The sequence below is a fragment of the Aulostomus chinensis genome, chromosome 22 (assembly GCF_037954235.1).
Source record: "Aulostomus chinensis isolate RoL2024-O1b breed Wild chromosome 22, RoL_Achi_v1.0, whole genome shotgun sequence".
NCBI classification, from domain to species: Eukaryota; Metazoa; Chordata; class Actinopteri; order Syngnathiformes; family Aulostomidae; genus Aulostomus; species Aulostomus chinensis.
The window spans coordinates 11,028,102-11,096,732 of NC_141341.1; the positions used below are offsets into that span (position 1 = coordinate 11,028,102).

General features: G+C 42.3%; 8 protein-coding genes across 12 annotated transcripts in view; 4 read left to right on the plus strand and 4 right to left on the minus strand.

The window, feature by feature from the left end:
• The window catches only part of LOC147240756 (uncharacterized), a 6,435-nt gene extending 5,934 nt beyond the window's left edge, over window positions 1-501 (minus strand). Inside the window, exon 1 of the mRNA XM_086192701.1 lies at window positions 164-501. The gene's annotated coding sequence lies outside the window, so the exon portion shown is untranslated. The remainder of the gene's footprint in view (window positions 1-163) is intronic.
• Window positions 500-12,702, plus strand: ehmt2 (euchromatic histone-lysine N-methyltransferase 2). 2 transcript variants are annotated; one of them, XM_086192699.1, is made up of 28 exons: window positions 500-586; window positions 1,646-1,715; window positions 1,802-1,966; window positions 2,120-2,415; window positions 2,600-2,678; window positions 3,106-3,191; window positions 3,323-3,445; window positions 3,557-3,628; window positions 3,929-4,049; window positions 4,908-4,994; window positions 5,760-5,896; window positions 6,259-6,402; window positions 6,483-6,802; window positions 6,889-7,119; window positions 7,333-7,415; window positions 7,927-8,033; window positions 8,145-8,267; window positions 8,353-8,454; window positions 9,120-9,224; window positions 9,463-9,617; window positions 9,737-9,904; window positions 9,976-10,120; window positions 10,221-10,298; window positions 10,697-10,812; window positions 10,893-10,979; window positions 11,069-11,147; window positions 11,746-11,921; window positions 12,062-12,702. In XM_086192699.1, the coding sequence occupies exons 1-28, from the start codon at window positions 518-520 to the stop codon at window positions 12,240-12,242; spliced, it is 3,705 nt and encodes a 1,234-aa protein (XP_086048825.1). In that variant the 5' UTR covers window positions 500-517; the 3' UTR covers window positions 12,243-12,702. The 2 variants fall into 2 exon arrangements, with proteins under 2 accessions (XP_086048825.1, XP_086048826.1); XM_086192700.1 differs by having other exon boundaries at window positions 4,911-4,994.
• Window positions 12,703-14,657: 1,955 nt separating this feature from the next.
• On the plus strand, window positions 14,658-28,334 carry slc44a4 (solute carrier family 44 member 4). Of its 2 annotated transcripts, XM_086192565.1 has the most exons (22): window positions 14,658-14,952; window positions 19,978-20,026; window positions 20,128-20,201; window positions 21,760-21,838; window positions 21,934-22,033; window positions 22,117-22,242; window positions 22,387-22,447; window positions 22,616-22,736; window positions 23,330-23,413; window positions 23,746-23,858; window positions 24,062-24,184; window positions 24,757-24,856; window positions 25,021-25,113; window positions 25,219-25,324; window positions 25,468-25,727; window positions 26,160-26,254; window positions 26,516-26,619; window positions 26,928-27,001; window positions 27,099-27,169; window positions 27,313-27,407; window positions 27,499-27,583; window positions 27,738-28,334. In XM_086192565.1, exons 1-22 carry the CDS (start codon window positions 14,913-14,915, stop codon window positions 27,854-27,856), a joined length of 2,172 nt encoding a protein of 723 aa, XP_086048691.1. In that variant the 5' UTR covers window positions 14,658-14,912; the 3' UTR covers window positions 27,857-28,334. The 2 variants fall into 2 exon arrangements, with proteins under 2 accessions (XP_086048691.1, XP_086048692.1); XM_086192566.1 differs by lacking the exons at window positions 14,658-14,952; window positions 21,760-21,838 and having other exon boundaries at window positions 19,985-20,026.
• A 1,149-nt stretch (window positions 28,335-29,483) lies between these two features.
• rnf5 (ring finger protein 5) lies at window positions 29,484-37,858 on the minus strand. Its single transcript, XM_086192567.1, has 6 exons — window positions 37,482-37,858; window positions 33,056-33,074; window positions 31,882-31,994; window positions 31,662-31,719; window positions 31,449-31,560; window positions 29,484-31,269 (listed from the first exon to the last, which is right to left on the minus strand). Exons 1-6 carry the CDS (start codon window positions 37,700-37,702, stop codon window positions 31,151-31,153), a joined length of 642 nt encoding a protein of 213 aa, XP_086048693.1. The 5' UTR covers window positions 37,703-37,858; the 3' UTR covers window positions 29,484-31,150.
• Window positions 37,859-39,403: 1,545 nt separating this feature from the next.
• Window positions 39,404-53,346, plus strand: utp23 (UTP23 small subunit processome component). The gene is made up of 6 exons (XM_086194328.1): window positions 39,404-39,844; window positions 39,922-40,096; window positions 40,883-41,273; window positions 47,590-47,702; window positions 51,986-52,127; window positions 52,709-53,346. Exons 1-6 carry the CDS (start codon window positions 39,657-39,659, stop codon window positions 52,873-52,875), a joined length of 1,176 nt encoding a protein of 391 aa, XP_086050454.1. The 5' UTR covers window positions 39,404-39,656; the 3' UTR covers window positions 52,876-53,346.
• On the minus strand, window positions 41,392-48,739 carry LOC147240761 (double-strand-break repair protein rad21 homolog A-like). Its single transcript, XM_086192738.1, has 14 exons — window positions 48,646-48,739; window positions 47,511-47,707; window positions 46,996-47,125; window positions 46,562-46,661; window positions 46,234-46,340; window positions 45,913-46,122; window positions 45,675-45,797; window positions 45,454-45,582; window positions 45,161-45,384; window positions 44,903-45,059; window positions 44,567-44,712; window positions 44,300-44,488; window positions 43,352-43,435; window positions 41,392-42,889 (listed from the first exon to the last, which is right to left on the minus strand). Exons 2-14 carry the CDS (start codon window positions 47,652-47,654, stop codon window positions 42,698-42,700), a joined length of 1,935 nt encoding a protein of 644 aa, XP_086048864.1. The 5' UTR covers window positions 47,655-47,707; window positions 48,646-48,739; the 3' UTR covers window positions 41,392-42,697.
• Window positions 53,347-53,432: 86 nt separating the features above from the next.
• Window positions 53,433-56,888, minus strand: LOC147240762 (uncharacterized). The gene is made up of 2 exons (XM_086193694.1): window positions 56,548-56,888; window positions 53,433-54,636 (listed from the first exon to the last, which is right to left on the minus strand). The coding sequence occupies exons 1-2, from the start codon at window positions 56,743-56,745 to the stop codon at window positions 54,352-54,354; spliced, it is 483 nt and encodes a 160-aa protein (XP_086049820.1). The 5' UTR covers window positions 56,746-56,888; the 3' UTR covers window positions 53,433-54,351.
• A 1,662-nt stretch (window positions 56,889-58,550) lies between these two features.
• Window positions 58,551-66,486, plus strand: slc30a8 (solute carrier family 30 member 8). Of its 3 annotated transcripts, none has more exons than XM_086192741.1 (10): window positions 58,551-58,569; window positions 59,054-59,150; window positions 61,148-61,314; window positions 61,764-61,910; window positions 63,365-63,518; window positions 63,665-63,825; window positions 64,054-64,166; window positions 65,201-65,306; window positions 65,398-65,532; window positions 65,784-66,486. In XM_086192741.1, the coding sequence occupies exons 2-10, from the start codon at window positions 59,077-59,079 to the stop codon at window positions 65,927-65,929; spliced, it is 1,203 nt and encodes a 400-aa protein (XP_086048867.1). In that variant the 5' UTR covers window positions 58,551-58,569; window positions 59,054-59,076; the 3' UTR covers window positions 65,930-66,486. The 3 variants fall into 3 exon arrangements, with proteins under 3 accessions (XP_086048867.1, XP_086048866.1, XP_086048865.1); XM_086192740.1 differs by lacking the exon at window positions 58,551-58,569 and adding an exon at window positions 58,584-58,602; XM_086192739.1 differs by lacking the exon at window positions 58,551-58,569 and adding an exon at window positions 58,659-58,691.
• Window positions 66,487-68,631: the final 2,145 nt, after the last annotated feature.

The following is a 68,631-nucleotide window of genomic DNA, read 5'->3' on the forward strand; positions in this document are numbered from 1 at the left end:
ATCCCAATACTAGTCACTCCTCTCTCCATTGTTAAGTTATCCAACTAACATTGCTAACATCAGTTAGCTAACGTTAGCTACAAGTTAGCCTCCTGGTCTCTGCTGGACACCAGAAAGATAAAGCTCTTAATTCATGGCCGAACTTAACTTTAGCGTCACTTACCTTGTCCTTCCCTTTAGATGAATGCCGTCGAAGCTTTCCGAATATGTAAGATCTGGTTTTCCTTAGCAACAATTGGACAAACGCTAACTCTGTTTAGATGTTGCGCTACGTTAGCTCATTCCCGCTACCACTGGCTAACCTACTGACTCGATGTCTGTTTACTTTGTGGCCTCTCTTCACATGAAGAGCGTCTTGTGACGGTAAATCTATACAACAAGTCGTGTCCTGAACTGACTGTGAGTCGGTTGTCTGTGGTTGCCTCTCCCTGAGGTTTCTCATGAAATAAACGTTGACGGGCTGACTTCTGATCAGTGTGGTTAAAACTCAAGAAGCATCGGGGGCGTGGCCCATGTGATGACGCAGGACGTTCACATACGTCGACGCTCACTGGGAAACATGTCGGCATCTGAAACGGCGACAAAGGTAGAAAAACCCTCTTCATCACTCACAGGCGTGCGAACGAATTTTATGCTCTTTATATACATCGACCTGCAGGCCATAAACATTCCTCCATCTGTGCTCAGGTCGTAAATAAACCTCTTTTGTCGATAACAGGGGCTGTGTGTTTGCAAACTGTGCTACACTGTTAGCAACTGTTAGCTTTTAACATTGTGTGAACAGAAATGAGCCAATATTGTTCAACTGATTTTTCTCTCGTTCCCCTTAAAGTTTAAGTCTCTCTATTCAGCCGTCATCTCTCTTTGTATGATCTCATTAATTTGTTGGGTTTGTTTTTTATTTGCTTGTTCAGCCTTGTAATGATATATTTTTTAGGCAAATACTGTCAAACCCTAGCATTGAGTTACTCAATGAAAACTTAGACATGGATAGAAAGTAGTCACTGTATGACATCTAGTCTTATAATTTGTCATTTTTCATACTATTGTGGGAAGAATTTTCCTTTTGACGTGTTTAAAAACATGAATGGATTGATTGACTGATGGCGGCACTTGACGTAGGCACGAAGACGCGCAGCCATTGGTTGAAAGGTTTATTTTGGAAAGGAAACACCGGAAAGATACATTGATCACGAATTTTAGCAGTTAGGAACTTTGATAATACTCATACAAAAACCTGAAGCCACTTAATAGACATTATCTTCCTACTAAATTTTTTTTGTGAGTTTTCTACATTAAATAATATATTTATGAGATTAATAAATGCTAAACAAGAGTTGCATATCTTCACAAATAGTAATCTATTCTACTCTACATGGTGCATTACACAAAACATTTGCTAAGGAATCTGTTTATTTTCAAATTATGGTGTATTTGCTGCTTTCTTTAGAAGCATAAGTCAAGAAAATGATCACCTAAATGTGTGTGTGTGTGTGTGTGTGTGTGTGTGTGTGTGTGTGTGTGTGTGTGATTGGTCATATCCTTTGAGCTGTCAGTTCAGTTCAGATTTGTAACAATAGTGTGAAATATGCTGATGAAATTATATTTTCAGACACATTATTTCCCTAATTTGTTCACCTCTCAGGAGCATCCTGAACAAAATGACCCCGAAGCAGCATCAGAGTCGTTAGCTGGTCCGAGTCAAGTCGATGAGGGTACGTCTGCAGCCTATTCGTGCAGTGGCGTATGAGGGTGCCATATATAAATAGATGGAACTCACAAAGGACTTGTTTGTGCCTAGATAATGCAGCCATCACCACAGCTGCTGTTGCCAAGAAGACAGAGCCCATGGGTGGTATTCCAACAATGTTCACATCTCAGCAGCCTGGGAAGGATGGCGCCAGAGCTGGAGAGGAAGGGGAGAAGTGGTCGCCTTCCTCCTCCCCGCAAAATAAACCTGCTTCAGGTGAGATGCTATTCGTGTGTACTCCCTTGAAGGTGAACCAGCTGGTATTTTTCAGGAGGTCTGTAATTTACTCAGCCATTCTGACCCTCTACATACACGTTTCTAATGAAATGACACCTTTCATGCCATCCTGATTTCTACTTCCTCCTGCAGGACACGCAGCAAAATCCCTTCCGTCAATATCCTCCTCCTCGATGTCTCCCTCTCCTTCCACGTCTTCAACTATGTCCCCTGGCCGAGCAAAGATGAGTGTTTCTGGGCCTGGCAGTAGCAAACCTGTCTTGCCAGCTGCTCCCCCTTCCTCCTCCTCCTCCTCCTCATCCTCCTCCTCTTCTTCTTCTTCCTCCTCTTCCTCCTCCGCCACGGCTTCATCCTCCCCCTCTGTCTCCCCTGGTCCACCCAAGATCCACCGGGCCCGCAAGACCATGAACAGGCCTCCACCTGTGCAGGTGAGCCGTTGTTAAAATAAAACATCAACCTCTTTGTGGATTTTATATCTTCAGTGCATGTCTTCATACTGTAAAATTAAGAATAAATCTTCTGTTAACTGATAAAACTCAGTGGAGCACTGGTCCTGCTCTTTGTTCTCACATTTTCATGGTTATTTCAGCCTCTGACAATTTTGTGACACAGGTGAGCCACATTGGAACTCCGGTTGCACCTATGATTCCCTCTGGGTCCTCAGCCTCCCTTTTCTCTGATGTTGAAACTGGTTAGTGGTTGTCTCGTACTCACTAATGTTGCCGTGTCCTGAGTCAAAGTTACATAGAAATCCCTTTAGTATGGGGAGTTTGTTATGCTCCTGTCGAAGGAGTTATTTATGTTATTTAAATATAGAAGAAAAAAACAATTGCTAAACCCACTTTCACTAGATGATTTATAATAATTACATCAGCAAACTGACCAGAGGTGCTGCTATTGGGGCTGTTTTCTATTTTATATATCATTTAAAGACATGATGTTCATTTTACATGTGGCCAAACAACAGAGCAATGCAAAGTTACTTCAGTGGAGATGCGGTGTATGAATATAGAGCTGCAAATGAGCATTGCCTTTAAAGTTAAACTCAACTCTGTCATCGATTTCGTTTTTTTTTTGTTTTGCTTTATCGTTGTGAAAGTGTGTCATTTTCTTGACAGCTGCAAAAAAGAGAAAACTGGACCATTTATCCGACAGCACACCTTCTGAAAAGTCTGAGAACATTCCCGAGAAGGCTCAAATCGTGGTAAGACGCAACATGATGTGTTCCACTTTGAGGATGCTGCGGTTCTCGCAAGCAAATATTCTTAGTGTTTAAGTTGGTTCTCTTGTCATTAACAATGTCATCTCCCATATCTGATTCATCTTAAAACTCAGGGGGAAACGATATTCCATAAAAAGACTGTTTCTACCACTCAAGCAGCGAAGAGCAACAGCTCAGAGGTGGAAGCAGCTGAGATCCTAGACACTTCTGGTCCGTCCACACGAGGTTCAGACAAGGTGGGATCACTTAACTGCCAACAAATTGTTGAAGGCCTTGTCATTTACCTGCTTTAGTATGTTTTTTTATATGAAATTAGATGATAATAATACATCTGTGTTTTGTTTTAGTGTGAAGATGGTGGTGGAGAGGGAAGGGAGCGTGCTAAAGACTTGGAGGGGTCAGTCAACGTGTCAGATCATGTGAGTGATTCTCTTTTTCTCGTTTTTTCTTTTTCTTTTTATCCAAGCTTGATATACTGATTTAATTACAACCCTCTATGTTCCTTTATTCTAAACTCTTCACTCACTCACAACACCCCCAGATCTACTAATGCACTAATGTGCTATTACAGTTTATTTGCCTGTAAAACTAGGAGAGTGAGAGATTTTACTTATTTACCCTTCTACTTAGTTACTTTCCTACTTAATTACCTTACCTACTTGTAAACTTAACTTACATTCATGAATAATTTTCTATGGTCAAACAATTCTTTCTCGCAGAGTTCCGAATCTGAAACCCAGAGAGCTGCTGTGAGCAGGAAGAAGTCCAAGGAGTGCCCGTGGGTACCGTCAGACCAACACAAAGAGAGAAACGCTGCTGATGTGGTGGAGACGCTGGAAGGTCTTATCAGCCAAACACTTCTTCATCTTTGTTTATCGTTTCATTCCCTCGGTTGGATCACGTGAACACAAAGTTCATCTCAGTGACCATAAATCACTACAGATTAAGTTCTGGCTGAGTCGGCGGCGTGTAATGTAAGGAGGAGGAAACATCAGTAACAAATCTGCAACGAGATCCATCGAGACAAGAGAATGATGCAGTATCTCTCATGTAGCATTTAGCACATGCGTAATTGTATCCAAGGCGGTGTCCTGAAAAACTGGGCGACATCACTACGACTCCTTAGTGAGCGCTTGAAGAACGCCAGGGCTGGTGATAAAGTGCAGATGATGAGATAATGTGCAGATGGTCTTCACTGTAATTACTCCCAAATGAACTGACTAATCTGAGGCTATAAATTCAAGCTTTCAGTTACATGAAGTGTGTTTGTGTGCGTGCGTGCGTGCGTGCGTGTTTGTTTGCGTGCGCGCGTGTGTGTACATTTAATTTTGACGTGATGATCAACGTCAAAATTGTTTTTTAACTCTGATTCAGTGTTAAATACATGATGCTGTATTCAGATGTAATCAGACAGACGGGAAATTGTACCATTTTACTTGATAAGGCCGCCAAAAGCTACAGCAACAGCAGCTGTAGGCGACGCAGCCATCCAAAGTTATAACATTTCGACTGTTTGCTTTCTTCATCGACGGAGTTTTAAACTTTCCTGCGCTACTTGTTTTGTCGTTTTCATAAATTAGCGAGATGAACATAACTTTTACCATCAGTGTCAGAAATAAATGAATTGGTAGCATTACGTTTCAGAGGGAATTCCCTGGACTGTGGTCTTTATTGTGGTTTTCTTTTTACTGCCCTCAGCAGGAGGACCCAGCGAGTACACTGAGGTTCCATTGGGTGCACTTGACATCGCTGCTGCCGACAGTCTGACGCTGTCGCCTCATCACGGTCGGTTTACGACAGGGACAGTGAATCCTGCTTGTTTTCCACCGTTTGTCATGGCGCTATGAGAAATTTTCATGAATTTTTTTTCAGACAAGAAAGCATGGCTTTGTATTCAAACTGCTGCCAGAGCTGAAAATATTTGATAAACCCAAAAGTTATTCTGAACTAAAATGATTGCTTAAGTCATTTATTTGACAACCTGAAATCTGACTATTCAAGTACTTTCTGATTTCAGGTCTACAAACGTTTATGACGTTTCTTTTTCATCTGTGATACATTGGTGATTTTTAGTGTCTTATGATAGGTATGATGTTTCCATTTTATAGCCAAAACAATATAATAATAAATCAGAAAATTATGAAATATTAAGTTGTAAAAAAAAAGCAATAATTGTTCGTTACAGGTGTGCAATCTTTAAAATCCTTCTTTAAAGGATAAATAGTTGCTCATAAGTTGCATATTTAATTTTTCCAGAAGCAATTTTTTTCTGTCGTCTTGATAGAAACAAGGACTACGAAACGCAACAGATGATTATATAAAATTTATTGGTGAAAATAAAGAAACTAGAATTACAAATGCTGGCCAGTAGGTGACAGCAGAGATCTCCAATCACTATTATATGAAGAAAAAAAAGAAAATTACCATGACTCAGAACACGATTTTTAAATGTATTAAACATGGAAGTTGCACTAGAATTATATAAAGAGAATATGACATATATAGATGCTGAGCGTGCGCCCTCATTGTTTAAATCTTGGTCTTGTGCAGAAGGAAGCGATGGAGGTGACACGGAGCGTCTGGAGGAACTTCCTCTGTGCAGCTGCAGGATGGAGGCTCCTCGCGTCGACACCACCAGCCACCATGTCAGCAGGCAGTGTATGGCCACCGAGAGCTTCAACGGAGAGGTTTGTGTCCTTGTGCGTCTGTTGACACTCCCATCAGGTCCACACAGGCAAAATATTTTCAGCTTTCAACGGTATTCGAAGTGCTCCGGTGTTTCTTCATACTGCTGAATGGTGAAATTAATTCTCTGTGTTGTGTTAATGGAATTACTGATCAAAGGCGTGATTCAAGATCAAGGATTACTTTGATGTTCTTTTGAAAACACACACACACACACACACGTGCATTGTTCTCAACCCAGAAACTTCTTGGGCACTGGCAGATGTCATCATGTATATGTTGCTGTTATTGATTTTAGATGAATACATCACGAGCCTACACTGTCCCGGGAGACATATTTATATTTTTAATTTTCATCTGTCAGCTGAGGGCTTGTACCAACGTGACCACCAAAGGAGAAACCATGCGGCCGTCTAGCCGGGTGCCCCTCATGGTGCTTTGTGACGTCCATCGTTCACACATGGTTAAACACCACTGCTGCCCTGGTTGTGGATACTTCTGTATAGGGGTAAGAGTTTAGACTGTCACCGTTCAATATGTTTATTAAAACATACTGGCACGTTTCCTCACCTTGTTTTCTTCTTTTAGGGCACATTTCTTGAGTGCTGCCCAGACCAGCGCATCGCTCACCGTTTCCACCGGGGTTGTGTGACTGTGCTGGGGGGTGGGCGGAGCAGAGCAAACGGTGGTATGCTTTTCTGTCCCCACTGTGGTGAAGATGCTTCTGAGGCTCAGGAGGTCACCATGCCCTCCTTCAGCTCTGCAACAGCCTCTGCAACCACCGTCGTCACCATGTCTGCCTCCTCCACCACAACCCCGTCCCTGCCACCGTCTGCCCCCACGGCCCCATCCCTCACAGCTTCTACGGGAGGGATGAAGGATGGGAAGATGCCCGAGAGACCTGTCAGGTAAGACTGAGCGATATTCTTTGGCTGGTTTGACTGTAAAATTATTTTTGTCTCTCACCTGAGCCCTTCTTCACTTCCTCCTCTAGCGCACGCATGCGCAGCCATGGTATGGTGTCACTGACAGTGGAGCAGCAGCCTCCACAAACTGTAGCCTCAGCTACAACCGCCACCACTGTTCTCCCACCGGAGGAGGGCGTGGACAGCGTGGGACCCTCCCTGTGTATGCCAAATGGGAAACCCATCAGTCCAAGCGCCCTCCCACCAGGGCCGAGCAGGGCGGCACTCCAGAAGGCCATTCTCACACAGGACACTGAGAGGTTTGACATCAAGATTTGACTTAACTTAGATGAAGATTGACACAAGGAGAGACGTCAGGGTGTATTTGATTTAGAAAATGATGTTGGTGCAGCTCAGAAACACTACAAATGAGAACCTTTCACACGTTACTTGTTATCCTCTTGGGGAAATAAAGAAACTTCCAGTGTTGAAGCATCTCGCATTGTTGCCAAACCTGTTATTTGTTTTTCCAGGAGGAAGAAACTGAGGTTCCACCCTCGTCAGCTCTACCCTGCAGCTAAGCAAGGCGAGGTGCAGAGGGTCCTGCTCATGCTGAGTGAGTCGGGGGGGGGGGGGTCTATATATAATACAACAGATTTGAGAATGAAGCTAATTCTGGAGTTGCTGTCATTAAATAGTAAACTTTATTTATATACTACCTTTCATTCATAAAAGTGCAGTTACAAGTGCTTGATATTTAAAGTGTTGGAAACAGGAATCAGCAAATGCATGAGACAGCATAGATAGAATTATAATATATTGTAGTTTGATATAAATAAGACATAATACATGAATTCTATTTTTGGGAGTAAATATTACGTTTCAATAAGGAATTTTCCTTCATTTGTCTGTGTGTCTGTCTGTCACATAATGCTTGAATGCAATTTCACCACTTTGCCTGTTGAGTACTCAGAGTAGAGGTTGAAATGACCGATGATTTCTGAACTCAAGATTCATGATACATTTTTAAAGATTTATACCTCAATGCACGTGTGTGTGTGTGTGTGTGTGTGTGTGTGTGTGTGTGTGTGTGTGTGTGTGTGTGTGTGTGCGCGTACGTGTGTCAGTGGAGGGCATCGATCCCACATACCAGCCCGACTCTCAGAACAGGCGTTCTGCCCTTCACGCGGCAGCTCAGAGGGGTCTGCTGGAGGTCTGCTACATGCTGGTGCAGGTGAGGAGGCTTGAGTAGCTCCTTTTTTGTCATTCTGGCAAAATTGTTGTTCCAGGTATTTTCTTTAGATGTTTAAAATCTTTAAGGATCACCTTTGACTGTGATTGACAGGCTGGCGCTCAGGTGGATGCTCAGGACAAAGATCTGAGGACCCCTCTGCTGGAAGCAATCATCAACAACCACATTGAAGTGGCCCGCTACCTGATCCAGAATGGCGCCTGCGTCTACCACATCGTGAGTGTGTGTTAAATAACATGAAATGTCTACTTTTAGAGGTGTGTTTCAGGTGGATTTCAGTCTTTGCTCATGTGCTCTTCAGGAGGAGGATGGATATACTGGTCTCCACCACGCAGCCAAACTGGGCAACCTGGAAGTCGTCACTATGCTGCTGGAGACGGGGCAGGTGGACGTAAACGCACAGGTACAGGAGTCGCATGTTTTTGAAGTGATGTTCTTCTCTGCAGGAGTTGTCTGATCTGTATTTTGTTCTTGAGACTCGGTAGTTGGTTCTTTATCAGAGGGATGTTTAGTTCCTTAGATAAGAGTTTACAGGTGATACTTTTTTTTTTTTTTAAAGGATTTACAAATACTTTTTGAGGGAATATTTAGATGTATTTTTCATCACCATCATTGACCTTAGAGCTGCAACTACGCTGGACAAAGTGCATTGAGAGAAAAGTAATCAAAAACCTTTTTGACAGTTGTGTCTGTTTTCAAGCAAATACCCAGACTTCAGAATCTGGATTTTCTGGGGTTCTTTTGACATATGTGACCAAAACTGAAGACTCCTTTAGTTTTGGACTGTTGAAAGAATAAAAGACCCAGTTAGAACACGTCACTTTGGTCTCGGAGGAAATTGAGATAATCATGTTTCAAATTTTCTTGCATTACATAGACTAAAGGAGTGAAATTAATCCACAGATAAATCGACGATGAAACCAATCATTAATCGCAGCCTTCACGAACCCTTTGTAAAACCACGGGAATGTGTTAGTTCAAGTGCACCACTAGAGACAGAGAGAAAATGTCTCACTAGAGAAGGATCACTTCGACTTTACTCTGATTCCTCCTCCTGGTTCATTTCAGGACAGCGGCGGCTGGACACCCATCATCTGGGCTGCCGAGCACAAACACGTGGAGGTGATCAAGGCGCTGTTGAACCGAGGAGCTGACGTTACTGTCAACGATAAGGTGAAGGGCTCTCCTGGGTTCACCGGACAGAAAGGAAACAACCCACAAGTTGTCAGTTTTTGAAAAATGGCAACTCAGATGTCTGGGGGCAGTTTGTGATGTGATAAAGTTGACTGGGAAAAAAAATAGACGTGTTTGGAAGAGAAAATATAAGATTAGAAACTGAAAATAGTCGCAACCCAGGTGAGTTATAACAAGTGGTCGATAACATGTTGAGACTCCCTCTCCTCTCCCGTAGGAGCTGAATGTGTGTCTCCACTGGGCTGCGTATGCAGGAAACGTGGATATAGCAGAGCTGGTGTTGAACGCCGGCTGCTCCCTCGCCTCTGTTAACATGCACGGAGACACGCCACTCCACATCGCCGCCAGAGAAGGCTACTTGGACTGTGTCACGTAAGTCACAAGTTCTGGCTAATTTAGGAATCAGCCTGTTCAGTGTGCCATGATGTCATCGCAAACTTCCTGCTTTGTCGTCAGGGTAACACTTTGTGACCTTTGACCCGTCCCTGCAGGTTGTTTCTGTCACGAGGTGCAGATATTGATATCATGAACAGAGAAGGAGACACGCCCCTCACCTTAGCACGGACCGACACGCCAGTCTGGGTCGCATTACAGATCAACAGGAAGCTACGAAGGGGAGTATCCAATCGCATGCTTCGGACTGAAAGAATCATATGCAGGTAGGCATTTTATTTTGACCACCTAAAACTTTATCTTTCCGTCCTCCATATTTTGTAACCTGCCGTTCCAGTGACATCGCTCAGGGCTACGAGAACGTCCCCATCCCCTGTGTGAATGCAGTGGATGACGAGGGCTGTCCTTCAGACTACAAATACGTGTCTGAAAACTGTGAAACTTCAGCGATGAACATAGACCGCAACATTACGCATTTACAGGTAAACGTGACAGGAACACAGAAGCACACGGACACAATCACACCATCAAGTTTAATAGAAAGAAGAAAGAAAAACAACAACACATCTGCTTTTTCTACAGCACTGCAGCTGCACGGACGACTGCTCATCTAGTAACTGCCTCTGTGGACAGCTGAGCATCCGCTGCTGGTATGACAAGGTACATGAAGAGCAGTCTTAAAATACTCCGGTGAAAAACGGAAAAAAAAAAGTCATCTTACAGAAAAACAAAGCGTACACGCCATTTGGCTTCCAGTACATTTAATTTTTTTCCTCGGTAAGTCAGCATTTCAGTCTGTGAGAACAGATTTACTCCTGTATTTTACAATAAGTAGGGAACTAGAAGGCATGAGATCATATTAGGAAAAAAAAACAACAAACAAATTTCACCCAAAATAGTGAAAAAAGATTTTTTTAAAAATGGATAGAAAAACAAAGGTCTTCAGAGATGAACTGAAGATTCATGATTTAAAATCACTGGTTACGCGTGGTTTTTTTGACTGGAGGAGGAGTGAAGCTCATCTCTGCCATTTTTTTCCTTCTTTCTTCTATCACCAGGACCAGCGGTTGCTTCAGGAGTTTAACAAAATCGAACCTCCACTTATATTTGAATGCAACATGGTGTGTTCCTGTTACCGAACATGTAAGAACAGGGTGGTACAGGCTGGCATCAAGTAAGTTTGAACACCTCTCAGCCACACGCTTTCGTTTTTCAGCGCCTAGAATCACGCACGTTTGCTTCTCCTTCCCCCAGAGTTCGTCTTCAGCTCTACAGGACAGAGAAGATGGGCTGGGGTGTTCGAGCCCTCCAGGACATCCCCCAGGGAAGCTTCATCTGCGAGTAAGACAAGCTTGTCCACGCTTTAAGAGGTTTCCTCTGAATGGAAAATCACAGGATACAAATGAGTTTTTGTTCCTGACTCCACTCAGATACGTGGGGGAGCTGATCTCTGACGCCGAGGCAGACGTCCGAGAAGACGACTCCTATCTGTTTGACCTGGACAATAAGGTAAACAATCCTAAAGCCATGATCAGAAATCAGAGTGTGGTGGTCACGTGAGACCTGGAATCCAATACAAGAGCTGCCTTCCCATGCAGAATGATTTTGGCGTGTCAAACATCAGTTTTCCGTCTGATGGCTGTTACAGAATTGTTTTTTTTTTCTTTGTACTGTATATTTGTATCTCTGTCTTTTGCTCTTATCTCCTCTACTTTGTAAAGAATGTGGTAATAGATGATTCATTGTTTTTTTATTTCGAATTTTTCTGAAATAAATTAAAAAAAAAGATTATTTTCCAAATTCGCATGTCTTTTTCAGCATGAAAATAATATAAATATCATATAAGCTTCATTTTATACAGATAATTTCGACACCAGTAAATATCAAATTGTAAAACATAGCGTCAAAAAACCAATGTCATATATAACTGAGTTTTTTTTTTACATTCTGCGCAAATTAATCCAGATTTAATTGCAAATCTGGCATTGACTGGTTTGTATGTGGCTCATGTGAGCCCGACAATAAAACGTGAGGAATATTTTCATTTGAAATATCAGCAGCAGGCTCCTAACAGAAAGCATTTCTTGTGTTTTGTTTTTTTTTTAAGGATGGGGAAGTGTATTGTATCGATGCCCGTTACTATGGCAACATCAGCCGCTTCATCAACCACCTTTGTGACCCAAACCTCATCCCGGTGCGTGTTTTCATGCTGCACCAGGACCTGAGGTTTCCCCGCATCGCTTTCTTCAGCTCCAGAGACATCCTCAGCGGTCAAGAGCTCGGGTGAGACGAGCGCCGCAGCCTCCACTGCGCTCCCTGTCACTTATCCCCATTTGTTTTCAGTTCTTTTCCATTTGTACTTTTGCACTGACTGGTGGAGTGTTGACCGTTTGCATGCTGCTTTGCTTCATCTCTTCTGTCAGGTTTGACTATGGAGACCGCTTTTGGGACATTAAGAGCAAATACTTCACCTGTCAGTGTGGGTCAGAGAAGTGCAAACACTCGGCCGAGGCCATCGCTTTGGAGCAGAGCAGGCTGGCTCGGATGGAGGCCTGTCCAGAGACCGGAGCCGACTGCGGGATGACTGTGCTTGGAAACGCCTAGAATACTTTACCCATGAGGCCTTTGGATGAACTTCACCTCATCAATTGATCATACAGCTGCCTGCAACATATTTGGAGTTTGTTGTTTTTCAATGTACGGTGCTGTTTTTTTTATTTTCCCTTCTGTCAGCCATTTTGTCACTGCATAGTTTACTTGTTTCCCCAGTGAGAACGTTAGCTTTAACATTCTTTAAACTCTGTTTGTATGTACCTACAGTGAATTTAATGTGTATCACTTTATATGTTTGCATCAAATAACAGTCATACACAAATTTCCTGGTGTGCCAAGAACCACGCTGCATTTTGACACAGTCCATGGCCAACCACTGTCCCACGCTGGGCTCAATAAGGACCTGGGGAACAATGTTGTTTTTGTTTTCCTTTTTGGCTTTTCTTTCTTTATTTTTATACATAATGTCATCTTTATCATGTTTAGTGTAATAAATTGGGAAAGAAAGCAAGTTGGCGTATTTGATGATAACAACAAAACTGAAAAAAAGGTGCCATTTTGACTCTGCGACTGACTAAAACTCTGTTCTCACAAAGAATTGTACATACATTTAATTTTCACCGGTGAATTCAAGCGTGAGATGAAGAGGACATGGCGGACAGACAGTTGCTATATGAACCACATCCTTCGAAAGTATGGAAGTAAATAAGATGCAATGTCAAGAGTTGTTTTCTACAACTCCATTCTAGTCGTATTAGCTTATTGCCTCGTATATTTTATATGATCCGTTTTGTTCGAAATTAACGGTTTATTACCATATTCTGCAAATTCAACTTTTCAAAAATTAGAACTGAACAACTTAAGACGTGTTCCCATGAATGTATTTCTCGATGATGTCACATAGCCATCATCTTGATCCGTATTCGCAGAATGGATGAAGATGGTTTACGGGTCAGCAACACTGATGTGATTTGAACACACAACCTTTTTGTCTGGAGTCAGACGCTCTACCATTGTGCCACACAGTCAAATCTTATCAGTACTTCCTATTTTATATGACTTTGTGACTCCGATCCAACATCAGACATCAGAAGCAGATGAAAGAGGTGTACAAACACCTATTTTTATTCTTTGAATTGCATTTTTAGAGCCTCGTATATTTTATATGAACATTTTTAGTGAAAAAGTACCTTTTTCATATGGCACTAAACTTAGTGTTTTCTTATGTAATTGCTGAGTAAATCGATTTCAAGTAATTTTGACAGACTTGGGGGGGGGGAAGCTTGTGTTTAATTATCCTGCTATTTCTGCATTCATAATCAAGCACTTTTTTGATCAGGGTTTGGGTACGGGATGTGAATGATTTGTTCTTGACAGTTGCCTTTAATTTCGTGGTTGAGATTTTGGAAGATACAGAAATTCTCTACTGACGCTCGAACAGACACTTCTGACATGCTTCCATTCCACGCCACAGAATCACTACCGTCACAGAGCTGTTCTTGTTTTTGTTGCAAAAACCCAATTTTTACATGAACTGATGATTCGAAACTAACTTCAGATATTATAACTGGACTGAGACGCGCCTCTTTTATGACATATTTCTATTTCATTTTCAGTGCTGTGCTTAGCAGAACATTCTTTTCTTTTTATTAATTATTATTTTCATGGTTTCCATGTCACATGACCCCAGGTTTCTAAATCAATACCAGATAATGGCAGCAGGAGGCGTGAAAAGGTCACAATCAACCCAAACAGCAAAGATAGAACTAGATCCAGTGTTGAATACAGACATGACGTCTCCCTCTGTCGTCATGTTTCATGTCCCCGGAATTCCTCCCTTAAAGAATCGCGAACACTTAACTTTAACCATACCGTAAGTCTATCGGGAAACCCTACCATATTTTCTCTCTGTTGAAATAAAACACTCACATTAATTCATGTTTATTTTTCAAACAGGAGCTCATAAAGCAACTAGTATTCCGCACACCGCAAAATTTACAAATCATATAATTAAGCTCTATATTAAAGCGTCTGTTTGTTAATTAGAACCTTATGAGACAAACCTCATGTTTAAAAGATTTCTGTAAGAATGAGTTCTAAAACCTGGTTGTTCAACATCTGGTTCCCTTTGTTTCAGGTCTAAGGGATTTGGTTTTAATGTTTTTTGGTTTTTTTTTTTAAGACAAATGTGTGAAATAAGGTATACTAGTTTAAGATATCTTAAATATCAGCTAATACCACCAGGAGTTTTGAAGGGTTTAACCAGCAGTTGCTAACAAGTGGCCAAGTAACTGTACTTTTGTTAAAAAAAAAAAATTGTTTGCCACTGATCTTCAAAAAAAAAGAAGTAAAAATCTCATCTCATTAAACGAGGGAACCCATGGTGGCCTACAAAAATACGTCATCCCTTCGTCACTCGAGGAACTTTCACAGAAGAGAAGTGACTCTTTTGACGACACACGATCTTTGACGGGAGGTGCAGGTGCTCATCCATCAACAGGTGCGCCCGTGACGTCACTGCCTGGTTACAACTGCTGGGAGGAAAAGAAAAAAAAAGATTTTTTAAAACTGCATTATTATGTCAGCTCGCCCGCGCCGCTGCTGTTTTTAAAGCCTCCAGTCGTTGTTATTTTTTTTTTAAATTTTAAATTTCTTTTTAGCTTTTAAAGTTTTAACGTTACTTGATACGAAGAGCTTTTATCTCAGCCAGGCGGAGGAAATATGGGTAAAAAAGTGGAGTCGGAACCGAAGTCGGTGTACGGTGAGTTGACGCCGCCGTTACCGCGGAGAAACGTTGCTGCGACACAAACTCGAGTTTCACGTTACTTTAATATTTTTTTATTTACTTTTATGTACGTGAAGAGTCGCAGGAGAAGTTTATCCTTTTTTTTCTTTTCCTTTTGTTATCGCAGAAATGTTGACCATTGTGGGAAGGGACTAATTGACATGAGCTGAGTTCAAATATATTCGATAGCTGCTTCCAACTATTTGACTCAGCTTTAAAAAATCTCTAAAAAATTTATTTAAAAAAAAAATCTCATGTTATAGTTTTATCTTAATTTACCAAATTGCTCTCCATTCCAAATTGATCTGGTCTATACTCTTAAAGTCGATATCGTCTTTTAGAGGATTTAAAAGATATTGTGAAAAACACGTGTAAACATTTCACATTAGAAGAAGTAATGTTTTATTATCAGAATATTTTTGAAAAGTCCAAAAATCACATATTTACTGTATTGTTCCCTCATTGTAAAAACAGCTGATGTGCAAAGAAGAAACTTGAGCTAATTGGTTGATACTGAAATGTCAAGGTTTGCAGAATGGGTTAAGTTAAGGTTAATAAGTTAATGGTTCACAAGCCACTTTAGTATCATCACAGTTTACGTCTAACTGAAGCAAAACGTCCTTAACCTGAAGAAGAAAGACTTCAGTATCCATTCACTAAACGCGTCATCACCGTTTCCAGTGATGGCTCATATATGAAATGGCGTCAGACGCAACAATAACCGAGGACTATGATGATTTCATGTATTGATATGTTCGTTAGACTGCTAATATTTACAAAGGTGTTTTCAAAACCTGTGACTTTTGTTGCTGATAATTTATTTATTTATTTATTCGGTTAGACAATGACATTTCAGAAAATGTCCATCAACAGATTTTTGAAGTGGTACAAGCAGCCCTAAAAATACAGGCTAGAGGAAAATCCTAATGACTAAAATGCTTTCAGCTTCTTTTTTTTTTTTGTCTAAAGGTGTATTGTGGCGATTGCAGATTCCCATTTGTGTTTATTTATTTATTGATTGGATGGATGAATCACAGGTGATGCTTCTCTGCAGCTTTTGCGAGATCTTGTGAGTGTTGCACCACTGCTTAATACATAAATGCTGACCTAAACCCAACTTCTAAAAATCTCATCATCATTAACCTCAGTGAAACAAATGAACCAGACCAGAAAACTGGAGTGGTGGGGGGAAAAAGATTCAAGTTGGGATCAAGTGGATCATCTTTGTTTGCGACGATTGCAACAATACGATGACGGTCCTGCACTCCTGTCTCGTCTCTCTGTTTTCTGCGCCCGTGTTATTCTTAGTGCTGTTTGAAGTCTTGATGGAGTCGCATGTGTATTGACAGTTAGGGAGGCTTCAGTAAACAAACCCTCCTTGGATGTCAGTATGATTTGGATTTCATCTCTACTCAAATAACACATGAGAACAACACTGGTGTTGACGGTGTACTCATGGTGGTGGTGGTGTGGAAACTGTCATCTTCACACCACGGTTCCAAGCGCCACCCCTCAAATCGACGGTTTCAGACCACATGCTTTTGAGTAACTTTATTGGGCAAAAACATGGCAGCTCTTGTAAAATATAACCACGTTTTGTTTCTACGTTCAAAGTTGTTTCCTAATTTAAGGTTTATTTCTGTCTTAGAATGTGTAGACATGCAGAGTTGGGAAATGAGTCACTTCTGCAGAATCTGTTGCAAATTATTGAGTAAACTATGTGTTAATGCTGCTTGAGGCAACACATAAGCTAGTGAATACAGCTAAAAACAAAAATCAAGGTTTTGCTGTCAATTAAAATGCCATAGTTTTTTGGAGGTTTCACAGCAAAAACAGCGAGGTTAGAAAGGATCACAAATGCTACCTCCTCCATCTTCTGCAAAGGATTTAATTTTACTTTTTGAAAGTCAAAAAGTGAACTTGCTGGGATCGCTTCCCCGTCCATAGTTATAGTGACAGGAAATCTGTTCTTTTGTTCTGAGCTGCTTCCACAGACGTTATTCACTCATGCTAAAGTTTCAACAAGCAAATCAATCAGACTCTTGAATTGATTTGACCTTTACCCTCATATTTTCAGCCACTTTGTTCACTTCTACTGGGAGGGTCGACTGCAGGTTACCAATTAACTAAATTTTCATTTCTTTTGCCTCTAAAATATAAAGAAGGTTTACAATGAAACACAGTTTTTAAGTTTGCTTAGTGTAAGTACACTTTTTAGCCCTCAGTTTAGTCTTACAGGCAGGAAGCACAGCCTGCTTCCTTCCTGTAATATTTGAAATTCATTTTTGCTATTAGATTGACAGTAATAAGAGGTAGACAAGATGTCAGGACCAAGGAGTTACCGTCATCAGGCTTATCTTCCTGTCTGTAAGACTAAACAGAGTTTTAAAAAAAAAAAAGGACAAAACAAAACAACCCAACATTCTGACTGCAAGAACAAATTAATGAGGCCTGATGCTGTACGTCTTGTCGTGCATCTCCACGTGTGTCCATCTGACCACTTGTGTTCAGATTTCCTCACATCACCTTCACTACAGTGTCACATCATTCAAGCACCAGATTTTTGAAACACGGGGCAGATCGGACAACAACAAGCAGTGTCAGGAACTATTATACATGTATGTTACCAAAACAACCCACACATCCTGATTTGATGGGGTTTTTTTTTCCCTGTGACTTCCTTGTCAGAAATGCTTGAGAAAACATTTGCACTGAGCGATACGTGGTCAAATGTGTCCCAGACCAGGGTCTGAGGAGGAGTGAGCGCTTATCTTCTAAAACTGAACTCTAAAATGCTGTTCAGCTCGTATGTCTGCGGTCCAAAGTTTAACACTTCTCAAGCTTTCCTGCAGCTTTTACAAGGATGTAAAACCTGAAAGGTCTTTAGTGGGCAGATGTCATTTACACACAACACACAGCAGTCTCCCAGCAGAGCAGAAATCTGATACTTCCAGGGCCTGACCAACAGGTTCCCTTAGTTGAGAAAAGTTCCACTTGGAGGGAAGTTTTAGGAAATTGCTGATGAACACAAAGACAATGACATATATTGAGGTGTGTGTGTTGTTTTTGTTCATCTGTTGACATATAATCCAAATCCATCCATCCATTTTCTACTGCTTATCCTGTTAAGCGTCTTGGGGGGGCTGGAGCCTATCCCAGCACAAAGACCCGAGAACCCGGTATCTTCTTGCTGTGAGGCGACAGTGCTAATTACTGTGCTGCCCCATAATCCAAATCAGATCGGAAATGTTTTAAAGGTTTTAATTGAGGGGAGAATTCTCTTCATTCAAGATGTAAGGTAGCATCTGCTGCTCTGCCATCATTCTGTGGGTTATTCCTTTGGTTAGACTCAGTCTGGTACTCACCCACATGAACCGCTACTAGCATGTTCAGTAGACTCTGTTTGAAGATTTGCATCCTAGTCAGAGAAGCTGATGTGACGGGCTACTGGCAGTGTTGACACCGCGTGATCATCCCTGATCACATGACTGTCACTGTCATCATTTAGCACAAACTGCTATGAGAAATAATTAGTCACTTCTTCCTGCTAATGTCACACCCATAGAGCTCCAGCTGGCTCAAGGAGTGATGGATTATTTTGTTCTGTATTTCTTCTTCAGAAATAATGACATAAACAGCTGTGAGTCAGTCGATCAGTGGCTTTACTCCCTCATCAGCCTCCACCTGGTGATCAGTTGGACCGATAACTTAAATGTAATAAAAGGAAATTATGCAAATAGGATCAAAATTTGAAAATCAAGCAATATAAAAGGTCTTATTATTCACAACTGCATTGTTAAAACACGGTCATTCTTATTATTAGCATGAATCTATTTCCCAATCCCCACACGCTCAGTCAAAAACAGCTCCAACTTCTCATTCATCCTCTTGTTTCCTGGTGACATCACACAGAGTTGTAACCTCCGCCATGTCCTCACCACTACTTCTGAGGCAAAACTAACAGCCAGATATGACCCACTGCACAAACTGGCATCAGATCTCTTCGATAAACCCGTCTCGGACGAACCAGGAAATCATTGCATCTGGCGATCTTTAACAGAGATAAACCGGATCAAATGTGTCAGCTAGGAACCAAGAACATAACTTTAGAACAACAGCACCCAAAATCTTAATTGCATCACGTGCTACAGCTTCTGCACTTCTAGAAGATGCTCGCTGAATTAAGATCAGTTTAATTCAGTCAGTATTATATGTGAACCATCTGTAAATATGCAGGGTACAAAAGAAATTGCATACAAAAAGAAGACCACATTTTAATTTCAGCGCGGAGGCTTAAATCCACACTGAAGAACCATTATGCTTCAGCCCTTGCTTTCCTATAGAAAACCAAATGTTGAATGAAGGACTTCCCTCCTCCAAAAACATCATTCAAATTTAATTCAAATAACCCTGAGCTGTTAGTGTGTGTGTTTGATTCTTCTCATTTCCACTTTCTTTTCCGCGACTGCACGTTGAGTGGAATATCAGGAACTATGACTGTCTTATTAATGAAAACCACTTGTCATACCTGTTATTGTTGTTGTTTTCATCTGACTTATTCCTGAATTACTCATTTTCTTTGGTCCAGGAAGCAAACCTGAAATATTTATTTCCTTCAACTGTTAGAGAAGTTATATTATGAAGCAACACGCCCATAGAAACAATTCTTCCTTGTCTGTAAGAGTTGTCCCTGTTAGGTTTGCACGGTAATTCATTAACTCTAAAAGGGCACAAGACGGCACATTGCTCGGGAACACATTTTTACAGTACACACACACACACACATTTTGAGATATAATTGAAGGTTAATTGCTGTTGCAAAACCAAGTGATAAACTATTGTGACATTGTTTGAAATCAAAAACAAGGAAGTTGCTGATAAATGTGACACAGTGCCAGTATGTCACCACCAGCAAATGTCATTGATGCGTATGATACATACACAAATGATGTATGTACACCATGATGTCCACTGACTTGGTGTTTACTGCTCTTTGTCCAGGAGAGGCTGCACAGTATGATCCGACCTTCAATGGACCCATAAAGAAAAGGTGAATCTGTCTCATTGTCCACTAACTAGTCTCCCCTGATGGTCAACCAGTGCAAAGGTCGGATAGCTCACTGATGCCTTGCTGTCTCTCTCTTCCATCAGAGGGTGCACTGATATAATCTGCTGTGTCCTGTTTATGGCAGTTATCCTGGGCTATATCGCAGTTGGAATTTTAGGTGAGAGAACCCTGAGAGCACCACACTTTTTTTTCCTTTTGTTTCCACCATGTTTTCACACTAAAACGCCTCTCTGTGTTCACTACGATACCTCCTCTTGTCCATTCTGGTTCTGTTTAGTGACTCAGTGTAATATATCACCCAAAAAAAGTGTATGCAGTTGCCTTCCAAGTACTCATATAACAAACTTGAAGCTGATGGCAACTATTCTAACTACAGCAACAAAACAACAGCAAAACTACCCAAAAACATCAGTTTACAAATTCTCAAGTCCATCATTTGGTAAAATCCAGGTCTTCTTTACCCAACCATGTGCACAATTGTCCACAACACTTTGATTTAAGCTAAAAACAACCTTGAAAATTTCAGGGTATATGAAAGCAGTGCTCTTCTATGACAGCGCTGATCCAGAGGTATTTCAACTCAAATCAAAGTATTTTTGGATTATTTAGGATCCTGCTGGATAAAGAAGAGGTAGATTTTTAACAAACAATGTGCTTGAAGGTTTGAAAGTAAACAGGCCTTTTTTTTTCCTGGACTGGATGCAGGAGGGAGAAAACATCGTCATCTCAAAGTAACCCTCATATATACAAGGCTCCGTTTAGCTCCAGCTGAGCTGAAATTTTAGCACTTTTATAATTCTCATTTACATCTGAAGCTAGACTTGGATTTTTATTTATTTTTTTCTCGTTAACTATCACAAACAACCCTTAAGTTGCATACTTAAGTAGAGCTAACTCTGCTTTAACATGTAGAGTTGTTGAAATTAAGTTGACAGTGGTTCAATGTGAATGTGAGTCAGCAGCTCCTTATTACTTGTCATTAACCTCATTCCAACACGCACGGCCCTTATCTAAAGTCAACAGACCCAAGTAATAGAGCCACTGGCTGAGCGCGTCCCATTTCCTTCACTCGATGCAGTCCAACAGGAGTCGTTGGCTAAGTGGGTTAATCTACTGGCCAGAGCTGATAGAGTAGAGTGAAGTGAGATATCTCCCACTAACACAATCATTTACGACATTATGAGTATGAGGAAGAGTGCTTGGAGCCAAGGAATTCACTTGCTTTTGGGTTTGCGTATGCGCAACAACGAGTTGTCAAAGTCAAGTAACTTTTATTAGCTTTTGAGAATTGATTTAACTTTTAGTTTGTAATGGATTCAATTACAGTAAATGAGAAGCTGTCAAAACACGCTCCTGTCTGAGGGAGGGTTGTGCTCTCCAGTGGTTTTAGAAGATGCTCCTTGTTGGGCATAATTTCAGCCATACGGTTCCTCTGTGAAATACGTTTGTAGTTGCAACGGATGTAAAATTCTCAAATCTGCAGGGTAAAATCACGTTCACTTACCTCAACCAGAGCACACTAGTGCCAGACTTACTTAAAAATCCTCCCCACAAAACACAATTATTGTACAGTTTTAGTGTTAACAGAAGTGGAACCATCTGTCGACGTCAAACATAAGTGTGTAAATGCCCAACTTTTCCTTAGCGTACATGTCATCACTTGTTGTGAGCTCTTACCTCTATTTATTTGAACGTGTGTTTGTTGTTTCTGTCAGCGTGGCTCTATGGAGATCCAAGACATGTTCTTTATCCAAGGAACTCGACTGGATGGTTCTGTGGCATTGAACCCAATCAGTAATTAATTCTCACTTGCATGTATTATAAATCTTATTGTACAGTACACCTTAAATACCAGTAAGCTAACTCCTGTCAACTCCTGTCTTCCTCAGAAACCGACCCAATCTGCTTTACCTCGACATTCTCAAATGTGCCACGTCTGTCAATGTGATGGCATCGGTTCTTAATGGTTTCCAGTGCCCCACCACGCAGGTAAAACCGGGGGGGGGGGGGGGGGCTACCTAGCATTTTACTGTTCTATCAGTGAAATAATCTTCCATCTTCATTCTCCACAGGTATGTGTGGAAAGTTGTCCCACTAATTTCACGGCTGTGGGATTACAGTCATATTTTTCGAAACCAGCAGATGTTTTCCAGCAAAGCCTCTGTGTGCCGTCCTTAAACCTGACAACGACTGAGTTTGTAAGTCTAATTCTGCTGGCATGTGTGTCTCCATCTCTGCAACTTTACGTTTATTATTCTGTATGAAATTTGAAATGTTTGGTCTGTAACCTAGTCATCAAAGGTGACTTCTATTTTAATCACAAGGTACTATTATTCTTTCAGTCTGTTAAAGACATCGTGGAAAAGGAGCTGTGTCCTTTCTTCACTATTCCCACTACACCTGGTGAGTGGAATGGCTCTTGTGCAGGATGATCTTCAAACACTTTAGGGGTGAAAGGTCACTAGGACTTTATTATCCTTGTTTGTCCAGTTAATAGTGGCTAGTGATGCAAAGAGAATATGTGATGATTTAATCCTTTTCAAGCTGATTGTATTTTTCTCTCACGTTTAGTGCTGGGGAGATGTTTGCCAGATATCTCCGCTTTGGGGAACATTCCTGAAGAGTTCTCCAACATTCAAGGCTTGCCCCCCTCCATCAATGACACTGTCAGCCTCATCAGGAACGGCACCGAGTAAGATACTGCTGATCTCTGTGCTCAAGTGATGTCTAGAAAGCAAAATTACTTTTTCACTCATAGAGCCAGGCAGTCACGGTTAAATCACTGATAACCACACCAGTAAAAACACATTAATAATCCTGATGTTTTCTCCTCCTCATCGGCAGAACAGGGTTGGTGGCTTCGTGAGTTTTTGTGTCGACCATTAGTGTAGTTGCTCCTGTTGCTGTCAATGCAAAATAAATTAGAGGTCACTTAAAATACTCTCCTGGGACTTTTTCTTGTAGTCTGCAGAAAAAATAAAATGCTTCTTTTTCTCTCTCTTGTCTCAGTGTTCGGGGGTTGATTGCTATCTTTTGTTTTTTCTTGCTCTGTTTGTGTTTTTTAGAAATGTAGAGGGGAGAAAATTGGCCTAGAATACCAATGACCTTTGACTGATGGCCACTGATGTTAAATAATAGTTGCTTTATCTGTTTCCTTAGCACTGCTTCCATTGTAGCAGCTTATGCTTTAAATAAATGCTTGAAATTAGCAGTAGGAGATAGTGTCTCCTTTGCAGTTCACTGTGGTCAGACTCATCTTGTTGTCTTGTCTTCTGTCCTCATCAGGGACATCGTGAATGGCTTCAACGCCCGCGAGATTGGAGTTCGAATCTTTGAGGATTTTGCGTCGTCATGGCCGTGGATCCTCCTGTGAGTTGGCATGTAGAACTACACTGCCACCTCTTGACAAACGTATAGAAATTGATCCGAAATGTTTAAAGTAACTTATTGAAAACGGAGTTTCACATCAGACAATGTTAGAGTGCAATGTACAGTACAGAGCTGAACTCAAAGATAAAAACCAATGCAGTATTTTGGTGTGTTTTACTGATCATACAGTTTAAAACATTGTTGTATATTACATTCTTACACAAGGTCACACTTTTCATCTCTCAGATTTCTTTGCAAGCTTCGACTTCTATCTCTGCTGTTACGTTTAACCCGTTTTTGTCCCACCCCTCCGTTCTCCCTCCCTCTCTCAGGGGGCTGGTGATAGCCATGGTGGTCAGTATGCTCTTCTTGCTGCTGCTGAGGTTCACCGCTCCAGTCATGGTGTGGGTGCTCATCATAGGAGTCTTGGGCACTGGGGCTTATGGTAAACCTCCTTACTGCAAACTCTTAGAATTAACATTACTAGAGGTTTGGTCGTGATTTGAGCTCCCTGTTGACTCATTTGTGGAGTACCTGAATGACAGAGTGACACACGGAGTTGATTTCTGGCTCCTCCTGTGTTTGATACATATTTGACTTTGTAATGTGTGGTAGTGTTGATGAACCATGTTCTCGTATTCCTCGAAGGGATATGGCATTGCTACTGGGAGTATGATAACTACAAGCGAGCGTCTGCTACCATCACTGATGTGGGTTTCACCACCAACTTCAATGTTTACCTGCAAGTCCAAGAGACCTGGCTGGCCTTCCGTGAGTCTGAATGAGATGCTTTCCACCTGAAATATTGAAGCAGTTTATGTTAATTTACTAGAACCAACCTTTTCTCTCGGTGCAGTCACAGTTTTAAATCAATTTAGTTTGCCTGCTTACTGGAACTTTAGAGGCCTCATCATCATAAATATTCCTTTTCATCAGGGTCTGCTCTGCTGAGCAGCAATACTTCAATACAGAAGACAAGCAGGGATCATTTTGAATTGCTTATTAAATATGATGGGGATTATCTAAGCCTTTGGAAATTATGGTATTGATTGAATTTATGAAATTATGCATTATGGAATTAAGGCTCCCCTGTGTTGGTGGTATTTCAGCTTTTAAATTGTGCACTTGCTCTAATTCAACTGAAGAAATGAGAGGATTGAACCGTTATCATCCACATACTTGAGGCTTGGCTTCCTGCAGCTGTCTTACAGCTCACATTTCATCTTCTTTGTAACATTTCAGTTCCTATTTATTAGTTAAGCTTAATTAGAACTGGGTTTTTTGTTTTTTTTTTACTCCTTCTTGTCTTATTTCTCTAAAGTGTCTCCTCTCTTCTACCTCAGTGATCATCATTTCTGTGGTGGAGGCGATCCTTCTCCTAACCCTCATCTTCCTGCGCACCAGAATCCTTATTGCCATCGCCCTCATCCAGGAGTCTAGCAAGTGAGTCATGATGTCATACTGTTGATATTTCAGTCATCAAATATACTGTTTAATACATTCTTTAGACATACTCAAATGTATTTTAAGGTATATTTTGTTCCCAGTCGTATAAGAATTTGAATTTGACCTCAGTGGTGTGACCTTCTGATGTTTGTGCTCCGCAGGGCAATCGGTCACATGATGTCATCTCTGCTGTACCCGCTGATAACATTTGTTCTCCTGCTGGTGTGTGTCGCTTATTGGGGCATCACTGCTTTGTATCCTTTCACTGTGTGTGTGTGTGTGTGTGTGTGTGTTTAAAATGTTTTAACCCCTTTCTACACCCCAGGGTGTCTGCGCTTCTCTTTAACTGATATGTGCAGATATCTGGCTACGTCAGGAGGTCCCGTCTACAAAGTAGTGGCTCTCAACTCCAGTATGACTCCAGAATGTGGGAGAATCAATGGCACTCAGGACTGTGACCCCCAGGTGGGTGGGCTTTACGAAGGACACAACTCCATAATCCAGGGTCTTTCCATGTAAAACTGAATTTAAAGCAAACTTTGAATCACTGGACACTGGTGGATGTAGAGATTGGGATTAAAATGTTATCTGGTTTCTCCCCCTCTCAGAATTTCACCTCCTCAGATTACCCAGGCTGCCCCTCTGTGAGCTGCATCTTCATTAAATACAATGACGAGGGTCTCTTCCAGAGAAACCTCTTCAACCTGCAGATCTACAATGCTGTGGCTTTTCTCTGGTGTGTCAACTTTGTCATCGCCTTGGGGCAGTGCACACTCGCCGGTGCTTTCGCCTCCTACTACTGGGCCTTTAACAAACCTGGTGACATCCCTATGTTCCCTGTGTGTGGCTCCTTCACACGCACACTCAGGTAGGTCAACGAGCAAGTATGAGTGCGTACATGTGTGTCCAAGTGTTAGTACATGTAGCAGGGCTCTTTCTGTCTATAATTTGAGAATTTGGAAATATGGATCCTTCCAGAGCAATGACGACCACAGCATCTGCCAGTTGGCTGCAGTTTCCATTTTAGCCTCTAGATGGCGCTGTAGTCCTTTTATAAACTAGTTTGAAAACAGACCTCAGCAGCCAACCATTGTATCGTCTGTTGTTGCTTCAGCGGTATTTCAGTCAGCTTCTTTCTCATTGTTCATTTGGAAATTGAAGAATTTCTCATCGTTATCTTTCACCATTAAATCCATACAAGTGAGTGGAACACATGAATGTGTGAATAAATGTGGACAGGATCAATATACTCGTGTAAGCTGGATACTCGTAACCGGTAAAAGGTATTTCTCTCTGTCAGGTACCATGTTGGCTCTTTGGCATTCGGATCTTTGATCTTGACCCTTGTGCAGATAGTGAGGATCATCCTGGAGTACATTGACCACAAAACCAGAGGTAAGGCTGTGATTTCTCATTTCATTGTCATGCACCTTGTTTATTATGTAGCTGCAGTGTAATTAGGGTGTCTGAAGATTCGTTCTCTGGGATGGAAGTAAACTATCTCTCGGAAATGGAGGCAGATGCCATATTTAAGTGATAATGAATGTTTGCCATGTTCAGCTACAGCTTTCCCTCTTGGGAAACATGTACATGCTTCCGAAATGCAGCCCAGCAAACGACAAGGAACTAATATGTGTTTTTGCTCCTCTGCCACAGCTGCACAGAATCCTGTCGCTCGGTTCATATTGTGCTGCATGAAATGCTGCTTGTGGTGTCTGGAGAAGTTCATCAAGTTCCTCAACAGGAACGCATACATCATGGTAAGCTTGTGCTTCATTCCATCTTAGACTGATACGTGTCTTGGACTCGCTGGTCTCACGTCATACAATAAAACAAAAAATAGCACAATGTTGTTGTTTTTTTTTTTTAAATCATCATGACTATGGAGCAGCATGAGAATGAGCTCTACACATCAGACATTAGGTAGCACTGGCTAACAAGTGGCTAATCAAGACCACAAACACACCATCGCTGTGCCACTCTGTACTGTACCTGTTGATGGATTGGATATTATTTGTTGTGTATACGTATACAGTTTTCTTCCTCAAACAACTTGTGTTCTCGACAGATCGCCATTTACGGGAAGAACTTCTGTGTCTCAGCCAAAAATGCTTTCATGCTGCTCATGAGGAATGTTTTAAGGTTTGTGTTTGCAGTAGCAAAGAGGTCTTCAACTGTGTATGAAGCACTGCTGTCTGTGTAAAGACCAGCCCGTAACATGAGTACTGTGGTACTGCAGGGTGGTGGTACTGGATAAAGTCACTGACTTGCTGCTGTTCTTTGGGAAGCTCCTGGTGGTGGGAGGAGTGGGTGAGTACCATAACACCCCCAGTAAACCATCCGTTGGGTTTAACCAATAGAAGCCATCGAAGCTTGAAGTCCGTTTTTGTTTCTCAAGAACACAAAGTCTCCCACTCTCGATACTAACTGATATCGATATCAATCTTCTCCAGGCATCTTGTCCTTCTTTTTCTTCTCTGGGAGAATTCTTTTACCAGGCAGCACCTTCCGCTCTGAAACCCTCAACTACTACTGGATGCCAATTATTGTAAGTCCAAATGACCCTCATCTGATTTCACTTACGGTCATCCAGCAGCATGCAGTGTCTTGCTTTTCTGTAAATCCTTGTTGTGTTGTAGACGGTGGTGTTTGGTAGCTACCTCATAGCTCACGGATTCTTCAGCGTGTACAACATGTGTGTGGATACACTCTTCCTCTGCTTCTGTGAGTCGACTCTTCTGCGTCTTGAAGCCTTCACATTCCCGTGTTTACACTGGAACACTGAATAAAATATCTGATCTAACCTCATAGCAGCAACAATTAGTAAGCTATACACAATATGTGTGCTGTTAGACTTCTCACTGTTTGACTCTTTCAGTGGAGGATTTGGAGCGCAACGACGGTTCCCAGCAGAAGCCCTACTTTATGTCCAAAAACCTCATGAAGATCCTCAACAAATCCAACAAGGCACCCAAAAAGGGTAAACAGAAGGACTGAAGATGTTCCTCTTGAGCTCACAGTTTTCAGGGACCTTTTATTTTATTTTAGAATTTTTTTAAATTTCTGTTCTTTTCCAAGCAAGTTTACCAAAAAAACTGATTTGCTGATTTTGCACATTTGATTATTTTTATCATGTATATATGGAAGGACTGTTCATGGAATGTAACATTTTATGTACAAGGCCACATTTTAGGTTTTTATTTGGCTCTCAGGCACTGTCAGCCTCTGAGGAATTGATTCCACTGTTGATGGACTTCTTCATAAAACAGTTCAGATTGTTTATTGTCAGAAAAATCTTCCAGGGGGCTTGTAAGATTCAAAATGGTCGCTGATAGAAAAAAACTTCATGTTGAGCATGTGGTTTGTTTGGGTAATGTTTGTTGAGTTTTATAAATGTATTTTTATTAACAGAATGATGTTGAATGTTTTGAAGATAATTTAATAAATGTAAAAGTACGGTACATGTTGCTGTGTGTGTCTTATCTGGTGATGGATCTGTGTGACTGCTGGGGTGTCTCCCTGTCTGGAGGGTTTGTTGTCCTGCTTGGCTCATGTGATCCCTCCTGCTGTACATCTGCTGGAAACAGACTAACACACTTTAGTTGTCTGTTTTATGGATCATTTATTCTGAACCGGCACCGTACTTTTTCCTTTGCAGGGCCAAAACTGAATGGTGTTTTTTTTTTTTTTTTGTGTGTGTTGCCGTCTGCACATCTCCAGTTTATTTTACTTCACTTGTGGTGATCTGAGGTTGAAGTGTCAGTTTGATGCTTGATAAAACTACGAAAAATAACGTATTTCTAAAGCTTAGTACAAAGTACAAAATGGGATTTACATACTTTTTAAACTTATTTTGTAATTTATCACTAGGCCTCAAAAATACTTCGAATATTGATGCATAATTTTTTTTCCCCCCATCTGGCAGAGATTTTAACCACTCTCCTTGAGCGACCATGATCTAGAGAAAAGCCTGACTACTTCTGACTTCAATTCAGGCCTCGCATCAAGTGAATCTAGTGCCAAATCCATTATGTGGAGGCTACTGTTGCTTTACCAGTTGCATGATCACAAAATCAAACGGCTTCATGAGTGCGGCAAAGTAATTAAATGGATTAGCGCTGGATTTAAGTTTTACAATCAGTTACCCAGATGAGGGTTTATCCTTCTTCTTACCAACGGTCAGTATTCCTACAGTGGCCTCATAGCTCACTTTCACACAAACAAAACATCTTCATAAACTCAACATTAACCCCCCCCCCCCAAAAAAAAAACAGCTGCAGTGAGAAAAATGTAGCACGTGATGAACCTTTTCGCAGCCATTTTAACTTGGTTATCACAGGTGTTGGTAGTGACAGTAACCAACATTCCAGGACGGATGACAGTTGCCGCTTGCGACTCTTCTGCTTCTCCAGCAGGTGGCAGAGTTTGACTGCAAATTCATCCCAGGCTGTAGAAGATATTGGAAATAAACATTTTCAGGCTCCTTAAGTCTGTTTGTTTCCGTTTTCACCTCTCGTTCACATTTAACCCAGCTGAGATCAACCCTCCCTTCGCAAGCATGTTTCACCTTTTCCTCGAGAGCTGCTGATAAAACAGTGACCACGCGAAACAAGCCGATGCCGTCATCCAATTTTAATCTCAGAGGACAATTGGTTTTGCACAATATCTCCAGGCTTAGTGTGACTGGGTCCCATTAGTCTCATAATACAAAGTGTAGTTTGAACAGACAAGTATACAAGAAATGATGAGCCCCAGCAGCCCTTCTGCCCATCCCGCAGGGGACGAAAAGCACTTACGACCTGATGCATTAGCTTTAGCGGAAATGAACAGAGGTTTAGCAGAGATGAGAGTTTCACGCTGTTCAACCAAGTGAGCTCACTCCAGTTTCAAATCACATTAGCAGGGAAACTTTTAATTTTTTTGCTCTTCACATTTATTTAACGTCGGTGGCGGAATGTGAATTGGCTGAAATGCTCTTTTAAAGCAAAAGTTCAGCCTAATTTTTGAAAGCCAGAAACCATGACTGGTTTTACAAAAGCATCTCAGGGCCTCCTTGCACATTTCGCCCCCCCCCCCCCTCCTCTATGGCTGGTCATCCATTCAGAAACACAAAAACAGCATTTACAATATTCATATATACAAATACATACTGTATATATACACACACACACTCACCCTGTCACACAGACACATACAGCCAGAAACAAACATATCACCGGTGACAAAGTGTGGTTCAGATCTGGTAATCACACAGGCGACTGGTCTGTGCTGTCGCTGTGAATGTGTTGACCTTTACCCGCCGTGAAGAACTAAATAACAACAATTAAAAAAAAAAAAAGGATTCTCCCCACTTTGAACAGATGAAATATACAAGTTCAGAGCTTTTCATTTGCTCTGTGCCACACCCCACCCCCCCCAGCCCCCAAAAAAGGTACCCATGTTCTGTTTGTTGTTCCACAGGTAGAACAGAGGAGGTTCAACACAAGCACACCAGGACAACGTCCGTCTACGAATGACTTCACAGTGCAATGGCAGTTTTTATTAAGACAAATGTATATTCAATGCATCATCTGTGCTACTTCTAGCCATTTTACTTTTTTAGCAGTCGAACTTGTTCATTTAACATGTAAACAGGAACATGAATTCACCTGTACCTCCAAACATGCCGGAGCCACGACTCTTTGGCCTTTTTAGAAGGGAAAAACAGTTACTATAGTAACCACTGTTATCTCTTCACATCCCTGTTTTAACTTTCCACAACGTGCCTCCTCTCTACGCAAGGAATTAACCACACGCCCTCAAAAGGGGGTGGGGTGGGACTGACAGAATTCTCCTCTCCCCACCTTTCAGTGGCGCTGAGAGCTGATTACAGGAAAGCAGAAATCATTTTGATCGCCCACCATGACCTCATAATACTGTCTCCTCTGACCCCCCAGTAGCAGATGCATCCCCCCGACCTTTAACCTTTAGTTTCTGTGTACATATATCTACAGGTGTGTGTTGAGAGGAAGGCTAACATGACTGTTATTTTGGAGAAAGCTGCTTTTCACCCAGTGTTTCTTGCATAAACAAAAACAGAAAAAAAAACAGGTGAGTGGGTGACCACCCTCTTAAATTTTCTGGAAGGAGAAAAATTCCTGGATTTCTTGTTTTGGGATCAAACTCAAAGCTCTCTCAAGTTAGTACCTTGTAGGAAATGTAACGTGAGTGTGTGTCTGTGGCTCAAGTTAAATGTGTTGGTGTCATTAGTCGTCGACCCACTCGTCTACCCCATCCTGTCGTCCCTCGCCGTCACACGCTCAGCAGCCAGAAGAAGAAGAAGATGGCCACAAACAGGAAGAGGGAATCTTGCCAGTTGTAATTGCCGTTGTTGAGGTTAACGTTGCCTTGGTGATCCGTTGCATACTGGTCTGATGGAGGGAGACAGGTGATACAGCGCTAGTTTTCAACTAAGTGTTCAAGATGAGACTCCATTTCAGAATAACATTCTATCATTTGAACGTTACACTCATGATGATCTGCACGGCCATGAACAAGAACCTGAGTAGATTTGAACGGTAGCGTTCCTTATGCTTTAGCAGACGCATACCTGCTCTGTGAAAGGGGTCGTTGGTGTTGAAGACAGTGGTAAAGAAGCCGAAGGGGAAAGCACCGATGCCGAAAGACATGTGGAAACCAGTGTCGCCGAAACCCTGGAACATCTGAGCACAGGCAGAAGAAGAAGAAGAAGAGTAGACGAATTAGATGACAGTCAACTGGACTTGAGGGTGAAGTGAAAGCGCGGACATCCAAACAGACTCACGCCGCCTCTGCTGTCAGGCTCTGTTCTCTGTCCCTGAGGCCGCGGCGGAGTTTTCAACCTGAGGAGCGACACAAGCAGTTGCTGGTAAGGCCACCGTGACGCTGTCATAGGAACTACACACACACACACACACACACACACACACACACACACACACACACACACACACACACACACACACACACACACACACACACACACACACACACACAAAGCCCACCTGGGGTCCTCTTGGCTGGAGCTGCCTCTGCCATACAGCGGGATGACTTTCTCTCTGCTGATGCCTGCTTTACACACGGGGCACTGCTGCCTGCTGGGCCGCGTCTCCAGCCACTGAGAATTAACGGAAATGGAAGAAAAATGTCAAAAACCCTAAGACAAGAAAAAACCCCACAGTTCTTATTCTGAACTGTGGGGTTTTTTTTAAAAGATAAATGCTGTTATCGCCATTTATTTAATTTTGTAAAACAAACTGCAAAAAAAGTCTGTTTTTGTATGTTTTTATAGTTCATCAGTTATGTGCGTGCACTTTTCTTGAAAAACCAAGCATTTACACTCGTGATACACATTTATCGTGTCCCAAATTGTAATGTGGTACAAAATAATTACTAAATTACTTTTTTTCTGAAACTGCAAGGCACTAATATTGACCACCTTTTCTTAGAAAGAGGTGTGTGTTTTTTTACCTGCTCAGTGAACACAACATCAAACACACTCAGGAGACACTTTACACCACATGCATGCCCTCTGTGAGTGTGTGTGTGTGGTGTGTGTGTGTGTGTGTGTGTGTGTGTGTGTCGCGGGCAGGGCAGCAGAAAACAGAGGCATTAAGTGCATTAGCATGTTTAAGCTGCATTAACTCAACTTACAGGGTTCCACCGCGCTGACGTTACATCACAAACACAGGTCGGTTAGGTGAAAGCCAACAAATGGACTCATTCTTTCGCGGCTGCACTGTTAATGTGACAGCTCAGAGCTCAGAGGTGACGTGCGGAGCTCCAGCTGCGTAAAACACTTGAACTCGCGACTCCCACAAAAAACAAACTAGAGTTGCGTCATTCGTCAACACAGTTTTCCATTAGCTGATTAAGCAAATTTGCAGGTCGACTAAGTTCAACAAAAGGTCAATTTAACCTGCGGACGCTGCCAAAGAAGAACGCGCAGTTGAATTCACCCGTGAGGTGGATTCAACTGAATTTGATGCCTTCAGGTTGTTTGATATCTTCAGTCAAGTTTCAGGTTCAATTCCTGAATTTAAAAATGTCAGTACACGTTCAGCAGGGCATCAAAGCTTTCTTGGTAGAAGGTTTGACCTTTGACCTGAGCGGGTGGGATTGATCGGGATATCAGAAACATCGGGTCTTTAAAAAAATATGAAGACAAGAAATACTTACTTGATGAAGACAAGGCCAGCTGGAGAGAGAGTGAGAGATAGAAAGAGAGAGAGAGAGAGACAGACAGAGAGAGAGACAGAAAGATTAATGTTGCGTTCTAAAATGAGCATAAATTTCATCTGCTTCTGTGGTGCAATCAACAGTGAGACGTTCCTAAGGAGCCGGTGATGCAACATGTCCCCCCCCCATCGTGAGTATTAACTGGCCCCATCTGTTGTCGGCTGAGTGGCGGCTGCCCCCGACTCACCTCGCAAGCTGGTACCAAACACATAAGACATTTCTATAACAGTTCTCTGACTCGTTCCTTCAACTGTCCATCTTAGGGTTGGACAATCGGCCCGATGCAATGTCCAAATTATGGGAACGACTTTTTAAAAAAAATATTTCCAGCCTGAGGCTTACACTAAACCCGGTGAAATACTAAAATCAAACAAACACAAAACGAGCATCTCAAATCCCAAGTCATGCTGCAATATCTGCAATACGGGAAGTTTCAGGTAGATTTTTCTAAACTCCACGAGTAAACTAACAGGGTAGTTTCTACTGGCACTGGGCATTCTTCACCACAGGAGGGCTTCTGAGGCCTTTTGAGAAAACGACTGAACATTTGATTGATGACGTTTAAGTTCACGTCACCGTGAAGTTTTTAAAAGGTGGTGGATGACCTCTGAGATGCTTTTGTGGTTAAGCAACAACAACAAAAACGACACACATTTTCGTAATAAATCAAACGGTTCCCTCGGTAATTAACACTCCTCATTCATTCAAGAGTCCCCTGTATCATGAACTTCTTCAGACCAGTCAGCTTTCAGACTCCTCTTCTGCTGTGAGATCAAAATGGAACTGAACTTTCATGACCTTTAATAAGCATCTCTATGTCTTTAAGGTGGTCTGACGAACAGTGAATGAATGATTCATCAGTTCAAACAAAGACGGGGCTTTGCCGTGTCCAGTGGTGCATAACTGAGAACTATTGGTTGTTACGGTTTTATTCTCTTTTTGTGATTTCCTACATGTCTCTGAGTGAAATTCCTCGGGAGATAAACATCGACTGCGGGACAACAGGTCGAACATGTTACTAGAACCTTCGCTGTTTCACCTGCACTTCAGGTGGACTCAACATGAGGTAAAACACAACCTGGTGTCAAACGCTGCAGGCTTTTACACACACACACACACACACACACACACACACACACACACACACACACACACACACACACACACACACACACACACACACACACACACACACACACACACACACACACACACACACACACACACACACACACACAGATTGCTGCTGAGAACAGTGTTCCTTTAGACGCTAACGCCTCCTCCATGAACACAGCAACCCATTCGACTCTGAACATGAGGCCTAAAATAACGGCTTCGTTTCCAGTAAGAGGCTCAACAGCCGTCCGCTCGCGCTGTGACACACGATCACGGACTCGATTATGGGACTTAACTTTTCCACGTTGCTAAACAGATCAAAGAGGATTAAAAATGGGAGCTAAATTCATAGTAACTGTGAAATAAATAATCAATGAGGTGAGCGGGGGAAAAAGCAGTGGCGATGCGATGTACCGCGAGGACTCGAGCATGGAACATCACGTGAGATAGAGGGGTTCAAGGTAACTTCCTGCTACTGTTAGCAGATTAATACACCTCACTGCAAAAAGCACATTATCATAGAAATAATCTACAAAATGTAGGGGTGATGACGTCCCTACAATTTACTACAAAATCTTCAAACAGAAGCCCCCGCCCTCTTCACTCAGCTTCTCAACATGACCAATAGCGCTAAACATGAGGCCGAGAACATTACGCCGACCTCACCCCTGAAGGGGACTTTGAGGAGACAGGTTAAGTGGTGCTTCCTGACCCGTCAATCATCGAGGAGGTGGTCGACCTCCAGGAACGGCACAGGATAGGGGCAAGGGTCCTAAAGGATGCCTTCATTCCAGGAACTGTTAAGTTAAACACTTAAATGATGAACTTATAAACATCCATCCTTCCATCTATTGTCATTACTTATCCTGTTAAGGGTTGCGGGGGTGGGGGGGTGGAGCCTATCCCAGCAGCCTTCAGGTGAGAGGTGGGGTTCACCCTGGACAGGTCACCAGTCCATCACAGGACCAACACATAGAGACAGACAACCATTCACACTCACAGTCACACCTACAGTCAATTTAGAGCATCAATCAGCCTCGTCCCCTCTTGATGTCTTTGGACTGTGGAAGGAAGCTGGAGTACCAGAGAGAACCCACACAGGAACAGGGAGAACATGGAGACTCACACAGAAAGATCCTGTGCTGGAGCCGGGGCTCGAACCCAGAACCTTCTTGCTGAGGCCACAGTGCTGACCACTGCACCACCATGCAGCCCTAAACAGATCCATTTAAATATTTTTTTTAGACCACAGTGGAGGTTGGCACTCTCCTTGGGCGGTGAGACGTGAGACTAATTTCTGTAGTTATGTGGATAAAATGGCTGACAGCTAAACATTTTAGTTCATGCTCAATTTGAAAAACAAAATGGTGAAACAATGAATGAAACAAACAATTTCTGAAATAAAAAAAACAAACAAACAAGTGATTAAATAAATGAGAGCTCGATCATGAAAATATGTAGCAGCTGCAGCTTGAAAGGTCAAAAACAGCCTGTTGACCTCAAGTTCACAACACATAAAACTTCCTGAGAAATTAAAGACATTGTCAAAAAACAGCCCTATGATTCAACCCTCTAGCCAAGTGGCGATGGAGCCCGAATCACCTTGACGACGGCGGCAACAGCAACGAGACTAGCGCACGTGCAAGTTTGGATTTAAGGTTGCAGCAGGTGAGGTCTGATGCCAGCGACTTTCTGACTTGCCGATAGTTTCATCATCGCATTAGAAAGAAGCTGAAGGAGCAACATGGCAACTCAGTTACATCAGAGCTTCAACTCCCGGTTGCATAGCAGCCGCACAACTGTGTGACGCAAAGTTGGCAGAAGAGAACCTCTAAACAAGCACAAGCATGGTTTTTAGCATTGAAGCAGGAAGATTGCTGCACTCTTTCCTATTAACAAGGAGCCAGTGTGGCGTTTTTAATCTAAATTTATTTAATATGAGAAATAAACAGGCAAGTCAAACTGGCCGTTCACTCCTCCGAGAAACTATAAGTGGATCTCTGTGACACTCCTTCGTTTCTTCTGTACAGCCCTGTGTGTGTCGTAGAAACATTTTCCTTCTTGAAGAATCCGTCTTAAATCGCATGGTCTTTTACCTCTACTGCAGTTTTAGAAGGAGAAATTTAAGTGTTGATTTTGTCAGTTTGTACAATTTTTCTTCAAAGTCTCCAGGTTTTTTTTTTATACAGCTTTTCAAAATAAAATAAAAAAGGGATAACCTCTGTTATCAAACTGCTGACAGGCTGCAACGAGTCCCCACCTCCATTTCTGTAGCTAAAACACACACACACACCTCTCACCTCATCACCGGCAGCTATAAACTGGCGCCTGCGACAGGTTCTACTTTCACCCACGCAAAACAGACAGGGCTCTGACTTTTACTACAGAGAGTTTAGAGAAAGCAATTAGGTCTGACCCCAATTCTAAATTCTTGGCCCGAATCCCACATTACCTTAAACCTGCAAGTAAACATGGTAATACTCATGAATGAGACACACACACACACACACACACACACACACACACACACACACACACACACACACACACACACACACACACACCACTGTTTATATGTGCTTTCTCAATGTTAAGCCTGTTAAAGGTTTTAAAGGTGATTAACATGTTTCTCTTCATGGTTATTTGTTAGTAATAGTAGCTAACAAAATCAAAAGATACACTTCACTAGCCTGCGGCGGTTTTGCTTTCACCCTGCAACTGTAAAAACACTAATTTCACACAATTTACACTGATTTTAAATCACAGTTGTGTTTTAGAGAGTAACTTTTACAGCACACTGATCAACTCCTGCAATCCTGAGTGAATGAGAATGGATCTGATCTGATATCAGCAAGTGACCCAAGTGAACTCCCAGACACAAAGAGGGGGAGTGAGCAGCAGGGTGTGTGATACAGCTGGCAACAAGCGTGACCTCTGACATACAAAAGAACCATGAAATGATCCGCAAGAGACTCACAAGATCAGAGCCGATCACATGTGCAAGTCCGGGGATCAGCTTTTATCAGTGCCTTGGAGATGTGGCGTAGAGAAGGTTGAAGTTCAGCCATGTTTCACTCCAGCAACACAGCCAGCAAACCAACACCCTCCCCAGTAATGTTTAGCAAGCCATCTTGTCACATTACACGCTCCTCTAGGCACTGGGAAACACAGGCCCAACACAGCTGAATATAAACAAAAACAGCCACCCCCTAACCAAGAAACTCCCCCTTCTACCCGCCTCGCTTCCTACCAGAACAAGTGTCCGCACATGCTGATGACAGCGTCCCTGGCAGTGTCCAAACAAATGTTGCACTCGAAGGTGGCTCGGTCCCGCTCCCGCTCGCCCTCCCCGTTACCACCGCTGCTGCTGCCGCCCGGCCCGTCACGGTCGTTGCTGCTCTCCTGGCCTGGGAAACCTCCTCTGTTGGCCGTCCCGCCTTCACTGGAGGACCGGGGATCCGTGGCCGCCATGATAATTACTGCGCTAGTGGAAGGTACCGCTCTAAGCCGTCACAGACGGGCCCGACCCTGCCTAGCGTTCGCTGTGAGTCAGCCGCGACGACAACTGTCACCACCACCACCGCGAGGAGGCTGTGCTGAGAATGATTTACCTGGATGAGGGGGACTTCCGTTTCCGGTAAAAACACAGGGGAGGGCGGTGTTAATGTAGACACCGCCCTCCTCGCGTCAACAATCAATGTATTATTATTATTATTATTATTATTATTATTATTATTATTATTACAGTCGTAGTAGTGGATATTAGCATTGTTGAACAAAGTCCAGCATTTTTGTTTTTTCTTTTATAAAGGATGGACCAGTCATTGTCCTCGACTGATATCAACCATAATTTCTGGATTTTATTTCATGAATCTTATCTTTATATTAATTTTTTTTAAAAAAGAAGATAATTAGTCATGTAAATGACTGGTCTCATGTAATTGTCATCTGCTAGGGGGAAATTTGATTTCACTCCAAAATTAACACTCCTCTCACATTAATACTGAGATAAAAAGCTTTAATTTTATTACTACTAAACATTTAATCACTTGCTTGTGTATTAAAATGGTTAGAATACTGATATAATATTATTCAAATCATAAAGGCCATGCATGGGGCGGGGGTCATGTTTATGTTAAATTATGCGGGGTCCATCAGTGAAATGAAATTGAGAAGTAATTGTTCTGAGGAACCTACAGTTGCAGTAACGTAACTGCATTATGGGAAACTTCCATGAGTATTATTTGATCAATTTCGAGTCAAAAGACAACTACAGTATGTCTCAGGTTTAACACTGTCAGTGCTTCAGTGAGGTTTTACATGAATCTGTCTATTCCTTTTGTCCCTGAAATTATAAACATACATTAAATATGATCGCCGTGTTGTCCAAATGAAGCATTTGGATGTATATAATGCAGGGTTTCTCTCAAAGCTGGAGGATGAGCTCGTTGTCCAAAAAATGAATGGAATAAATCAGAAATAAATCAGAAGTATGAGCAATAATAACACTGCTGCCACAAGCACACACTTTTGCTGATACGCACATGGTTGCCTATCACCAGCCTACCTACACATAAACTGGCGTACAGTTCTGACGTCAATCTGTTGTGTTTTTGTGTTGTTAATTTTGTGCTGGCCACACATGCCGTCCTGCGCTGCCTACCTGCAGCTGCGGCTTTCTCCAGGACTCTGGAAGGGTGCGGAGTCTGACATGTTTGTGTGAATTTCCAACACCGGTGCCATATGTTCGTGTAGTTTATTTTTCAAATAAAGTGAAAGAAAGTGTTGGTTGTGGAGGACTGTCTCAGAGAGTGATCGGCAACTTGTGGTCGACATCAGCCCAGAACTTCTGTATCGGTGCAGCCATACTACTGCTACTACTACAAATAACTGATTTATCAGTGGAATATAATCTGAAGCCACTGGAGTCAGTTAATCCATCGAATTGATGGCCCATTTTGTTTTTAATTACCAAATGAACATTTACCTTCTTAAAGTTGCATCTATTCATACAATTAGCTACACTAAAAACAGCTAAAACCCACTATACAACATTAGTTGCAAGGTAAAACACAAATATCGGTGACAGGTTTTTATTCGCACATTGCATTGACAGGAGTATTACACACAAACGATTGTTTACGATGCTAAATTATCCACCGGAACCTTGGTCGTGCAATTTGTTTCCGCACGGAATCCTGTAGCGCGAGGAACCCCAGCGTGTTGTGTGTACAAGGAGTGACCACGCTTCAGTAACATTATGGGGTCACTTGAGCTCTTTGGTGAACTTCAGCTGTGAGACTGACCGACTGAACTGTTGATGTTAATAATCTAAAAAGTATATTTTTCGAGCTTCAGCGAACTGATACTTCTTCTTCCCGAGGAGGACAGTAATTCTCCTGCGTTACTTTAACCACCAGGCAGCATGAAGATCAAGCGGCAGAAGCAAGCTAAGAAAACATTATGTTTCTACAAATACAACTTTAACTTCAGGGAGCCTTTCCAGATCCTCATCGACGGGACTTTTTGTCAGGCGGCGTTGAAGAACAAGATTCAGATAAAGGAGCAGATGCCCAAGTACCTGATGGGGGAAGTGCAGCTCTGTACCACGAAGTCAGTAAGGTTCCCTCTGAAATAGGACCGTTTACTCAGTATGACATTTGTATTTACCTGCGTGTGTTTTGGCTCAGCTGCGCTCTGAAAGAACTGGAGACTCTGGGGAAAGAGCTGTATGGTGCTAAAATCATCCTGCAGAGGTTCCAGGTGAGGAAATGTCCACACTTCAAGAACCCGGTTCCTGCCTCACAGTGTCTCATGTCCATGCTGGAGGACTCTAACCCACATCACTACTTTGTAGCGACACAGGTAAATGCACACTTTAATGGTGAAAATGCTCAGGTAAACCTTCTATTTTGATGAATATTACATGTTTTTTCTCCTGTGAAATACTAACAATTTGGCACATTTACTGTGGACAAGCCAAGCTAGAAACACTTGTAGTTTTGCCTTGAGGGCAAAAAGCTGATAGCCACAGGTGAAGAAGTGGAAACAAGTTAATTAACATACTGTCAAATCAGTACAGATATTCATGAGCACTGATTGGAGAGTAAATAAAGGAACACATTTTTTTTGGGGGGGGGGGGGGGTGCTGTATGCCGCCATCCTCCCACAACCCAGACGGGGAGACAGATGTCCTTCTCTCCCCTGCCTTAAGGAGCTGAGACCCATAGAAACCTGCTGACTGCGAGTTAGCATAGCACAATGAATGGTAGTGGGTGGGAAGTGTTAGCATACCTCTGTCCTCAAATACATTTTTCTCTAAAACAGCCTGTGCCTGAATAGAGCTACAGCTAGAGCTAGCAAGCTAAAATGAGGTAATTTTATTATTTTAGATGTGATGCAGACTTTCGAGAGTTATGCTAACCTGCTCATCCATTACTCTTCATTGTGCTAAGCTAAGTAGCAGTCCCTCAGTCAAGGTGGGTCTCAGCTTCCCAATGCTCTCACACAAGAAGGAGGAATATCTCATTTCTAGTGTGACTAAGGGCAGGATGACAAGTAAGCATATTTCCCCAAAAGTTTGTGTGTTTCTGTAATGTGTTTACCTTTGACTTGCATACATTTACATTGTTACTGCTGTTTGTCATGCAGGACCACACGGTGACTGCAGACCTTAAGAAGATCCCAGGGGTGCCTCTGCTCTACATCATCCTCAACACCATCGTACTGGACAAACCCAGCCAGACATCCCTCGACCACGTCCAGGCTGTCCAGCTGGGTGAGATGGTCACCCCTGCCCAGGAGCAGAGCATCCGCAGCCTGAAACAGGAGCAGGGCATCAAGACGAAGGACGGAGAGAGAAGGGGGAAGAAGAGAAAGAAGAAACAGAGCAATCCTAACCCTCTGAGTTGTCTGAAGAAGAAAAAGAAAGGAGTGCCGACACCACCGCTGAAAAAGACTGAGCAGGGGGAGAAGAGGAAAAGAAGCCGGCACAAAAAACGTAAAACAGAAGGAGGGATTGTGTCTGCTGTACCCATCTCAAGTCCATAATATTACAGGAAGCCTGTGTGTGTGTCTGTGTGCGTGCGTGTGTGTGTGTTGTAGTCATGGCAACAGCATGCAAAAACCTCATCAGAGAAAGAAAGTCTGCAACATACCAGTTTAAAAGATTGGTCAAGTTTTGGTTTTATTTTTAGAAACATTGCTGCAAGACTCACAGTTAACAGGCATCATAACTGATCTCATACATAGACTAGCAATATTTATTTATTTTTTAATCCACAAGATTTGTCTTAGCTTTGTTTTTTTTTTTATAAAATTAAAAAAAAACAACCTTGGGCACAGAGTTTAAAGATATTCTATGATATGCAATTCGTAAGGAAGCAAAAAAAAAAAAACCCTGACCCAAAATCCTGATGCATTCAGCCGTCAGCAGAAACACACTCATCTTTACGTTTAAGCTAAACTCAGTATATTTTAAGTGCTATGAGGTTTACAGTCCAAATGACAACACACATACAAAATATTAAGATTCAGACTTCACTTGCTCGTAGCTCTTACGTTAAAAATCAATTTAAATTAAAAAAAAATCATAAATACGTCATGAATGGTTTTCACTATGTTATTTATAGACCGTGTGTTATTGTTATGATTATAAACGGCAATATAGAACAGGATGTTTGACCTACTTTACTGACAATGTACTTCAGAAGAGACACTAAAGAGCACAATAGTCCCAATTACCCAGACAACATTTCACCTAGTTGTTCCTAAGTGGCTAAGAAGTGACTATAAAAAAAGATACTGGTTGAAGTTTCTCATGTTTCTTGAATCATTCCAAGGACTTCTGGAAGCCAAATGGAAATAAACGAGTACTTTGTAGACTAATTCAACTCTGATAAATACTTCAGGATCGAGCATGCAGGCAGGGTAAACTATATTCTACCTAGTTTTGCTGACACAAAGGCATGAACAGGCAGAGCATTTGCATACATGTGGAGTTTGTAATGCTTAAAGTGCTAAACTATCTTGATGCGATGATACAACCTCTCACTGTGCATGCTCGTTCTGGCCCACGTCGGTACACAAGAGCGTTCTCTCCAGTGGTGCGACAGATGGTCCTCTACTACTCTAATGACCTCCTGGTAGCTTTGGTGACTCAACAACAGTCTCTTGTTTTTTTGTTTTTGTTTTTTAAACTTAGCAGCAACTTTGCTCTCAGTTCAAGTTGCACTTCATGAATTGATAGTCTGTTTGGATTTAATGTTTGTCAAAGGAGCCATGTTTTCCAAGTCATTTCCTCCCACCGCTGCTCGACAGTTTAAGACATATTGCACATTAAACATTGAAAAGTTCAACTGGGGACAACAATAAAACTTCACATTGTACAAAAACAGTCAACAATTACTTAAAAAAGAAGCCAGGCTTGAGTTGATCCAGTGCAGGGATGAGCAGTTCTCCAGTTTCTTAAATAACGTGGAAACGTGGTCCGGGCGTGGCTATGATGTCACTGTAGGGTTCTTCCTGGACGAGCTCCACTGCCTGCTGCTTCTTCAGAACCAGGAAGCTGTAGAACTTGGCAGCCGCCTGCTTCCTGTTGTTGTTCCTGCACAGGTCGAGCAGGCTGACCGACTGAGCACCTGTTTTGGTCATCACCCTCTGTGGTCAGATGAGAGAGTTCACACACAATTTTACCAATGCATTTCTCAGATGTTTTCGTGACAATTAACCACTCTTTGAGGAGGTAACTTCAAGAACATATATTCACTAAAACATCTGAAAAATAAACAAATGAATGTCAAAATGTACCAGTGTACACATCACTAAAATTAGTCACAAGCTATGCAGTTAGAGACAAGATAAACATGTTAATCTAGATTAACTGAAGATTTTTCTTGGTCAGTCTTATCCGAGCCACATCTGTCTCTCATATTCAGGCACTAGTGAAGCACATTTCCATTACTTCTCCCTTGACTGTATTGATTGTCATCTGCATCTCTCAGCAGAAATACTGTCCTCAAATTAATCCCTCCCAGTCAGCCCTGTTGTCTCTTCACTCTATTGAGTTGTGAATACGCAAAATCTTCTGCTCTGTGTTGGATATGGACATAATCTCCAAACCTGGAGGCCATGAAGCATCTGCTGGGTTCTTTTGTTCCAACGTCTTTCCTCCTGGTCCTGGTCTCCTCCCTGCGCCTCCTCCTCCTGAGACAAACAACAGTTGACAGACAGGAATGAAGAATATGGAGGGAGAACTGTCTTGGATAGAAGGAGTCTGTGTCCTTGCTCCTGTTTTCTTACCCTGGATACATAAATAGAAGTGATCATTAAAACTTCTGTGACTTTTTTTTTTTTTTTTTTAAATATGCTTCAATGTGTAATGTGATTTTAAAATGAAAACTGGCTGAATTATCTTCAACTCTCAGAAGGGCCTCTAGATGGCAGGCTGTAGCTCACAACAACAGCTTGAGATACTGGACATAAAATCGTCTTTTTTTGTGTGCATGAGGTCATACATGAAATACAGGATTTAAATTTGACCACGTGGCCTCAGTGAGGTAAAATCCACCTTAAAATACGGAATTGTACAGTATCACACTGGAACCTTTTTGCATTTGAATATGTAAATGAGGAATCAATACATAAAAGCCATGATCTCCTTTATAAAACAGACTTCATTTCCTTTTTAGGACCAATAAAATGATTCTTTTTGATCTTCACAAATGAAGTCTTGATAACAACAGCACGGCTGAAATGCAAATGGTGAAGAAAATAACTTCGCCGAGTGAATCTTACTGCTCTGCTCTGTGGTTCCTCTCAGCTTTTGGCTAAAGGGACAAATTTTCTCTGAGGAGAGACACAACACAGCTGCATGTTTGACGTTCAGTGACCAGTGTTTCACCACCCTAACTGCTGCGTGTGTAAATAAGCGAGTGTTTGCTCAGTTGGCTGTTTCAACACCTCAAAGATGGTGGTGACCATTCGGTTCCACTGCCCTCAAGTGGACAGAAGGAAAAAAAATGACTGCAGGCAAAAACAAATTTGTGTGTGGACGTTCTTCCATCTCACCTCCTCATCAGAGTCGTCTTCGTTCTTCTTCTTGTCTTTGTCACCAAACAGGTCCAATTCTATCAGCTGGCTGATATTGGTAGTAGTTGGGGTCTCTTCTGGGGGCAAATCTACATTGGACGGCTCCAGCTGCTGGGACACACCAGAGGTTCTGGACCCCTGCTGCTGCTGCTGGCCCAGGGCTCCCATCTAAAGGACACAGAAACACAGGATTGTTGGAAGATTCAGCAGAGATGGCAGCAAGAGCAAAGCAGCAGCTGAACTCACCGGCAGGGCTGGTTCTGTGTCCTGGGCCTTACGTTTCAGGCCACGCTGTGATGATGGAGGGGGCATGGCCGACTCATCCAGCGTTGTCCTACTTCCCTCCACAGCTGATGTCTGCAAAACACTGGCCTCGTCCATGAGGGTCTGATCTGGATGGGAAGTGTATATTAAGACTAAAGTTACTGCCTGCTGTTGCACACCTCCTCCAACCAGGCCAGGTGCAGTTTACATCCAAATAAAACAAAAGGAATTTTCTATTTCTTTTTGTCCAAAAGGAACTCATCATTATCTCCTTAATGACAGAAATGAACAAAAAAAAAAGAGAGAGAAGGATCTTACCCATGATGTCTCTCTGCTGCTGGCCCGTGGTTTCCTCCCTGGGAACCTCTGAGTTCTCCAGATCTTTAAGGAACTCATCCAGACTATCAGCCTCGCCACCTTTCCTTCGCTTCCTCAACTCATCAGGTACCAACGGTGTCAGACACCTTGTGAACATCTGGATTGGAAAACAGAGAACCAACCAAAGAAGGTAGATTTTTGTTTGTTTGTTTGTTTCCGTCAGAAGTGCAATTACCACAAATGCTATTCTTATATTACCTTCAGCAGTCGGGCGTTCCAGAGGGGCTGAGCGGGGAGAGAGAAAAGTTTCTCCACTCCTCCGGTCTCCTTCCACATCATCAGTTTTTTGGTGGGAGGAGCCAAGTCCAGAGTGGTGACAATGTCAGAGTAGTCGGACAGTTGTGCACGGATGGTTTTACTGTCCAGTTCCTTCACGCTGTCCACAATCAGCTTCCTCTTACGCTTCGCCTTCGTCTCTTTCACTGTAAGGGGACAAAGACATTGTAATTTCCCGCCTTAAATGTCAACTGAAGAAAACCCTGAAAGCTTACCCGTGATGTCAATGGGCTCCAAGGCAAAGGTCTCCTCCTCGTTGTGAACCATGGTGGTCTGTTCTGTCTGGTCTGTCATTGCTGGGAGGGGCTCTGTTGGGCCTGAATCTGGACTATCAGGGGCTCCCGCTAAGAAGACACAACCACAACAAGTTGAGCGCGCGTGCTTTGGTACGTAGGATGATGGAGAAGTAGGATTTAAGTGGTGCTACAGAACCAACCTGAAAGAGCATCAAAGTCATCGTCGTCATCGGCGTGGTCCTGAGGCATCATCACACTCTCCGTGATGGCTGGAGGGTCGTCAAAGATGCCGCCTCCATCCTCGTTACTCAGGAGCTTGTCCACTAAAAAGATTAAACACAACTGCTTCCATACAACTCAAAAAAATAAGCAATACATTTGATTTTTTAATGATAAAATGACATGGTTATACAAAAAAAAAAGCATGTAGGATCTTACCCAGCATGCCTCCCTCATTGCTCTCCATGGGGTTGTCTCCAAAGTCGTCTTTGTACTGGTCGTCGTACTCCAGATGGTTGGACTTGTCAGCCATCTGGTTTGTTCCACCCTCAGCCTCCAGCAGCAGGTTGGAGGCTGACGCTCCCATGATGTCCACCTCAAACGCACTCTCCTCCCGCATCATCTCTCGGTCGTCTATCCCAAAGTCAGCTGCACAACAGGAATTCATGATTACGCAACAGCTATGTAAATGTGTGGAATGTGAACAGGATGAAGTTTCAAGTGACCGGACTTGCAATAAAAGAAAGTGCGTCTGTGTACCGAAGTCATTGTCCTGCAGCAGGTTGAGGTTGCCCACCTCTTCTCTCATGGTGATCTCCTCCACTCTGCTCTGGTTTAAGTTGAACTGCTGAGCCACGTCGATGTCACTGTAGCAAAACACATCACACTGTCAATTCAAGGTATACTTTGTGTTTTTGGCACTCCCTTTTAAATGCAGCATTTTGCCAAAGGCAGAAAAGATAATAAAAAAGGCTGTTAAATATCCACACTTTGATTTTAGGGGTTTATTTAATGAATAAAGTCCTTGTCAGTTCAATAGTCAATACCGTGTCTAAACTTTTCAAGTTATGAATATTAGAGAACTCACTCCAGGTCTGGTAGTGGCTGGTCGAAATCATGGAACTCTTCAGGGAGAGTGATGGCGTTGTAGGCTGCTTCTCTGTTCTCCTCTGGTAGATCCACCACTCCTGGAATACCACAATATAGGAGGTTGAGACTGCAGTCTATTGAAGTATGGAAAGTATAAATACTTCATGTGCATATGAGCTTTTTCTGTTTGATTCGGAAACATGTTTTATAAAAACTTCTCAACCGACACCCACTCTTTACCATAGGCTGTGTAAAAAGACAAACCCTAAGTCTTGATCGCCCCCTGGTGGCTGGCTGCAGTATGTATGATTTATAAACACCGCTGCTTCCATAAAAATGTGAGATGTCATGATTCACAGCTGGTCTGGTGAAGTACCGGTAAACACAAATCTATGGTCTATGATCTTGACCAGATAGACGCAGTTCCCCGACCTGGTCTGAACGCCATCTTGATTTTGATGAAGGCCTCATTGCAGTCTGCCAGCAGATACTTGGCTTTCCTGTGGTAGATCCTCACCACCCCCAGCAGCAGATGTCCTGATGTACGTAAAGCCATTTTCACCTGGTAAATAAACACAATAAGGGCATTGATGATACTTTTAAAACAAATCAGCAGCATATTCATTTTGTGATGGAGCAACAATGTGTTCTTTAGTGCCACCTGGTGGTCTCAGTAAGTTTTCTTTGTGCCACAGTAATCACATTAGTTTGCTTCTTCATGCAAATTCCAAACTTTCTCAGGTTTCATCTCTAATCTGATGTACCTGAGGACCCAAGCAGGAGTGCCAGTAGCTGAGAGCTCACCTTGAGGGAGGAATGTGCTTTCTGAGAGCCTTCAAAATCTTTCCAGTCACGTCCCAAAAATTCACAGATCAACTGACAGGAAGATAGGCTGCATATATTTTCAGAGAGCCTTGGAGGAAGCTGTAAAGACACTGAAACATTACCTTAGGTGAGATGATGCTCTCCACGCTACTCTCCAGGTTGCACTCAAACACATGTGCTTTGGTCAGCTTCTTGTCCCAGTGGGCCGCCAGCCAGATTTTGGCCAGCGGCCCACGTTTGCTGAGGACGAAGTGGGCATAAAACATCGTCTCAACACCTTCTCACCACAAGGGAAGGGGGAAAGGGGAGGGCGTGTAGCCTTGAGAGAGAGAGAGAGAGAGAGAGAGAGAGAGAGAGAGAGAGAGAGAGAGGGGAAAGAGCACAAACAAGGAGAAGAATTAATTATACAAACATTGACCTTGATGACCTCCATGACTATGGAACTAATTGTGCATTTTAGTGCATGGATGAGAAACAAAACGTACAAAAGAAATGGGAATTATGAGCATCTAGGATTGGTTTCATTGAGCCCAAAATCTGTAGCTGCTAACCCCTCTTCTACACACACACACACACACACACACACACACACACACACACACACACACACACAAACACACAGAACAGTTTCTGCAATGCACAGATACACGTATTGTCCACTTCATTTGGTACACCTGTACTGTATAATCTACTGTAATCATCACAACAGCTGTCAGAAATGTCAAACTTGCAGCTGAAGTATATTCTATAAAAGGGAATTTCTTGTATTCTGCATTTAGTTATTTATTTATTATTTAGTTGTATGCTTAAATGTACAACGACAATAAAGTCGATTCTATTCTATTTATGAAAGAGTCCAAATATAAGACTAGCCTATATGATACAGTCCAGTCAGTTGTCACCACTACAAGCCACATCATTAACACGCCTGTGGTTCTCCTCTGACAGGAGTGTGTGTGTCACTTACCTCCATTCTGACGTTGTGCGTGATGACAGCATGCATGTGTGTGTTTTGCAGCATTATCTATCTGTAAAAAAAATCCACGCACCCAGCCTGATTTGCATAACTGCAATATAATAAAGACGTTAAAGCAAGCTAACGCCTCTCACAGCTAATTCCTCGATGCGTTGCAGAGATATTATCCGCAGTGACGCTCTTACCGCGTCACAACAGGTGCTAATGATAAAGCTAATGTTAGCAAATCACGGTGGGATAATTAGCAGGTCATTAATGCATATTTAAGCAGGGCGACTTACCGGTAGGCCGTTGTCTCCTTCCCCCGTCTGGCCTCGTCGCTGCTGCGGCTGGTGGCCGTCTCCCACCCCCACTACCGCCGCCACCTCCTCCTCCTCCTCCTCCGATTACGACGACACAACCAAGATGGCGTCCCTCTCCTCCTCAACTCCGCGGGATGCGGAGGAGAGAGGGCAAGTGGACAAACGTACACACTAATCCAGCTGTGACATTACATTGAGGACAACATCTGGCTGTCTCACACTGGACAACATCTGGCTGTCTCACACTCGACTGGTGGTTTACTGTTTATAGTCTTTGTGGTCAATGTGGACACAATTGATTGGCATTTGTTTTAGCACTGTAATTGCATTTTATTTTAAACTCGAGTTCATGCTTCTTTTTTTGAAGATTAAACATCAGCTAGGGGTGATTTCAGTTCAGAAATGATACTTTCTCGAGGCAAATCTAGAACTGGAGAGAAAAGTTTTCCCATTTTAAATGTCGCTTTGTGTGACAGGGAACAAAACATAAAGAATATACAAACCTCTACAATTTGATCTGGAATTTTGCCAGAATTCAGTCACAATCCATCCATGACTTGCTAACGAACTAACTACCAAACTAACAAACTGACTGACCGACAAAAGAGAGAAATGGTAAAACAGTACACACAGAAGCCTTGGACATATATGAGAAATTGTGGGACCTATGCATTATATGGACTTTTTCTTAAAGCATAAAAAACAAAACATCTCTCTTTTTCCTCTACTACATACAAAGAAATTTAAAGATTGTGCCGTTTGTCCGTATGATTCAAAACCAGGGCTGCGTGACATAAATGAAAACAGAGATCGGTCTTTAGTGCTACTCCACTCTCGCAAAGCACCAATCTTCTCCATGTGCATCTTCTTCACTTCTTTCAGTAGGTTCCAGCTCTAATCACAAGCTGCCTGCATCATCTCCAATGGTATTAAAGCCAGACACATGAATTCAAAGGTGTTAGAAACCCAGTTTTCAATGACTCCCTTCTGAAAGACTCAAATGGCTCCTCCTTTGTGTCCTGTTTTCTTCTGACATATTCAGTTTCTTTTAATGACCTCAAAACTGCACGGGCTTTTGTTCACGGCTTCCTCTCTGCCGTCCCGCCTCTCTGCTACCCAACCGTCCTGTTTAATGCAACAGTAGCCAATCGGTTGCCATTAAAAAGAAATTACGAGTGGCTAAAATCTGAGGGTGTTTTATGACACACACCTCCTTCTGATACTGAATTGACCGTCAGTAGAGCTGGAGAGTGGATTTTCATTATAAATGTAAACATTAACAATTCCCCGCATGCAATATCAAATCATAGCATATGTCCTGCATATGCTCCAGTAGACGCTTTTATGGCATTCTTCAAATACCTGGACGTACCACCAGAAGGCAGCAGCATCACTTAGACAGTACACGTGATTTGAGCTGGAGTTCGATAAAAGTCAGTTATGCAGTGTCAGGTTGGACAATATGCGTTAGAAGCACCATTTTATCCACCTTATTTATCCAAAGGAAATGGTAGATGTCACATTTACACCTATAATGTGTATGTTGTATTCGAATTGATTGATTTTGACTAATTTTTACATTGAAGTCGTGTCAACTGACAGTCAGTGCTTGTCTCCGTCTTTGTTGTCCCGCGTCACACTGCTTGCTTGACCCTAAGGACTGACAACCCCATCCCTCTAAACTATTCTCATGCCCTGAAGACCTCTGCCCGAATTAAATCATAGCTCACATCTTATGAGCTCTGTCAAAAGCCCTCTCTTGCTTTCACTCTCTCTCTCTCTCTTATTCTCTTTCTCTCTCCTCTCTCTCTCACACACACACACACACACACACACACACACACACACACACACACACACACACACACACACACATCCATTTTTCTTTATCTTTACACTATGATAGAACTACAAATCAAAGCCATTATTTAATGTGAGATGGAAACAACTTGCCAAAGGTGGTTTTGTTTAATATTTGTTGGACATTGCAAGCTCCCTCTCTTTCTCTTTCTCTTTCTCTGTCTCTTTATCTGTCTGTCTGTCTGTCTGTCTGTCTGTCTGTGTGTCTGTCTGTCTGTCTCTCTCTCTCTCTCTGTCACACACGCACGAGCTCGCACACACACACACACACACACACACACACACACACAATGCATCTCTGTTACTGTTTAGTATTGTCTCACATGGGATGGTGTTGATAAAGAACAAAAACACTCCCGTCAAAGTAAAGAATCACCTCTGGAATAAAAGGGCTGTGTACTTGAAAGCATTGACTGAGTGTGATGTCCCCTCCAATACATCCTCTCACTTCTCACCGCCAGGCCCATAAGTTGGGCACAAAAAACACACTAGACCCCTGTCTCATCCCCATACAGAAGTCAGGGGAAAAACTGCTCACAGACGCCAAGAAACATCCCACAGCTCCCACAGGGAATGGACTTAACTTGTGCACAAAAGCCCTGGTTATATTTCACTGTAGGATGGCCTTTGTGCCTCTGAATCGACTAACACTGACGCTGTGTCTCCCTCCTCGTCCAACCTGTCTGTCTCCTAAGCTGACAAGCAGGTCTTATTTAGGGTGAAAAAGACTACTGGTGGGGTTGATGGATTCTGTGTGCGCTGTACATCAGGCAAACACACACATGCAGGTTTACAGATGGCCACTTTGTCCAAATGAGAGCTCACTCACAACACATTTCTCACACTAGAATTGTATGGGGGCGGGATTGAATGAGAAACAGAGAGAGAGAGAAAGGGGGGGGGGGTGTGGTGGTGGCAGTGGTTGAAGGGTGTGCGTGCGTGCGTGCGTGTGTGTGTGTGTGTGTGTGTGTGCGTGCATGTGTGTGCGTGCGTGTGTGTGCGTGTGTGTGTGTGTGTGTGGGGGGGGGGTCTTTTCAGCTCTCTTTGGAGGCAACAATAGTCTTTGTCCGAGATCTTCCACCATTCTTATTAGGGTTACCCAAGGGAGGAGGAGATGGGGCATGAAGGGGGGGGGGGGTTCTCCATAGTAACAATGACAAAACAAGGCAGCTCCACGTCGGGCAGGCCCAGTGATGATTGCAGCTGCTAAGCAGAAGCACACTAACTTGTACAGCAGGATCCTGCTCACACAGAGGAGGAAGCTGCCCACAGAGGAATCCAAGTGACCAGAAGGAAACAGAAGCGATCCCATAAAGTTTGATGAGAGAACGTGTGCAGGAACAGGAACACGTGCGTGGCGCCCACCACCTCCCAGCATGGACCGAGACAGCCACAGTGAGGATACTCTGTCCACTATGGTTCTTGAGAACATTAAGAACAAACTGATTGATGCCTTCAGGACAACAGGAGCATCCAGAGAAGGCCCTCAAGGTTCCGGCACATCTGTGAGGCCGGCCAGCCTCAGCGGGAGTTACCAAGCCAACGAAGAGCTGCGAAGGGCGCAGATAGATGGAGCGATCACCTGGTTGAGGTCGGAGCTGGTACGTTGAGAGAGACTACTTGGCTTATTCCCTGTGTTTTTTGGATGAAGCACAGCATTAATTTATGCCTGTTTAAGATAAGTGGAACAACAAAAATACAGTTACAAAACAAAAACACTTCTGTACTCAGAACTACTACGTTCCCTGAGAGTTTCATTTGTTCCCTCAAAAGTGTAAAATTGGCCTTCAAGAGGCCAGAAGTGCAACTTTTTACGAACAGAATTTGTATGTCATCAGCTGATGTTGTTTAGCAGCCAATATTCAATCCACTTTTGTTCAAGTCTGGTACTCTTTGTTGTTTATTATGAGGAAAACGTGTGGTAAATGCATGATTTATGGGCTTCACTAAATGTTTTTGACATTAAAAAAGTGCTCTATTTCCATGTTTTCTCCAGGGTGTATTAAATGGAAATATAATCTAAATTTGTCTTTGTACGGATGATATCGGTAAAACAGCCAAATAAGTTGTAAAAGTATCTGTGTAGCGGGCATCCCCTGAACAAAGTGAACTGTCTTTCAAAATTCTTACTGACTGTATGACTAGATTATGCTGATTCAGTTGTTCTTTTGTCGCCATGCAGCTGGAGATGCGCTCACAGGACCTCCAGCTGGCTCAGACGCTTCTGGGGCTCAACACAGAGATCCAAAGACTGAGAAGGGAGAGTTGTGGAGGTGTGGAAGTAGGGGGGGACGATCAGCAGTAACGGGGCCCAGCTGGAGAGCCCATTCTCTGGGGAAGCTGAGTTGAAGTGTGAAACCCACAGCGGACAATGCCTCTGATGCTACGAGAGATTACGTAATCTGATTTTTGTTTTTTAATAAACCATGACTGGATGTATTTGTTCAGTGTAATCAAATGGTAAAATAGACACCTGTTGCATGTAAAGCAAACAGGAAAAATCAAAGTCTCATCAAGTATTTTTGGCTCATACTTTTCAGTAAATAAATATAACATCGGTTGATATAAGTGAGATAAATGGACTTGCTTTTACGACAATTTTTCAAGACTTTATTTTGCTTACTCTTTTGGCAAAATATTACAAGTATTACAAGAAAATTAGAAGAATTTTAGACCATTTAAAAAACACAAGTTGAACACAAATAAAACAAATGTACTTGGCAAGGCTTTGTTTTTTAAAGTGTAATCAGGGTAGAAGAAAAAGAACCTTGTTTTTTTTTAGGTACTTTGCACTTATGCTGAAAAGTGTTTGTAGACGTGTTGTTTCTTTACTACTTTGGGGAACAAGACATGAATGTAAGAAGAGTTTTATCAACTAACACAAATAAAGAGTCTTCACGGCTGTTTTTCATATCTTTATTGTTCCGGCGTACTGTAACACAGAAGCACAATACCTGTTTGAAATATCTCATCAATAATCTACCTAGTTATTCTACATGACTTTACATGTTGGTTCGTTATAAACATAATCAATCTTAAAGACAATAAGGTCTCAGTCGCAGTAAAAACCAGTCAGTTGTCATCACAGTGTTTTATCATTCTGTCATAGGCGCACAATGATGTTGCGTTAAATCCGTTCCGTCTGCAGTTATAGTCTTATTCTATAAGGTCAGTGAGCTTCCAGGACACACACACACACACACACACACACACACACACACACACACACACACACACACACACACACACACACACACACACACACACACAACATGCTACAATAAGACAATGATATGCTTTCTGGTCAGCGTGATTCAGGACTATTTCTTCTGTCACTATAAAGGAGTATATAGTTTGACATGTTGGGACGAAGACGTCAGTCAGCATCAGGCATGTTTGATCTATAGTTTTTGTTAAGAAAACAGCTATTATATAAATCGGGACATTTTGTGTTTTTGTCAGAATTAAAATGAGTATTACTTTGCATTACGATAGTAAAACTGCGATAACACTACATGATATAAGACATCATTCATGAAATTTTTGTGCACAAACTGTTTTTATATACCAAAGGACTTTTTAGCCCAAAATTCATTCTTAAAGACAGGAACCAATGCCTGCAAGCTAGTTGTGTTTTTCCGTCTTGTATCTTTCAATCACCCAGGCTTGCAAAGACTTGAAAGTTAGATTCTTTTTCTATTTTCCCCAACTATTCTCTTTTATTTGTTTTCCTTGCAAGAGTAATTATGTATTTTTACAGTTTATTTATCTTGGTAACGCTTGAGCTCTGTTCACTGACTCTGAGGGTGTCAAGAAGTTGCATTTTCAAGGCACAGAGCTCCTCCTGCTAAACGACCTCCTGGCTAAAGCTGCTGAGTAACGGGCTGGAGGCATCTTCTGGAAGGAGATGGGAGAGCCCACCTCTCCTGAGCTGGAGTAGACACTCCCGCTCCCTCGTTCGCTCTCAGAGTCCCAGCAGCTGCCTTCCTCTTCCTCGTCGGTTTCATCATCTCGCTCCTCCTCAGACAGCTCCTGTTTGAGCTCCTGGATCCCAGAGTGAAGCTCCATCAGCTGGCGAATCAGAGCTTGATCCTGGGATCGCATCTCCATCTACACACGAGACACATCACTCGTCATTTCAGTCCGCATACTGAGAGATGACAAAGGGGGAAACATGCAAGTTGAAACGAAAAAAACCTCTGAATTAAAGACAGAAAGTGAATTATTCATCCCCCTGATCAAGCTGAGCAGGTTCATTCAACAAGTCCCACAGCCATTTCATTGGACTGTTCCCTGCTTTCAAATGCAAATTCCTCCTTCTGCCGTTCTCTTTCTTTCCTTTTTTTTTTTATGAGAGGCTGTCTAATTGCCGCCATTGAAAAATAAGATATTCAGAATTCCTCCAACTTCAGAGTCCAAGCTTGTCCTAAGGAGCAAGGAATGTCCTGAACAAAAAACCTTCTGTGTTGATCTGCATTTCTTTTCTCTGTTTAATTACAGCAGTGGTCTCAGACTGGGCTCCGAGTGAAAGATGCTGGTCTTAACAGCTTTTGTTAACACTTGGAGGAAAGAGAGAAGAAATGTGAACTGTTCTTTCAGGGAGTTGTGGATGCCGACATGCTGCTGCTGCCTCTCCACTCTGACGTACCCAACTTCAGTCCTTTTCAAGCATTGATCCCTGGATGTGTGTGCGTTTGCTTCTGCCTGTTCTGAAGGGTGAATAATCCCCTACAGATGTCTTGTTAAACTTGAGAGGATGGTGGCAGCTGATAAAGGTTACCGCAGACTGGGATGAATACTCTTGTCGCAGTGCATATTGGAATGAATTTTTTTGGTTTGAAAGTGTCATGTGAGTTCACGTGGTCATCATCAAGATACATTTTCACTAAAACCTGTTGGTATATCCGTCATTTCTGTCTGTTCTACCATCTGCCTTCAGCTGACATGTTTGGACAGATGTTCAATCTTAGAGGAAAAACAAAATGAGATTGATGTTAAATTCATCCGACTCCAACATCTGGTTTAAAATCGATGCTAAATTGTTCGCCTTGTGTTTGAAAATATTGGATTTTAGTTAGTTAACAGGTGTTGTCGGTGTTCTACGGTATTAAATGTTGTCCTTACACTGACCTGATGTCACAACTTACATTAACCTTTTGTCACATTGGTGGTCAGCTAGGTGCCTGATGGGAGATTTGATTATGGAGTTAACGTATGCGTCCAATCCCTTGTTGATCAGTGTTAGTTACACACCCCCTCCCCAACTTCAAACCGATTCAAATATTTAAAAATAGATGTTTTTGCCCAATTCGGTTTCACGCTTGAGAAAAATCTCTTTTCTCAGGTGATTGTAATATGCTTCTGTATCTCAGAGATGAATTACATCTGCTTGTTTTCAGCCTCTTAAAACCCCAGGAGCATCGATAAAAACTCAGACCTTAAATCATTAAAAATGTGTGTGCGTGCGTGTGTGTTCAGGACACGGTTACCATGACGAAGCTGTCTGGATGAATGCAATAAATGCCGAGTGATATATTGTTCTGTGACAATGAGCCTTAGTTGCTCACAGAGGTGCAAACAGAAACACACACACACACACACACACACATTCTGGGTGTTTAAAAGGGGGCTGATATTGTGACAACATGACCTACATGCATCGTAGGAACAAAAAAAGGCCAGTAACTTGGTCCTCCGACACAAGAATAGGAGGTCATTTTGCGGGGGTGACAAACGTCTTGACCTTCAGTTTAACGACTCATAAACATGCTTTCATATTCACAGGATCTTAATAAGGGTCAGAGGAGCACGCAAAAGGGCTCACCGTGCAAATAGCCTGTCATTCTGTGGCTATGTATATGGATTTATCAGCAGCTAACATTTTGAACGCACAATATATTTCTTGGCTGGCATTTTAAAAAAAGGGAAATGAGCCTTGTTTATCTGATCATTTATGATAAAAGCAGTTCTGTGAATTGATTGGAGTTAATAGACACGGTGATGAAGACTCCAGAGTCTTACCAGTTCCCTCCGCAGCCAGGCCAGGGCACTCTCTATGTCCAGTTTGCCACCTTCTCCTCCAGCTGTGCATCTGTCCCTGAGGTGGTCAGTCCTGGTTCGGGGATCCTTCCACACACTCTGTCCTGCAGCTTTACACTCATCAAAGGTGGTGGGTTTGCAGGAGAAGTCCCGCAGTCTGGTTAGTACCACTTCCATCATGTTAGCTTTCTAATATCTTCAGTTTCTGTCTTTAAAAATCAAAAAAGTCCAACTTGGTCATTCGTTCTCGGCTGTGGTGCAGATACACAGCCTCGTCTGTTATGAGTTGCCTGGCAGCTCTGAGGACTTATGGGACACTTCCTTTCTTTCATACACAAACTCCTGCACCCCCCCCCCCCACACACACAGACACCCTCCTCCCTCCAAACTCTCTCTTTCTTGCTGTCTCTTTCTCAAGCATCACCAGCCAACTTGGCAAAGCGACCAAGCGTCATTGGAGTGTGAATGTGACGGAGCGACTCTGACGTCAGTGCATTGTCCAGATGCCTGACCTGACTTGTTTACCACGTTCGAGATCTTTTATTAGTTGCACACACACTCATTGATCATTAGAATAAAAAAAAGAGGGGAGAAGGTTGGACGTTTCCAGGGTAACAAATAGCTGTTTTGTTTTTTTGTTTTTTAATAGAGAGTAATTTACCATAGGCTAGGCTTTCATATATTATGAAGAAGGATGCAGATTTGCACTCACACACAAATGCACACACCGGCCTGCACTTGTAGTAAAGTTCTCATGAGCAGTGTTAAGTGGCCCGCTGCAGGGTCAAGGTCTTGAGAACAGTGTGAACAGCCATGTGTAACTAACCTTTCTCGTGCCATGATCCCCTCTCTCGGCAGCCCCTAGCAACCCACCGCATCATCCTACTCACACACACACACTGCACACTGCCCTGATTTCTGATGTATCGACCGAACCAGCCGCCACACATTGAAAACTATTTTTAGAATCAAACCGACTCCACTTTTAGACCTCTTCAAGAAAACAAACGTCACAGGAGTGAAAAGGATTAAAAATAAGTTGCTTTACAACTTTTTGACGGTCTCGTCTTTCTCTCAGTCCGCTAGACTTGAAACGGCGTGAGCTGTGACGTCGCATGTTGCTTTCTGAACGAGTAGACGTGAGCAACTGTTTTTACTTCCACTTAACACATCCACAGATTGAGTTCATTGTCTTTTAAATAATCACATTACATTTATTATTCAACTGACACATGTTGACCTCAAGTCCTCACAGATGGAAAGGTCTGTAGATAGATAGATTTAGTAGACAGGGGTGGTGTGCTGCACTGATCTGGTGCATGTAGAGATGTAAATGTGAATGTTTAGCATAGAAACCAAGCATCAAACGATCACGGGCAAAAACAATGGGATGCCCAAATAGAATGAGAAATATAGAAATGAAGATTGAATATAAAAATGAAAAAAAATTGCTGCAGTTTTTCTTTTTTAAACTCACAGAGTTTCTATTCATTCTTCGTTTGCCTGCTGAACTGTAAACAAACCATCTGCCACATGAGGTTAGAGCTGGACTAATTTCACTGATTTTAAAAAGGACGTTGTCGCCACCTTGTGGTATATTTAGGTAACCGTTAAAAGAACTGTCCTGTTCAGTGTTAACTGCTGCATCTCTGCTGCTAAACTGTACTCGGCTTGGGCCTCTTTATAACTTGAAACCTGTTAATGGTGGCATGTTTTAGGTTGACAAGATGACACTTGATAAAACAAAATTATTCAGGGAAGCAACTGGAAAATTATAAAAAGAAAGGGAAAGAGATTTACAGGAAGATATTAAAAATTGATGAGATTTCAACAGAACCGGAGCGGGTGTGCTAGGGGCTAACAGCACAACATAAGGAGAGGAAGAAACATGAGGCAACGTTACAAACCAAAGGTCATGTGACTGCATTGTGTGAGGAATAATAGACAGAGGAAGCGCACACGGCACTGGCTTCTTTAATCAGCGAGAGCCGGCCGGTCAAAAAGGTGGGCGGACCTGGGACCTTTGGTTCCTTGTGGGTGCGTGGAGTGCACGGCACCAACTAATCAGTCCAAATTAAGTTTATGTGTCTCCACCTGCAAGCGCTACAGTGCATTAAAGGCCCGGCGTGCGTTTCTTTCATCCATCCATCCTTCCTCCCCTCTTCTCTTTCGTACTGGTGTCGAAACTGATTTTCATGTTTTAGGATGAGAGCTGCGAGACGTTGCAAGCGGCCATGCGTTTGCACACGGTGCAGCAGACGGTGGTAGTCACAAGGGTGCATCAAATATTTAGCTGCTGCTCCCTGGGTGGTTGGAGGGGATGTTCAGCCGTTGTCAAATCAAGTTTCAGGAGCAGATAACAAAGAAGATCCTAACAAGCAAAAGAACACTTAGATTTAGAAATTCAATCGAACTGGACTCGAGTGGTTGTTTTAGTTTTGACATTCACCGAGTGTAAGTTTGTTTTTCTTTTTCTTTACTTCCTAAGTTCTGACATTCATTACGTCAGTCATGTACAAGAACAAGGATCCAGAGAGACTTCCCCTGGTGACAGACGTGAAGAGCAGCTACGCTGTTCTGGGAAGGTAAACTTTTATTTATCCTCTTTACATTTTGTGCGAAATTGTAACTGAAGTTGTGAATCAGTTCTGTTGTTCAGTGTGTAAGAGAAGACCTCCGTCTATCAGGTGGGAGAGGTCACATTTCAGTCAGGATACACTTGTCAGAACCTTTTGTCAAATGTACGGGGAAGGAAAGTTTGCCCCGTGTGACGCTGGTCGTTCTCTGAACTGCCTCTTTGCTCACGTTAACTTCTTTTTTTCCACACGGGTCTCCGTGGGGCACTGCTGGATTTAGCAGTGCGCAAATGTGCAGTTCTAGTCATCTGGGGTTACTGCTTGTGCGTATCCGCTCATCCCTGGCGCGGTAGTGGCAAGCAGATAAAGCGTTGGTGTTCCGTTACACAATCATGTCGGACCATTCGGTCCGTAGGACTCGGTGACTGACTCATGGTGATTGACTGCTGATATACCTGAACTTCTGCAAGTGGTCAAGTCCTATGAAGGAGAAAAAACAATATCCACTTCCGGTGATAATCTGGCCTGATTTTATCTGCTAATTTGGACACTGACCAGTGTTCTGGTCCTGAAGCTGGTGCCTGTGGGTCATGGGAACCTTTCAGGGATCAGACATCAGCAAATTTTTTACAAGTGACTTAACATTTGATGAATTAACTGTTAAAATAAGACAACAGCTCTCTAACTTTGATGTGAAGACACTTTTTTTTTTTAACGGCATCTCAAGCCAAATGTTAAGATCGCATCAGAAAATGCGGAAGCACCTTTTCCTGCTGTCCTCCTGCATCTGTAAGCTGATTGGCTGCAGGTGTAAAGTACGAAAGAGGTGTATGGCACAAAAGGTTTCACACTTTATAGCGTTTGCTATAAAGCAGCATGGAAGTAAATGAGAGAGAACGTAGAGAGCGCTAATTAAAGCTGCAATCAGAGACGAGCAGACCCTCATGGGCCTGTCCGCATCCCAGCATGCAGCTGTCCTGTAGAGCCAGGATATAGTAAAAGATGATGATATTTGGGTTTTGCATGAAGTAGCAAACCATGTGCGCTCTAGCTGTAATATCACTTCCTGCATCCAGGTGGCGCTAAAGAGCCCACACATGCTTTACACTGCATTTTGATGCTTTACAACTGGAGAAAACAAGAAAATCAAATGTTTGTTAATCTTGGTTGCATCATGTAACCACTAGGTGGTGCCATGATCACGTGAGTTAAATTCAGCGTGTAGATGTCTTCAGACTGTCATCAAATGTTTGGAAAAGATTTGACTGCGTGGCGTCCGTGTTGCACAGTTTCACCTTTTGGGGTGAAATATCAAAATTAGCTGCTTTGCCACAGTGACACTGGTTGACAAAAACTCTGGTTTTACTGTAAGCCAAAGTTCTTTAGGTGTTTCTGATCAAGTTTGAACTGGATCTGGTCGACCCGCTTGAACGAGAAGATCAATGTTTAAAAAAACCCACAACAAAACATGTAATTTCCTGCTGCCATCTAGTGACCTTTTGACTAGTCTGCTCCAAAATGGAACATGTTCTTCTTATGTCACGCCTCAAACACATTTGCTGAAAACAAACCTCGTGATTCCTTTTTAGAAAATTTTGCTGACCAACGCCACCATAAAACACAATCTTCTTGGCGAGAGTTACTGCAGCTTCCAGAGGGAACCGCCACTGGGGGCCACATGTATCATGCTCATCCTCGCATCCATTATTCAACCACCCCTCTCCGCTGAAGCAATGAGATGTCATCACACATAAAATCTATCAAAGCGTTAGTCTTCTATCCGGCAATCATTTGATTCAATAACCTTCAACTTCTGATTAATACATGTAATTCAACCTTAAAGAAACCAAATAACTTCCGTGTTAATCTGTGATGAAAATGTGTTCTTCCATCCCTGAAGAACTGTTAAGTAGTCAGTAGTAGAAGATTTTAATCACAAAGAAATTGGTCCTCTGTTACACTACCTTTCCCTTGACTGCATTTATTCTGATTTGATATTCATGCAGTGTGCCCGGCCAGGAGGCATTACAGAGAGACGGCACTGGTGGCATCAAGCATTGCCATGACAACAGCCATGCACAGGAAGATCGAGAGAGAGAGAAGAAAGTTGCCAGGAAGACGTTGTTCACGGTCTCTGTCGTCTGTCTGATTTTCATGGTCTGCGAAATCCTCGGTGAGTCATTCGGTTTCTGTAATCCCTGATTCCGAGTTTTTTTTCCTCTTCATGCCGTCGTAGCCAGCACACCCTTCACTGCAAGATGATGACGACATCCACCAGCGTCCACCGGGGCTCAAGGATGAAATGAAAAGATTTCGGAGGTCAAGGGTCACTGTCACCTCACGTGTACAGCAAGCACATTTCTTCAAATTTGGCAAAAATATTCTATGATACTCGAGAATGAATTGAAAAGATTGTGTGGTCGAAGGTCAAGGTCATAGTGACGCTCAGGGCATATATCCAGGCCCATCTCTCTGCCCGCCCCCCCTTCTTCTCAGATTTGTTTTTGCTCTGTCACACCTTCTTGAGTGTTTCTCAGGGCTCCTTCCCGTTTTGTGTGATGTTTTCATAAATTCCCACACAAATCCAACTCAATATTTTCTTCTCTTTCTCCCTCTGTGCAGGGGGATATTTTGCAGGGAGCCTTGCAGTGATGACAGATGCTGCCCACTTGCTGGTAGACTTCACCAGCTTCATCATAAGCCTGTTATCCCTTTGGCTCTCCTCCAGACCTGCCACACACAGGCTCAGCTATGGTTGGCATCGCGCAGGTATGACCCGATGATGTTAATCAGTCAGGAGGAGCTGTCAGATTTGAGAGCGGCTGTAAAAAATCATTTATTCTACACTTGCTGGTTCTGGACATGGCTTGGATGTGTATGACATTTAGGTCCTGCTCAAGTATTTGGAAGCTGAGTTGTTGATTTGTTGTATATCTTTTCACATTTTACCTTTTCCACAAGAACTACCTAGCCTGGAAGGTTGCTGCATGGCTTCATGAAGAATGCATTAAATTTGAACTTTTATTCAGATTCATGTTGCACATCAAAATTCTTCTTCCCCATTTTTTTTTTTTTTTTTTTTTTTGCACAGACCATTCAAAGTCATTTCTGTACAGAGTCTGGAGTAGCAGCAGGAGCAGCAGCAGCAGCCGTACTGCGGCTTTGTGCTACTGAGGACCAGGTCACCAGAAGGCCTTTGTGATTTTGAAGTTGCATATGGCTAAATTAATACATTCAGTCAAAATAACATCACCGTAAATAAGGGAGACAACCTTCAGCATTGGGGGAACAAAGAGTACAATGTGTAGAGAGTTGAATGAATGAAGACTTGATTTGGCCCTGGCAGTCTGTTAGCAAGGAAATCTTGTAACTGTGAAGCACCGACATGTCTTTTAGCCTCATTGGATAACTTTTTTCTTCCCATTGTGTAGTCAAGAATAATCATACCAACACCAAAGGAGAGAGTTAGTGGTTGTTGTTTTTTTTAATTTTTATTTCTTTCTTTTGTCAATGAAACATAACAGTGACCCATTTTCTCAATGGTTTTGGAAACCCCAATCTCGCTAATTAGCTAAGCTAAAAGACTCGCTAAGTAGCTTGCTAATGGTACACACTCAGTGCTGCAAAGTTCCCCAGTCGGTGTTCAGAAACAGTGACAAAAACAGAACTGTTTATGTAACACAATTCTGTTATACAAGTTGCGTAAGTAAAATCTACATGGATTACTTTACATGCTATAAGAAGACTTCATCTGGATGCAGAGTTGTTATTTTGCATCCATTCCAAAAAAACATTTCTATGAAGCATTTTCTTGGTTTCCTTTTTATGTCACTGCTGTTGCTCCCTCCCACACCTCTGCATGCATCAGTTACCAGAGAATGCAGAGATTTACCTGGTGGCGATGAACTTATTTAACATTGTGTGTACTCATTTAGAAAAGTTGCACGTTATAGTTGTTAATTTAACAACTGATGGTAAAAAGCATATTCACGGCCGTTGCTTCTCCCCCCTTCGTTGCCCAAGTGCTGCTGTGAAAGTTTATTTATTCAGCGCTCCACCAATTATTGGTCAGTCCCAAGGTGTGTGCAGTCATTCCAAGAATTTAGTCTTCTTAATCTTTGTTTTATTTAGAGTTTCAACTTCCACTCAGTGTTCGACCAAAGTTAGTTTTTTCCTCCTGATTAATTTGTCTCCTCGCTGTGCTCATCTGCTCATCCGTGCAGAGATCCTGGGAGCTCTGCTGTCAGTTTTCACCATCTGGCTGGTAACAGGAGTGTTGGTTTACCTGGCTGTAGAACGCCTCATCAGCAATGACTACACCATCAAGAGCACGGTCATGCTCATTACCTCTGGATGTGCTGTGCTGGCCAATATTATGTGAGTCAAATACACACTCTCAAGTCTTGTTTATACAGCTTTTATCAGCGCATCATCAACACAATGTGCTGAGTAATTGATTTGAGTAAAGACACCACAGAGAGAAATCCAATTTCATAAGCTCTTAATGTTTCCTTTTTCAACAGCATGGCGCTCATGCTTCACCGCTCTGGCCACGGCCACAGTCACGGGGGGCTCGCCTCGCACGGGCACAGTCACGAGAAAGGCAAAGGGCACTCGAACACCTCAAATCACACCCATTCGAACGATGAACTTGTAAACGTGGAGCCAAAAGGAGCAGGGCAGGGTGCGTTCTCACGTGTGAAGGTTCACGCTGAGTTTCAATCAGCAGTTAATGTTCATTCTCACTCGATCAACCTTGACTAAGCTATAAAATATCTTTTTCATACTGCATGTGCACTGGAGGAGGCTTTATGATACAATATGATTTGTAATGGAATGGAATGGACCAGAATTAAAAATCACACTTGCAAAAAAAATTTTCATACTTAACTACTTTTAATTTTCCCGTCAGAACGCAGAGCTCGGCAGGCCAACACCAGCGTACGAGCTGCTTTTGTCCACGTGGTGGGGGATCTGCTACAGAGCCTCAGCGTGTTTGTCAGCGCCATCATTATCTTCTTCAAGGTTAGTAATTGTGCAGACAGAATGAAAAGTCGATACGCTGCTAGAGAGGACGCTGCAAATACCGTTTGCTTCAAAGTGTTGTCATACGTTAGTGATGAGAACCGATTTATCTCTCACATACGAATTATCTTTTGAGCAAAAAATAATACGTTTACATGAAAAATAAATTGCAGGGCTTTATTTCCAATTCTCGCTACGACGAACCGCTCCCTTTCTCTAGCTGTGTAATCAGAAAGTTGACATGTGGGCACAGAAATCTCCCCTTCTCGCCAGACAATCAACTCAAGGCAGGCTTTTATAATACAGAATAACTCCTAATCATACTTATTTTTTGTGTCCAATAAATACAACAGGAACTTATTTTCTATATGTTTTAGGAGTGCCCTCCAGCCGGTGCCCAGGTTCTGCTGAATGATGACATACAACCTTTCTAATATTTAGTGCCCTACATTTTTTAAGGCTGGTATGAAATCACTTATATAGTTTAGGTCTGACTTAGCCTGCATAATGTGAGTTTAATAATATTTCAAGCCTATTTAAAACCCAACCTTGATAGCATATGGTTACTGATGCATATCTCTGGTTTATTAATTCTATTTTTAGCGTCCAGCTTGTAAACCCCAGTATTCTCTGTGGTAAAAACCTCATGCATGAGGAATGTAGTGCAACACAAGGCTTTGGCTGTTTTCAGCAGGAAAGATTGTGTTATGTTTTTGGTTCACGTGCTGTTTTGTTACCAAGTGTCTCTCTACAGAGTACTCAGTGATTCAGTGTGCTTCTGATCCTCTCCCAGGGCGCTCATTACGGACAAGAGATTCACTCATAAAAATCTATTAAATACCCCTAAGAACAGCAGCTGCATCCATCAGCTGCTGACTTCTAACAGTTTTACAGAAGAAAACGCTTTAGTTGGCCTTGGTCAGGATTTTGTGCTGCTTTTTTTTTTTTTTTTTTTTAAAGATTATTTTTGGAAATTACTCAAAATAGATCCACCTCAAAGACAATATTTTAATAAGTTTTATTTTCTCTTCCAGCCAGAATATAAAATGGCTGACCCCATCTGCACCTTCCTGTTCTCCATATTAGTGTTATGCACCACCGTCACGATCATGAGAGACATCCTGATTGTCCTGATGGAGGGTGAGTCCGTCGTCCTCTCGCCTTTTTGTGCAGCTGTAGCTCAGTCATTTTCTCTTACTTACGTTTTTCTCACTTGTCGTCCACGTGTCAGGCACTCCGGCGGGCGTGAGGTATAGCGACGTCAGAGATGGCCTCTTAGCTGTGACAGGGGTGACGGCGGTCCACAACCTTCACATTTGGGCCCTGACTACGAACCAGGTTGTACTGTCAGCGCACGTAGCTGTAGGTGAGAGGAACCTGAGTTAGAAACATTTGGTTTATAATATATTTATTTACTGTAATACAAACTACATCGCTTGCCACTAATTTTAATTAAATACCGTCAAATAAGCTTTCACACAGACCTGTATATGTCTCATGATGAAGAAGACCTTTCAGAAAATGTGTGGTCATGCGAAATTCTCTCACTGATAGAAATAAACTTAGTAAAAAAAAAAAAGTGTATAAATCGCCACTGTCCTTTCCTCTTTCCCGCAGATGAATCGGTGGATGCTCAGACGGCCCTGCGAGAGATGACGCAGGTGTGCTACTCGTCTTACAACTTCCACTCCATAACCATTCAAATGGAGAGACAGGCCGACCTGAAGCCCGGGTGCACGCTGTGTGAGGACCCAAAGATGTAGCGTCACACCGTCGCCACCTGAGCGGACGTCCCATCAAAGTGTAGCAGCTATGAAAAGTATTTAATTCTGCACCTCAGTGTTTTAATGTGACATTGCTGATGTTCAAAAGAAGTGTTGATATGATAATAACGATAATCACAAGAAGCATTTGAGTGAAGGAAAGGTGGCAACAGAAATTTTATTTGAAGTTTGCGTCCTGATCCTCCTGTGTGAAGTTTTATCTTGATATTCACAAGTTGCCTTTTAAGTGTATTGATACTGAAGCAGAACTCACAATAGAAATGTTTGTCTTTTCTAAATCGTTACACAGTGAACCCGGCACTTTCATGTTTCCGTCACTATACCAAACACACTCCTGTTTTTTTGTTTTTGTTTTTACCGTAACAGTTAGCAGAGACAAACCTTTGCAGGCAAGTCTTGCGTGTGGAAATACGATCAATACGTCTGTACTCCTGTACTGGATTTTAACGATGAAAAAAAAAATTTTTTTTTTCCAGTGATGTGGTTGTAAGTTTACAAGCTGAAATAAATTATTCAATAAAATCTGTCTTTTCAAATATGCTCCACCCTGTGTAGCTTCAGTCTGTCCTGCGCCACATATTAAAAGGGCAGCTCCGCTGATACAGCAGTACTTCCACTGAATGCACTCTACAAATTCCTTAAATCTCACTTCCACTTCATTAACACAATTTCCCCTTTTCTTCCCCTCTAAGTGGATTAGAGGTAATAAAGATCAGCTTATTCCACTTTGTTCTGTTACTGTTCAAGTTCTTAAATGAGATGAAAATCTTGAAACTGACACCAACGTCCCTGCTTTTTATTGCTCAACGCGTACGTCAAATTGAAATATCCAGGGTGTCTTGTGGGTTTTAGATACATTTTCAACTAATCAGTCTGAGCGCAACACTTCTTCTACAGCAGTTTTGTGGATTTATGGCGTTAGATGCTAAAAATTTAAACTGCGATTCAATTTATGAGTTGACATTTTAAAGGCAACTGTTTTCATGACGTGAGTTTGTGTTTTCATTAATTGTCAGCTGCATCACCTCCAATAAATGAGGTGAAAATAACGCGTATAAATTGGGATGAAGTCTGTCTTTTTGAAATATGTTTATTGGGTTTGAAACAGATGGAAACAACGAATGTAAAGGGGATTTTCTAATATTGCATGTTAAATTATCAGGTGGGCCTCATTAGAATTCCATGCCCAAGTCTGAGTTTCATATATAAGAATATAATTAGTCATTAGAGCGCTGTTCAGAATGCTGCGTGGGTTCCATATCTAAAGAATAAAAAAATAGAAAAAGAAAGCATAAAACTATATGAATAACAAAATTATAAAAAGAACTCGAGACTTTTACAAATTACAGAATCGAAAGGAAGGGGAAACTTCAAATTTGCAAGATGAACATGCAGGTTTTTCTTGAAGAAAATAGTCACAACTGTAAATAAATAGTCGTTTTCAATGAGAAAATTCAAGATGGATATGTGTGTATGTACAAGCGTATTTGAGTATGTAAGTGGTATGATACAATATCTATGAATAAACATGTGAATACTGATTATATCATCTGATGTTGGGGCTTTTAACATGCCTGCCCACATACAGTGCATGTGCAACCATCCATATTCTCACTCTCAAACACTGGATCCCTGCTTCCTGTGCCACTATCAATAATCTCCTTCTGTGTGTCCAGAGACTTTTTGAAGTGTAATTTGCTTTTAGACGTTAAATGGACTGCTGCCTTTGAATCAGACCAATGTACTTCTCTCTCTCTCTCTTTCTCCATCTGAACTCAGCCCTGGAGGGAGCAGATCAGTGAGTATTTAATTAAAAGTATAGCTAATGCGCTAGATAGCCTACCTAGCTGATCCATTTTAGTCCAGATACCCCTTCAGCTAATAATTACTGCACTTTCCTTGCAAGGGGTATTTTGTTTGATAATTTTACTATACTGCTTCTTTTGCACCCCCCCCCCACATACACACACAAACACACACACACACACGCATCTTCAAGGTTCAAGCCTATGCAGCATCAATGAGGAGCTGCAGTCTGATGAATCTGCAGTCAGTTTCAAGGTAGTCTGTGTTCCTTGGTGTTTCTAGAGCCTCAATCATGCGCAACACGGGATACACAGAGGCCATGAAATCCTCATACATGTATTAATCCTCATCCTCCTGTTTTCTCGTAAGGTTGGTGATTGCTGACTATACAGTGCCGACCATGTAGAGTTGGGTTCATAAATCCCTTCGAAATTTTGGTTGTATTTCCTTGTGATGAATGACAGCCTCTGATATTTACCAGAATGTTTTGCCTCACTGTGGTTCAATTACATTAACATGAAAAGGCCTGTTTAAATCAATGCATTTTCCATCAACCAGCCACGATGTGATCAATACATTCTGTCTGTTTCTCTATACACTTTAATCAGTGATGATATATGGGCATTTTAAATTGCTTTGGGGCTTCAGACAGATGCTTTTTCTTTTTTTTTTGCCTTACGTAAATGATAAACACACTCAACCACTGAGGATACACCCGCACACCACTTTTGTGAAGTTATTGGTATGTATTATGTGAATGTACAAAGTTATTTCACATAATTCAGAAAATGTTAAATGTACACCTCAGTATGGAGCTACCTGCCTCTGCCAACTCAGCGTTCCTTCGTCCTAATTAAACACACCGAGAAGACAGA

Coding starts and splice junctions, on each gene's coding strand:
- ehmt2 (XM_086192699.1), top strand. CDS start 518: ATGACGCAGGACGTTCACATACGTCGACGCTCACTGGGAAACATGTCG. Junction 587..1,645: donor CATCTGAAACGGCGACAAAG/GTAGAAAAACCC, acceptor TTCACCTCTCAG/GAGCATCCTGAACAAAATGA. Junction 5,897..6,258: donor CCGAGAGCTTCAACGGAGAG/GTTTGTGTCCTT, acceptor TTCATCTGTCAG/CTGAGGGCTTGTACCAACGT.
- rnf5 (XM_086192567.1), bottom strand. CDS start 37,702: ATGGCGGCCACGGATCCCCGGTCCTCCAGTGAAGGCGGGACGGCCAAC. Junction 31,561..31,661: donor AGCCTGACAGCAGAGGCGGC/GTGAGTCTGTTT, acceptor GCCTGTGCTCAG/ATGTTCCAGGGTTTCGGCGA. Junction 31,270..31,448: donor CGACCCCTTTCACAGAGCAG/GTATGCGTCTGC, acceptor TCCCTCCATCAG/ACCAGTATGCAACGGATCAC.
- slc30a8 (XM_086192741.1), top strand. CDS start 59,077: ATGTACAAGAACAAGGATCCAGAGAGACTTCCCCTGGTGACAGACGTG. Junction 59,151..61,147: donor AGCTACGCTGTTCTGGGAAG/GTAAACTTTTAT, acceptor ATATTCATGCAG/TGTGCCCGGCCAGGAGGCAT. Junction 63,519..63,664: donor GCTGTGCTGGCCAATATTAT/GTGAGTCAAATA, acceptor CTTTTTCAACAG/CATGGCGCTCATGCTTCACC.
- slc44a4 (XM_086192565.1), top strand. CDS start 14,913: ATGGGTAAAAAAGTGGAGTCGGAACCGAAGTCGGTGTACG. Junction 14,953..19,977: donor GGAACCGAAGTCGGTGTACG/GTGAGTTGACGC, acceptor CTCTTTGTCCAG/GAGAGGCTGCACAGTATGAT. Junction 20,202..21,759: donor TATCGCAGTTGGAATTTTAG/GTGAGAGAACCC, acceptor TGTTTCTGTCAG/CGTGGCTCTATGGAGATCCA.
- LOC147240761 (XM_086192738.1), bottom strand. CDS start 47,654: ATGTTTTATGCCCACTTCGTCCTCAGCAAACGTGGGCCGCTGGCCAAA. Junction 44,713..44,902: donor GCAGCAGAGAGACATCATGG/GTAAGATCCTTC, acceptor CTTCCCATCCAG/ATCAGACCCTCATGGACGAG. Junction 42,890..43,351: donor AGATGCTTCATGGCCTCCAG/GTTTGGAGATTA, acceptor ATCTGACCACAG/AGGGTGATGACCAAAACAGG.
- LOC147240762 (XM_086193694.1), bottom strand. CDS start 56,745: ATGATGGAAGTGGTACTAACCAGACTGCGGGACTTCTCCTGCAAACCC. Junction 54,637..56,547: donor CCTGGCTGCGGAGGGAACTG/GTAAGACTCTGG, acceptor TCTCGTGTGTAG/ATGGAGATGCGATCCCAGGA.
- utp23 (XM_086194328.1), top strand. CDS start 39,657: ATGAAGATCAAGCGGCAGAAGCAAGCTAAGAAAACATTATGTTTCTAC. Junction 40,097..40,882: donor ACTACTTTGTAGCGACACAG/GTAAATGCACAC, acceptor TTTGTCATGCAG/GACCACACGGTGACTGCAGA. Junction 41,274..47,589: donor GTCTGCTGTACCCATCTCAA/GTCCATAATATT, acceptor TTCTTGTCCCAG/TGGGCCGCCAGCCAGATTTT.